Source organism: Thalassophryne amazonica, chromosome 12 (genome assembly GCF_902500255.1).
Source record: "Thalassophryne amazonica chromosome 12, fThaAma1.1, whole genome shotgun sequence".
Lineage (NCBI taxonomy): Eukaryota > Metazoa > Chordata > Actinopteri > Batrachoidiformes > Batrachoididae > Thalassophryne > Thalassophryne amazonica.
The window spans coordinates 39,280,696-39,352,784 of NC_047114.1; the positions used below are offsets into that span (position 1 = coordinate 39,280,696).

Below are 72,089 nucleotides of genomic sequence, written 5' to 3' on the forward strand. Positions count from 1 at the left end.
ATGGACCCAGCAGTGAAGATGTATTTGAAAGTTCCGCAAGGTCTTAGTTCTCCTCCTGTCTTACCACAGCTTGTTCTGGAGCTGATGGCTAATCCTCCCACGCCTGGAGATCCTTCATATGAGACCTACAGACAGGTAAGCAAACAACATGAAGCCATGTCATCACAGCAGCTTAAAGGACCAAAGATTCACCAGGAATCTCAGGAACTAGCAGGCTTCCTTGTCAGGAAATTTTAGGCTAAGTTAGGAGCTCTTTGAGAGGACTTTGAGTTGCTTTGCGGATACAGGCCCCGGGTGTGAAGACAGTAATGGCCGTGGCAATGTGACATTTTCACCTCAATGATCTTCACCTTCACTCAAATGATTGACCCCTGGCTGACCTTTCCAAGGTGATTCTTTTAATACACCTAAATGCGTCCCACACAGTCCAAGCTGAGCTGAATATCCAATTTCTTGACCTCATCCTTTGCCAAAATTATATGTTTTGACAGCAATTTTGTACTCAACTTTCACTGTCGTACCATGTTCGGTAGAAAGCAGCAAAAGGACCTGAGAGGAGTCAACCAACACACAAACAGGCTACAAATGGCTACAGTGTGGTTGTTTCTGTGCATCATTTTTAGGAGATTGTCTCCAGTCAGATGACTCTGTCCCAGAATGCTCAGCGGGCTTGTGAGTTCCTGAACACTTTACCATAGATGAGCTGCCGACCAGCGATACGTGTTTTGCCCGTCTGCAGCTTCCATGTTGGTTCATAAAAGAAGCAAAGGTTGGTGACACAGATGGTTTCCTTTTGGACCCACACTGCAGAACATTATTATTATTATTATTATATTATTATTATTATTATTATTATTATTATCATCTAAGTAATGTTCTCACCACATTTGAGCCATCGAGGCTTCCTGGTTGTCAAGATATACAAAAACAAAAAGAGTAAAAAGTGTTCTTCAGGCTGCATTATCCTTGACAACTTTTCTAAGTATTCCTAAATGTATCTACTCCAAGATATTTATCCAAGTAGTATTTCCACCAAGTTTGAACCATCTAGGCTTCTTGTTTGTCAAGCTATACAACCCCAATTCCAATGAAGTTGGGACGTTGTGTAAAATGTAAATAAAAACAGAATACAAGGATTTGCAAATCCTTGTCAACCTATATTCAGTTGAATACACCACACAGACAAGATATTTAATGTTCAAACTGATAAACTTTATTGTTTTTATGCAAATATTTGCTCATTTTGAAATGGATGCCTCTGCAACACGTTTCAAAAAAGCTGGGAAAGTGGTATGTTTACCACTGTGTTACATCACCTTTCCTTCTAACAACACTCAGTAAGTAGAGAAGCTTGAATCTTCGACTGGACTGGGTTGCTTGACGTGAGGACGTTTCGCTTCAAATCAGCGTTTGGGAACTGAGGACACTAATTGCTTGATGTACGACTTCAGTTGTTCAACAGTCCGGGGTCTCTGTTGTCGTATTTTGCGCTTCATAATGCGCCACACATTTTCAATAGGCGACAGGTCTGGACTGCAGGCAGGCCAGTCTAGTACCTGCACTCTTTTACTACGAAGCCACGCTGTTGTAACACGTGCAGAATGTGGCTTGGCATTGTTTTGCTGAAATAAGCAGGGACCTCCCTGAAAAAGACGTTGCTTGGATGGCAGCAGTTACTTCAAAACCTGGATGTATCTTTCAGCATTGATGGTGCCATCACAGATGTGTAAGTTGCCCATGCCATGGGCACTAACACACCCCCATACCATCACAGATGCTGGCTTTTTAACTTTGCGCTGGTAACAATCCGGATGGTCTTTTTCCTCTTTTGTCTGGAGGACACAACGTCCATGATTTCCAAAAACAATTTGACCTTCTTACCATTAGAGATAGGGTGGGAAGTTCGGTCATCCGTGAGGAGCTCGGAGTAGAGTCGCTGCTCCTTCACATTGAAAGGAGCCAGCTGAGGTGGTTCCGGGCATCTGGTAAGGATGCCTCCTGAGCGCCTCCTTAGGGAGGTGTTCCAGGCACGTCCATCTGGGAGGAGACCCTGGGGAAGACCCAGGACTAGGTGGAGAGATTATATCTCCACACTGGCCTGGGAACACCTCAGGATCCCCCAGTCAGAGGTGGTCAATGTGGCATGGGAAAGGGAAGTCTGGGGTCCCTTGCTGGAGCTGTTGCCCCCGCGACCCAAACCCGGAAAAGTGGTTGAAGATGAGTATGAGTATGAGCATTTCAAATGTGGACTCATCAGACCACAGCACACTTTTCCACTTTGCGTCTGTCCATTTCAAATGAGCTCAGGCCCAGAGAAGGTGGCGGCGTTTCTGGATGTTGTTGATGTATGGCTTTCACTTTGCATGGTAGAGTTTAAACTTGCACTTGTAGATGTAGTGACGAACTGTGTTAACTGACAATGGTTTTCTGAATGGTTCCTGAGCCCATGCGGTAAGATCCTTTACACAGTTGTTGTTGTCGGTTTTTAATGCAGTGACGCCTGAGGGATTGAAGCTGTGATTGGACATTTAAAGACATCCCATCCCCCTTTTTTAAAGGCAAAATTTATCTTCTTACCAAAAGTGTAAACGCTAAACTCTTTTGTACTTTTTACAGTTTCTGAGATTTTTTATATATATTTTGTTGAAATGACTCTTCAAGTCATGTCTGGGAGCGTGTGCTGGTGCGTGTGCTTTTTTAATTTTATTTTTATTTGCAGGCTTTAGGAGTTCAGGCAGACGCACTTTATTGTCAGAGGTTACTGGAGCAGGAAGAAGTTTGTGTGGGAGCAGGAAGTGTCAACGTGCAGCTGGAGCCGAACTATTACATCAGGTTAGACAAAGACCTTGTGTCCTACCTGTGAGGACGCTTCTGGAACAGGATGAGATATTACAGAGTCTGAGGGATTTTTTGGAAAATGGGATTTTTCACTCTTGCAACCTCAAGTGTTCACAGCACACAAGCAATATGTTTGCTCCCAAACCAGAAGGACCAAGACAGAAAATACCAAGACCAAAAATACGAAGACCAAAAGCGCCAAGACCAAACATCCCAAGACCAAAAGTGCCAAGACCAAAAATAAAATGTTCATTTTACTTCAGTGGTTCCAGAATTCTCAGTTGTATAACTGGTAAAAGAAAATGTTACAATTAATTACAGATTGTGTTTCTCCTTTTAACAGTAAAAATTTGTGGAACCAGCTGAAAAACCTATAGTAAATGTAAAATTTTTAGAGGTCACTGGAGTTCAATCAGGAAGGACATCCGGAGTAAAACTTGTGCTGAAAAAACTCCCATGCACACGCAACGTAAATGGTGCTAAATTGCATTAAAAATAAGTTTTTGTTTGGCGGGGAGCTCGTAAACACAAGGGAACCACTTTTGGTGCCACTGAGCACCACTTTGGTTTCATGTGTATGTCAATCTGTGTTGTGCCAAATCTGAGCAAACAAAAACAAATGACTGACTTAAAAGCAATTTAAGGTTCTTTTTTCCATGTTACTCATAATGACACAATCATTCAATCAATTGTGTGCGTTTTGATTTAGTTTGTACTTTGTAATGTTTCTTTTTGAGATGTTTACTGTATTTTCCAAAGATGAGTTGCATTTTGCTTTTTGTTATGGTTTTTTTCTTCATAAGTTTGTAAGGTCCTGTGACTTATACTCCAGTGTGACTTATACACACACACACACACACACACACACACACACACACACACACACACACACACACACACACACACACACAAATCACACTTTTGTCATGAATACATGGGTGGATTATCCATTGGGAGTACAGGGATCTTTCCTGGTGGGCTGATCAATAATGGGCTGCCCGTTTTTTTTTTGTTTTTTTTGTTTTTTTACTGCGCCTTGCCATGGTAATTCTCTCAACCCACGGTGAGAGACATGCACACACCCACAGAGCTCAGCTGCAGCCTGCAGATACAGCATAGGCCTAGTGACTTGTCCGTCAAAAGAATATCATGACCCAGTTATGGCCCTATGATAGGCTACAGAGGTCCGGGTGTTCCACCCACACATGTTCTAGACCCCTCTTGTCCAATCACATTTAATGATGAGCAATCATGATGTGTGAGAGAGAGAGAGAGAGAGAGACAATACAGTAGAATGGAAAAAACAAAGTGAGTCACAAACAAGATAAAATGGAAAGGTGCTGCAGAAAAACTGAGGGAAAAGAAAAAACAGCTCTTGTGACTGATGCTGCTATGTGCAGAAAATTTCAGAGATGTTTGCCGTGGGGGCCGGCCTGGCAGGGGCGCCTGCGGGTCAGCAGGTAGTGTCGGAGTTGGACAGTGTCAGTGAGGCTTCCACTGCCATGGAGGTGGTACAGGAGCAGGAAGAGATTGGTGGTGGTGGTGGTGGTGATGATACCAGATGTACGAGGTCTCTTAGATAATAAACCGACCCTTTTATTTTTTTTTTAACTATATGGATTTGAATGACATGCGATTACACCAATCATGCTTGAACCCTCGTGCGCATGCGTGAGTTTTTTCACGCGTGTCGGTGACGTCATTTCCCTGTGGGCAGGCCTTGAGTGAGATGTGGTCCCGCCCTCTCGGCTGAATTCCTTTGTTTCACACGCTGCTCGAGACGGCGCGCGTTGCTTTATCAAAATTTTTTCTGGACCTGTGAGGAATATCCGAGTGGACACTATTCGAGAAATTAAGCTGGTTTTCTGTGAAAAGTTTAACGGCTGATGAGAGATTATGGGGTGTTTCTGTCGGTGTAAGGACTTCCCACAGAGCGGGACGTCCTGCAGAACTTCCAGGCGCTGTCATCGGCCTGTTTCGAGCTGAAAACATCCTAATTTAAGGCTTAATTCACCCAGGACATCGTGAGAGAACAGAGATGATTCAGAAGAGGCCGGCATGAGGAATTTATGCGGACATTCCACTGTTTAAGGACATTTTTTTAATGAAAGACGTACGCGCAAATTCGCCGAGTCGTTTCCGTGACGACTCGGCAAATCTGTGTGCGCCGCGACAGGAAAAACACCTCCGTGTTGAAAACCATTTGTAGAATTCAGGCGGCTTTTAATGGCTTTCAACAAGTGAGTAACTGAGAAATTGTTTAACAGCTTGGGCATGTTCCAACTTGCCCGTTAAGATTTCCAACGGAGGTGTTTTTCCTGCCGCGACCCCCCTCGCGGTCGGGTCCAGCCCGACATGCGACTCTGCCCGCACGTTCTTTCATTACAAAATGACCGTTAACAATGGAATGTCCGAATAAACTCCTCATGCCGACTTCTTCTGAAAGTTCTCTGTTCTCTGACGACTTACTGCATCAACAGAGCCTGAAATGTGGAAGTTTTCAACTTGAAACGGCGAGACGCTGCCGCCTCGAAGCGCAGATCGCCATCAGGCGCCGTGGACCGTCCTTAAAGCGACACTACCAGACCAAAATCTCTCATCAGCCGTTAAAATTTTTACCGAAAACCAGCTGAATTTATTGAATGGTGTCCACTCAGTTGTGCCTTACAGTTTTGAAAAAAATTTTATCAAACAAAGCAACAGTCTCTGAGCCATTCCTAAACAATGAAAAAATCGACGAGCGGGTGGACGACTCCTCACTCAAAGACTGCCCACAGGCGAATGACGTAACCGACAGGCGTGAAAAAACTCTCGCATGCCCACGAGGGTTCAAGCATGTCTGATGTAATCACACGTGATTCAAATCCATATGGTTTTTGAAAAAAATAATAAGGTCGGATACTTTTCTAATAGACCTCGTATGCCAGCATGGTGTGGATAAACACATTTTCACCTATGGGTCTAAGAGATTTATGTCTCCATAAAGTTCAAATCAAACCGGTAATGTGCTCACCTCATAGAAAACTCTGCATAGTGTGGCATGTTACAACTAAATCTAGTGATCTGAAGTATTGGAAACAATACCATATTCATATCCTGATTAACTGATGAGTTGTGTTTATTAACGACCACTTACTGTAATTTCTGGACTATAGAGTGCACCTGAATATAATCCGCACCCACCAATTTTAAAAAGAAATTGTACATAAATAGGCTGTCTATAAGTCACAGGTCTCCACATTGTAACATGAGATATTTACACAGAAAGATATTAGAAAGATTTTTTAAGTTTTAATTAAATAATGTACCATAAATGCCTCTTTTCTGATGAGCATGTCATCCAGCATGCACGCACGGTGTTGCGCGGCATCTCCACAGTGGAGAACTGAAAACGTGCGGAAAACATGCAAACTCCATACAGACTGGACCAGGTTGGAAGCGAACCTGGAACTTTCTGGCTGTGAGGCAACAGTGCTAACCACTAATCCACTGTGCCGCCCTGATTAATGAAATATTTTGTGATGCATTCGTAAAAAGATTTATAACAGGTTTGGAAGCCGCACAACAAGGAGCCGCGCCCTGGCTCTGTCTTTACGGTACCCCACCCCGGCAGATGTCCCGTTCCATCCCCATGTCCTGGACGTCTGTCTGCTGTAGCCATGTTTAAATCTTATTTGGAAGTTTGGTCTTTTTATTTTTATACGTTATCATAAATAATGTTGCTGCTGCGGGATGAGGTGCATGAAGGTTTGTCAGGTTTAAACTGTAACACCTGGACCCTGAATAAATATAAAAATCAGTCCATGTGTGCATCATGTCTCCTTTCCTTCCTCAGGTTTTGTCTTTTGGTTCCTCCTGCGACTCTGGAGGAGATCTTGACCTGGATCAGTTTTTTCCAGCACCATCTGCAGTACGCCAAAGAATGAATCCTGGTTTGGAGCGAGACCGACACCACGTTTTAATTTCTCCTTTATCATGTTTTTATTAACAGGAACAAATCTCTTAATTCATCAATATTCCTGCAGTTCTTCTTCTTTGTCTTTTGGCTGTTCCCGTTAGGGGTCGCCATAGCAGATCAAATACTACTTTACCAATATTTAAAAATCTTATTTTGTAAAATTTGATGGCTCCACCCACTTTTTTCAAAATTTTGTTGTTTTAAAATAACATTTTCTTAATTATTCTTTTCATGCCTTCAAGTCTGCTTTAACAAATGTCAAAATTTCAGCCCAGTCTCACATTTTTTTTTGTGCTCCTGTCATGAAATTATTCAAATTTTTGTGACTTTTTTTTTAGCTCACTATTACTAACCCTACTCCTACCCCCAACCCTAACCTTAACCATAACCTAGCCCTACTCCTTCACCTAACCCTAACTCCCCCCGAACCCCCTCCATTGCACTTTTAATTACATGTAGCCATCACGGAATGAATTAGAATGAATTTGCGCTGCCAATGACGAAAATTTGGCACTTTTTGTGACAATATGACGAACCAGTAGATTAATGTATATTTTGTGCTGCTGAATCACAACATTCTGTATGACTGGGTTGCAAAATTTCATGAATGTTTTATAAAAATCTTTTCTGTTGATGGAATGTCCTCATTCATGATATTTGAAAATAAATATTTTAAAATGTCCTGATTCTGACTCTTTGTCCATATCAGGTCCAAAATTTATTTTCACAAATCATTAAAAACAAAATCAACTTGAAAATTTTCATCCCTGTTTTTTTCTCTCCAGAATAAATTAAAATGCTGATATTTGAGGCTACGTCCATCTTTCTATATCATTCTTAGTTTACAAACAGTGCAAAGATAATAATGTAGAAAACGTTAATCTATTCATCGTTTTCTTTAACGGGGACACGTTTTAGGTCACAAAACAATAATGTTACTTTAATCCTGTTTTTTGTTTTCTGGAACAAAATCTATGAACTATCTCATGACAAATTCTTGTTGACTGTACTTTATTATGTATATAATACGTCAGAATTTTCTGATTGCTCTTGTAAAGGTTCTTGGATCAATTCCCAGACTTGTCCAGAGAGAACTAGCTGTGAAATTGTTGGCTTCTATTATTTGTAATTTATATATACTCCAAGAACATATGGCCTCTGAAAGTATTAATTTCTAAAAAAAAAAATCTGAAACCCTTTGAATTAAAACTAAAGGTTTACACTACACAATCATCTTGTTTGGTTAATTTCAACTCCTTTTTTTTTTTGAATACGTACACCCCCCCAAAAAAAGAAAACTGACCAAATACTTTTGGACCTCACTGTAGGAGTATCCTCACCCAGTTGTCCAGAGTAGTCATTCTAAATATCTCTTATAGACAGTGTGACCTGTAACTTTAATTTTTAGCAGATTTTTCTCAATAAGACGTCATGACATCGTTACTATTTCAGCTTTAGACAGTTTTAGTGCAAATTATTGGTTGAGCTACTTGGATTAATAAATGGAATAGTTTTGATTGTGTTGAATGCTTGGTCTCCAAAGTAAAGGTCAAATAAGGTCAACGTCCATTGGATTCTATGACATGTGATATATGTTACCCCGTAACATGATAACTAAGCATGACATGGTCCAAACTATTCCTTTTTAAAACCCCATTAACTCAACTCATAATTTGCATGATTTTTTACCAAAATTGGAGCAAATTTAACTTTTGACCCCTGTACAAACTGAAGCTGACTTTTGTCACCATTTTTGCTGTTTTTACCTCATAACTCCTGATCATTCAGTCACAGATAGTCCAAACTATGCCTTTTTGAAATCTTTACGATCAGACAAATAATGTGTAGTTTTCAAAATCATTTGAGCATTTTTAATTTTGACCCCTGTGTAATTCTTCAATTGACCCCTACCTGGCCGCCTATTGAAAAGTCAAGTGGCCAGTCAATTTTTTCAAAAGAGTAATGACTAAGGAGTATTTGTGCCAACTTTGGTGCTTGTATCACCATTTGCACGATTTTGCTCTAAATATTCTCTTATAGGTGCTGCACTAGTTTGGCCTGACGGGGCTTTTACTTTGTTGTCAAGGCTCCTGAGAGGAGTGCAGACTTTAATTTTCGGTTTTTTACATTTTTTCTCCAGCCTTTTGCCCATTTTTGACCGGACTGTGACCGATCTGATCCGACTATGTGGATGTTTCACGTGACCTATAGACTAAAGTACAAAACATAAAAGAAAATAAAAAAACAGCTGAGGTCTGCTGTGCTTCCATGTGACAGGTCTGGGTTCGAATAAGTGATCTGAGCTCGCAGGCCGTTAGCCGCCTGCTCTTTGCAGAACGATGCACCTCAGATGTAATAATTCGAGTGTGGAGGACCGGAAACGCCCCTCAGGACAACAACTGCAGTGACGTCACCTGTCTCAGGTGTGCGTGTGGCTGCAGTCTGACACGGACTCCTTCATGTCGACAACAACAGAGATGAGTTCTGTTGAAGAGGTGAATCCCACCATGAGGGGGATCAGATCCACGACCTACGAGGAGCTGTGGACTCTGGCCGCACGCGCCACACAGGTGAGTCCCGCTGCGCGCGCGCCCGGTGCTATCAAATCGACAGGCTCTGCTTTTATTTCTCACTTACATAAAGAGTTAACAGTAGATGAGTTAAACACAAAGCACGTTAACACTCCTTAATACCCACAAGTTCAACCGCAGGTATCCACACGCTGCTTTTGTCCGTGGGGATCCACGGGCTCTAAATTGGGTCGTGTTTATCAAATAGGTAGCTGACATTTTTCAAGAGTAGTAATAAATTGTGCAAAGTTTCTATAATGAGTTGGAATGGTGTTTGAGTCCAGAATGTTTTAGAACCTTAGACATTTAACAAGAACTCAACCCTTTTATTTTCTGTGACTTATGTAATTTTTTAATATGTTAATTTACTGTCTTAATGTATTTAGAAATTGTTTAGGTTCTTGTTATCATACTTGTGCAGATCTGACTTTACGTGCAGTGGAGACCCCGAACAATAATGGGAGCAGCTGAACTGACAACAACATCATAATTATAATTATTATTATTAGTATTATGATTGGAATTGTATTAGGACGCGAGCAACGACGACTAAAAGGACTCTCTTGAAACCGCGTTGTTTATTATTATTATTATTTTATTCTTTATACTTTTCAAGCCCCAATTTTGGCCCTTTCCCATGCTCAAAAACTTTACAAACTTTGCAAAGTCGTTCGACCGGATCCAAAATTTGATATTTTTGGGGGTCGCACACATGCTTGCAGCAAAATGGTGAAATGGCGCCCCCTACAAATTTTTAAAAGACTCTCCCCATTGGGGATTTTTTTGTCGTAGCCTCACAAAATTTTGGTACACATTTACCATGCTGGGATGCACAAAAAAGTCTCTTAAAGTCCTGGTGAAATGTTGACAGGAAGTCGGCCATTTTGATTTGACGTTTCAATTTTGAGGTAATTTTTTCCATTTTTGGCCATTTCCACTACTTATATTTGAACAAACTTGTCTAGCAATTTCATCCAATTGTCTTCAAATTTGGTACACATCATCATGACCCCATTGCTGATCAAAGGTTATCAAAAGAATTTCTGTAGGTCAAAAGGCGTGGCTGCTAGGGTTCATCAAACTTTGGCGCGCGTTTCAGAGCCCGCCGTTTCACTTCGAACAGCTGTCACGCCCACATACTTCATCATAGATTCTTCATACTTGCTGGACATGATGAGGGCTCCGCCCTGAACATATACATGAACAGAACACATAACAGCAATGTACACATGAACAACTTCAACAGCTAACATATCACCTGCATCAACAGTGGGAGGTCCTGACATTGCCTCTTACCTCAGGGTACTAACGCTGCAAAATGGTAAACAGACCAAGAAACATGACATGAAATACAGTCATGTAGTTATTCATGTTGGCGCAAATGATGTTAAGATGAAGCAGTCAGAAATTACAAAAATTAATATAGAGAGGACTTGTGACCTTGCTAGAAGGTCATGTCAGCATCGATTAATAGTTTCTGGTCCCCTCCCAGGGTGGTGACGAGGTTTTTAGCAGGCTGTTATCGTTAAATAAGTGGCTGGCACAGTTTTGTACACAATACAGTTTTGGTTTTGTCGATAACTGGCTTTTGTTCTGGGGCCAGCGTGATCTGTTGATGCCAAATGGCTTTCACCCTACTAGAGAGGGAGCTGCCATCTTGTCCGCGAATATAGATAGGGCTCTGCAGGGAGAGTAACATACAGCAGGTCACAGAATATGGGATGAATGTGTGTGTGGGATCCACTAGTTTAGCGGGGAATTTAGTGCGGACAATCCAAGGTGCTGAAAGTGTTTTTTTTGGGAGGGAGATTTATCAGATTGAGACTGGGGCCTGCTCCTGTAGACGTGTTCGTAGAATTTACAGGGGTATATGTTTTTCAAATTTAGTACCTATTACTACATTGGATGACACTGGAGTCGAGGATGGCCTGCAGGTTGTTCCTGCTGTATTAAATATTTCATGTCTGACGCCTGCGATCCGTGTGAACTGTGTCAGGCCTAAACCTATTTTTAGATATCTTAGAAATGTTATTTTGGAACCACCCATAAACCCAAATAGTCTAATTGTCAACTCTGCCAAGGTCCTTAGTTTGGGTCTTATAAATGTTAGGTCATTGTCTTCAAAATCTGTGTTGATCAATGATTTAATTGTGGATCAACATTTGGATATGATTGGTTTGTGTGAAACCTGGCTTAAACCTACAGTTGTTCTTCCCCTGAATGAAGCGTGCCCACCGGCATACACAATTAGTCATGTTTCCCATGGTATGAAGCAGGGCAGGGGTACTGCTTTTATTTCTAAGTCTAGGTTTATGTTCGTAACTGTTGGGGGTCACAGGTATGGATCGTTTGACCATCTGATTCTCTGCTCTGCCCGTGATGTTACATATTGTTTGGGGCAGAAGTATGGACATCAGTCATGTTATTTTGTCATTGTTTATAAGCCCGTGGCCCATATTCTGAATTCCTGGATGAATTTGGTGAGTTTATTTCTAACTTGTCAACTAATGCTGATAATATCTTGATTATGGGTGATTTTAACATTCATATGAATCGGCCCTCTGATCCCCTCTGTAAAGCATTTATGGAGATCGTAGATGCATTGGGATTTCAGCAGTGTATTCAGGGCTCAACACATATTAGTGGTAATACCCTGGATTTGGTTTTGGTACATGGTGTTGCTGTCATGAACATTGGTATATTGCCCCTTGCATCGGTGGCCTCTGACCATTCACTTATTAAGTTTACATTTACATTACCCGCGTTTAGTGGAGCAACAACCTAGCCTATTACTGCGGCGATGCATTAAACCTTCAATTAGGACTGAACTTGAAGCCATGCCTGGTCTTTTAGCTTCAACTTTGCAGAATGCTCAATCAGTGGACAGTCTGGTGGATGGTTTGAATTTGGTACTCAAAACTACACTTGATGAGATTGCTCCTCCTTTATAAAGGCCTTGCCTTCCCAAAGTGCAGTCGCCTTGGTTTAATGGTTACTTGCGGGACCTCAGGCAGAAGGCTAGAGGTCTGGAATGGAAGTGGCGTAGCTCTAAATTAGAGGTGTTCCACTCTGCATGGCATGATGCAGTTGCAGAGTATAAGCATGCACTATGGACTACAAAGCGGCTTACTATTTGGATTTGATCAATAAAAATAAGCACAACTCAAAATTTTTGTTTGATACTGAAGCATTTCTTATCCATGGTCGGTCACCTGTTAGTCCTTCTCCGTTTATAGCTCAAGACTTCTTGGAGTACTTTGAGAAGAAAATAAAAGACATTAGATTGAGCATATCTAAAAATGCTTTGGCTCAATCTCTGCACCCTGCTGTGGAGGTGGGCATTAATAATGAGGTGACACCTCGATTTACAGAATTTGATACTATTTCACTAGACACGCTAGCAAAGCTCGTGACGTCTACAAAAGCACAACCTGCCTATTTGATCCTATTCCAACAAAATTGTTTAAGGACCTGTGGCCCGTTCTTGGGCCGACTATGTTGGAAATTGTTCATCTTTCATTAAGCTCTGGTTCTGTTCCTGGGTGTTTTAAATATGCAGTGATTAAACCATTGCTTAAGAAATCTGGTCTTGACCCTGGTGTATTGAGTAATTACAGGCCGATATCAAATCTGTCATTTGTTCTAAAATTCTGGAAAAAGTGGTCTCACGGCAGCTTGTAGACCATCTTACTGAGAATGATCTTTTTAGCCACTTCAGTCTCCTTTTAGAAAACATCACTCCACAGAGACAGCACTTATCAGAGTGGTGAATGATCTTCTGTGTGCAATGGATTCGGACACCACAATGGTTTTAGTGCTCTTGGATCTTAGTGCTGTATTTGATACTGTGGATCATCGTGTTTTACTTGATAGGCTGGAAAATTACTTTGGGATTACTGGAAGTGTTCTTGCTTGGCTGATGTCATACTTGTCCAGTCATTCTTATGGTGTTGTGTATAATAGCACTACTTCTGGCCTTGGTAAAATTAAATTTGGGGTTCCACAGGGGTCTGTGTTAAGCCCCTTTCACACCGGGGCTGCTCCCAGTTGCTCCCTATTGCGCCATGACGACGCCGAAAAACCGCGCTGTTTGGAGTTAATTGCAGGTTAATTACTGTGTCGGCTTGCGCCCGATGACGTCTCGTTGCACTGCTGAGTTTTGCTGCCAGGTGCTGCCAATTGCTCCCCCTCACTCTAAACTTTAAATAGCCTCATTTTCTGCCTCTCATCCAGTCTGTTTTCGGAACACAGTACACACACCTCACTGCCCTTGGAAGTAGTGAACTGTTTTTGCAGAAACAGATCATGTCATTTTATAGTCCTCATGTAAAAGCTGCACTTCTGCAGCATCTGAATGCCCTGAGAGCAATAGTTGATGCCGTGGCAGAATCAGAGCGCTTGAGAGAAGAAGAGCAACACAGAAGGAGGCAAAAAAAAAAAAAACTGCAGCAGCCTCCAGCGGGATAAAAGTTCCAAAACAATACAGTCCAGCGGGACAAAAATCTGACAAAAATCAATAACGGTGTACTACACGCACAATCCAATGTTTATATACAGCTGAACAATGCAGCAATGTGCAATCACGAAATGGCTCCGAGTAGCGCGGTCTTTCGAGGATGTGGCTTCGAGTCACGCCGGGTAACGCCTCTTTGCCCCCGCTTGCGCTGGAACCACTTCCTTTCTGCGTCGAGCAGAGGACACCAAAAAAATTAAACAGGTTTAATTTTTCGGCGCCCGACTTGCTTCCTCCTTTGCGCCGAGCTGCATCGTCTCAGCACCGAGTTGCTTCCACGCGGCGTCGCACGGCGCAACTGGAGCAACCGGGAGCAGCCCCGGTGTGAAATGGGCTTTAGGCCCCTTGTGTTATGTGGGCTGCCTGAAGAGGAGGTACTGCTGGCCAACGCCAGAGGGCGCCCTGCCTGTAGTCGGGTTTCAGGCACCAGAGGGCGCAGTCACCACCCAGGAGCCAGGACTACCAGCTGTCAGAAATCATCTCATCACCATCCCATCCCATATAAGACTGGAGGAGACACCACATCTCTGCTGAGATATCAGTTTACCACTCAGGTAAAACTCTCAGCCCGTGTCTGTGCTGAACGCACGTATCATTGTTTTTGAAAACCTTTGCAGGAGTACCAGTTATCTTCAGTCAGCTGGGAGCTGGGTTTTGGACGTAGAAGAGTGACGGACTTCACTCCTCTTTCCAAACCAGAGAAGTAACAGTTGGTCTCTGCACGTTTCTGTGTTTTTGTGTCGGAGGTGGAGATTCTCCCACAAAAGGAACTGAACTGAATTGCTGATTGTTCTGCTGGGTGTGCACACACCCCCATTAACCTGTCTTCTGTTCCTGCCAGCAGTACCAGATCTGACAGCTGAAGTAGAGGCCACCTGGGGACTCGGGACTTGGTGGCTTCGGTTTGCTGCAGGTCTTCGTTGGCAGCAGAACCTTGTGGGCCCCGCTCTTCTCTGGATAGGCTCTCCTACCCTCGGACCTGCCCACACGTCACCTGTTGATTTTTGTAATTGACTGTCTAAAAATAGTATTCGACCTGTTGTGCACATTTGCCACAATAAATTGTATTTATTTGACTACCCATTGACCGTTCATTTGCGCCCCCTGTTGTGGGTCCGTGTCATTACACTTCCCCACACCTTGCTTTTCTCACTTTATATCGCCCCTTGGGCATATTCTGCGCATTACGGGATTGCCTTTCATTGTTATGCTGATGATACCCTCCTCACAGTCTCCCAGTCGGCCTGCTTTCCCGGCTGCTCGGGATCTGCCAGGGGGTAACTAACAGCGGCTAAACTACCTTGGTCCGCTCCGACTACAGGGCCTGGCTAGCTGTAGAATTCTCCACGGTGCGGAGCCGAGTCTCCAATTCGTCCAGCCTGGCCTCCAAAGCTACGAATAAGCTACATTATTACAAGTACCATTACTGCTAAAGGAGGCCGAGGAAAACTAAACATTTCACACCCAGAGCAGAAAAGTGCGGGAGAGACAGGAGAAGCCGCCATGTTAAATCAGCTAAGAGCTAGTAGCTGCGCTAAGCTAGCGGATTCCTAAAAACACACAAAGTGAATAATGTGTAAATAATTTAGAGGTGATTCAGCAGAGGGAGTGCTTTAGTTAAGGCACGTGAAGATTACACTGTGAAACAAATCGTTATCTAGGTAACTAGATCAATCTAACTGCGCAGATTAAACAGCTAACAGATACAGAAAAACACCGCTGTGCTCCGGAACAGGAAGTGATACAATACCGCAGTGATAATCTAATCTATATTTACAAAATAAGGTTTCATCTAGTTAGTTATTGCCAATTATGAACTTAAACGTCCTATTTTAATTTACAGTTTTAGCCTACAGTTTTCCAAGTTCCAACTACAATCCCCAATCTGCAGTGACATTAGACTTTTTTGTTGTGAAAGTGTAGGAACACGGACCCACAACAGGGGGCGTAAATGAACGGACAATGGAGGAGTCAAATAACACTGTTTTTACTGTTGTGAAACAGGCACAACAAACACAACCGATTACAATATTGAGACTGAGTTCAATTACAACGGTGTCGTGTGGGCAGGCTCGACGATAGGAGATGTCTGTCCAAGTCGAACCGGAACCAACCCGATTTCCTCTGCCACCGAACCCCGGGAATACTGGAGCCGCCAAGTCCCGAATTCCCAGGTGGCCACTGCCTCCGCTCGTCGGATCCGGTACTGCTGGCAAGGAACAAAAACAGTCAGGTGTGGATGCGGCTGCACCCAGCAACACGGGGGGAGAGTCCACCTCCACCTCGTCAACAACAATCAAGAAGTGTTGGAAGGTGAGTACTTATCCAAATGTTGTCCGGTAGTCAGCTGTCCTACAAATAACCAACAAGAATTACAACTATAGTCACTCGTATGTTTGGGCGGAGATTGTTACCTCTTTGATTAGGCGATATCTCGGCAAATGAGGTGGAGATGCCGTCCTGCTGATATACCTCCCTGTTGATTGGAATCAGCTGTCTCCAGTGATGGGTGACAGCTGTCATCCTGGCTGCTCCTGTAAGGCGGCAGCGCCCTCCGGTACCTGGAGCCCGCACTCCAGGCAGGGCGCCCTCTAGTGGTGGTGGGCCAGCAGTACCTCCTCTTCAGCGGCCCACACAACACTTTTTAATCCAAAATTGTAACCTTCAGTTTTAACTAAGAGTTTTTGTATCTGATTGACATGATTTTATATACAAGATTTTTCTATTTTACAATTCCACTATGAACTTTTTTTACAGACATGTCAGTGTTATTTTTAACTATGGATTTTAAATACAAATTAATTAAATAAACAGTTTGATGATAAAAGTGACCCTTCAAGCATGGCAGGAAGGAGTTAAACGTAGTAAGGATGTCACCTGGTGGGGAATGAAGAAATATGAAGTTGAAGATTGGGTATTCCCCTGTTTAGATCAAAGTAATAATTATTGGGTTAAATATCAATACATCGCCACGGTCTACTCCAGAGACAGAGCTACTTGGTCTGGTGTACTCTGGAGACCAAACCCTTATGTTACGCCACGGCCCTGGAAAATGATTTGTAAAAACGTAATACCACATGCACGATAAGCCTTGCCCGCCAAAATTGTAGAAATGTTCCTGGCTGGGAAGAATATTGTGACGCTTACTATGACGGCGAATATGACACTTACGGCCATCAAACAGTTTGGAGAAGAACAGTGCTGGCGTATGGATAAGAGCTTTTCCACCCAACGTTGGATGTGCCAAGGCTGTCCTGGGACATGGAATGTCAAAAAGGAAGCAGGTCCTAGGCCACATAGTGCCATTTGTTGGTGATGCTTTGATAATGCTTGAGGAAGGATATGCCTTCAAGAAAAGTCTATGTGAAGGACGAGAAATTGTCGGTTACGAATGGTTGGGACCCAATCGGATTTACAATAATGGTACGTGTGAATCGCCTGCAGAACATTGGTTGAGCTGTGGAAAAGGAAGAAGTCGGCATGAATGTTCTTGGTGGGAAAGAATGCAAATAATAGCTGGAGGAATCATCACCACTTTCGCTGCAGAGACCGGAGAAGTCATTAAAGAAGGTCTCGAAGTATTGACTGGTTGGATTGGACATTTGTTTGGATATCTTTGGCCCTATCTGTTAATCATAATAGGACTTATTATTGCTGCAGTGATTGGATATGTTTTGTTAAAAGGAAGTTTCGCAGCCGCCCTGCGCTTGTGTGGGAGGAACACACAACGCAGTGATATGGAGCCCCTCCTCCGTTAGGGGAGGAGCGATGAAGCCTACAAAGCCCGACGCCGAGACACGCCCTGTTCATTCTGACCTGGGGAGCGAAGGAAGAAGGAGCATCTACATAACAGCGTACAAACTTAAGGAGATAAGTAAAAAGAATAAGAGAGCACAATGTCCAACAATACTGGCGGCATAAATGACACCATCTTCAAAGTGCGTAGAGTGGAGTTTATTGCACTACTGTTAATATGGCTGCTATACTGCTGTGTCGGCCGTTGGGACTTACGACAACCACTGCGAATAGTAACGCTACTTCATGGATGTGTCAGATTGGCGATCCTCAATCTGCACTATGGTCAGAGTGACCTAGGGTTGTCTTTATTCATCACTCACGTCCTTGGTCGCTTTACTCTCCAGTTTGACTGTTGGGGAATATGGCAGTACACATCAATTACAATTTGGATGGTGATAGATATGACAGCAATCTTTTACGCCCCGGCAGTGGTAGCTGACATTGTGTGCGAAGCTGTGATGGCCCTAACCCTGTTGGCGTACATAGCTACGTTAACTGGAGCCGTACAACGCAAGAAACCTTGGCTCTACAAACTTGGACTTATTATAATTTGGGCCTTAGGATGGGGAATATTATCAGCTTTATACTGGCTGTCCATGGTTAGTCAACTACTCCTGCTGTTATGGTTTACAACCTATGATGCTTGCTTCCCGCGTACGGCTCCTTCAGCTACAGCGGGAATGGTAACGTCATCACAGTCCCACTCTCCTACGGTGATCATGAGGAGTCTCTGGCGTGCATCCGAATAATCCCAATGAACACTTTTGCTTGCTTGCATATAATAATTAAAAGACTAATGTTTCCTCTTGCACTATAGGGGGATATAAGATGTATTCATTGTCAAGCCACCCTGGAACAAGTGTCTACTTCTGGGAGATAACACCGACTCTGTGGTGCCCGACGTGTTATGGCAACAACTTCCCTGTACAAGTGGCACGGGGAATAGTGGGACGGAAGGATACATCTTTTCTGCCCCAGGTACCAACAGCAGCATACCTAAAATTTGAGGTTGAGGCAACCGTGATTTGGCATTCGCTTTTGGTTGATCAAATACGATCTGACACAATAGTGTCCAGAAGGATATGTATTGCCCCGTGTTTACCAAAATGTGGATGTATCCTACGGGAATAAGATTCTCCACAGCGCATCTTGCCGATGGTCGGATCGTGGCCATTGGTCCTTCATTACCACCAGCTCCACGTTCATCTCCACAGTGCACTGCGGAGGTTGGAGTGCAAACCGAGGATATGAACTGGTGTTTGGAGGCCCTCACGCAGGTGTTCCTGGACGAACACATTCAACCGAGCCTGAGGAGATTCTCGTTGAAGCTTCACCTCCAACGAAGGATACATCACCACGGCCTCTACACCAGTTGCATCGTGTTATACACCTGTCACCCCCACTTCACCATGTGCACCATCGTTCCCTGACGGGTTATCATCTCAGGAATATGAGGCAATTCCGTCTCCAATGGGATTACCATCAAAATCACCACTACGGAACGAGCAGCCTTCTGACGGGGACAGCAATCTACAGGTGGACGAAGAGGAGTACGTGGTGCTGGATGAGTGTCGTGCAACTCCAGCTCCTCCTGTTCTGTCTCCAATGGTGGATGAAAAAGAAGTGCTCACCTTCATCCTGTCGACGACGACGAGGATGTTTTTATGGAGGTATAGAGAGATCAGCAGAGCTTCAAGTCATGGAGGGGGGTGTCGAGAAAGGTGACTTTAAGCTTGCTTTCAGCTTGTTTTCATCTTGGAATATAATACGTGCCATGGAATTAATATACATGCTGTTGGATTACTGCACAGTTTTTGGTACTTTCCTGGAGTAAGTGAGATCATACCAGACTTTTCCATTACAAATGGGGAGGCCCACGGAATGAACTCGGTGGTGAAGATGATGGAATATGTCTAAGAATGATCTAACATGACAAGTAAGATCATCTGAAGACAACAAGAGTCAAGCACATATAAACTGTGAAACACCAGGAAACGGGGTTATTCTTCCAGGGAGAGGTGCTGTTGCCACTTCTCCCCTGCTACGAGGAAATCACAAGATTTGACCATCTTGTGAGCAGCAATTGGAATCGTGGAGTGAGAGGATTGGAGCCATAAGAGATCATTTGAGAGAGTTTTCAACTCCCACTCAGGCCGTCCAGTCACGGAGTAGCAGAGCAATGGAAGAGTAACCACTGGCCTTAAGTCTGAGTGGGGAATGTTCAATGTTTTCTCTCTCAAGGAACATCACAGCATACCAGAATTGATTAGATCAACTTTTGGTTGATTGAAGAAGGAATAAACTCTTATGTGGATTAACTTCCTGAAGGATTATAACATCACACAAGGATCGTGGTCAGCTAACGATTAATAGCTGATGAAGATGAAATCAAGTTCATCGAGCTGGGGACTTAACCTCAAAAACCTCCTTCCCTCACTCCTAGAAAAAATTGTTAAGAAGTCAATCCAGTCCCAGTCGAAGTAAGATCAGTCAGAATTATTGAATTAGAAACAAAAATCTCTGCCAATCATTATTCTAATTATACTTGAATTACTGTTGCGAAATTATCATCATATAACCTATTTTGATTATGTTATTGGCACTTGCAAAACCTGCAATAAATTTCCAAGCATGCAATTAAAGTGTTACGGCTCGGACATTGGATTTATTGATGCTTCTTAAGGTGTAAAAGTTAAAGTTTATTGGGTGTACAACATCAAAAGTGCTCTAAAAGGTTAGTCTGGTTTTTAATGAAAATAACACATCCCGGGGACTCGCTGTACGAGTCACTAAATTCAAAATCTAGCAACATTCCAAGAGCCCTGATCCATAAGAGGAGAGCTGCCATTAACGGGCGTGGCCGGTTCGTATCTTGGTTCCAGAGAAGGCTATTCGACCGGGGTGCGAGATCAGCTTCAGCGGGGTGGACGTCCGGATGGAGGCAGTGAGCGGCTAGACGAATCTCCTCGCCACCAGCTTGAACAGCCTTTGTGCAGCCCTGCCGGGTAATACCCGTGGAGACACGAAGGTCGGACCCCAGAGACGGAGAGCTGGTTTTGTACACAAACGCACTCATTGGAGGGTGAGTGTGTGCCGTGTACGTGAAAAAGAGGGATCTGACAAAGTTTAAGGATAATTGGTGGGCTTCAAACCAGAACCTTCTTGGTGGGCTTCAGTGCTGCTAACTGCTGTGATGTATATGTGCTTTTGTTTCACTATATTAGGATATTCTTTACTGTTGTTCAATAGCTGTGGACAGATGAATGTTCTGCTTAAATTCGGGTGCCGTCATCCTGACCAGGACTACAGTTTCTTTGTCATGTTTGAGGGCTAAGATCATTATTTGTCATGTTATCATGTGCTCATCTGGCTGCAGGTGTGGTCTGAGAGGAGGCTACTTGGAAGCCATCAACATGGACCCAGCAGTGAAGATGTATTTGAAAGTTCCGCAAGGTCTTAGTTCTCCTCCTGTCTTACCACAGCTTGTTCTGGAGCTGATGGCTAATCCTCCCACGCCTGGAGATCCTTCATATGAGACCTACAGACAGGTAAGCAAACAACATGAAGCCATGTCATCACAGCAGCTTAAAGGACCAAAGATTCACCAGGAATCTCAGGAACTAGCAGGCTTCCTTGTCAGGAAATTTTAGGCTAAGTTAGGAGCTCTTTGAGAGGACTTTGAGTTGCTTTGCGGATACGGCCCCGGGTGTGAAGACAGTAATGGCCGTGGCAAGGTGACATTTTCACCTCAAGTGTCTTCACCTTTCACTCAAATGATTGACCCCTGGCTGACCTTTCCAAGGTGATTCTTTTAATACACCTAAATGCGTCCCACACAGTCCAAGCTGAGCTGAATATTCCAATTTCTTGACCTCATCCTTTGCCAAAATTATATGTTTTGACAGCAATTTTGTACTCAACTTTCACTGTCGTACCATGTTCGGTAGAAAGCAGCAAAAGGACCTGAGAGGAGTCAACCAACACACAAACAGGCTACAAATGGCTACAGTGTGGTTGTTTCTGTGGCATCATTTTTAGGAGATTGTCTCCAGTCAGATGACTCTGTCCCAGAATGCTCAGCGGGCTTGTGAGTTCCTGAACACTTTACCATAGATGAGCTGCCGACCAGCGATACGTGTTTTGCCCGTCTGCAGCTTTCCATGTTGGTTCATAAAGAAGCAAAGGTTGGTGACACAGATGGTTCCTTTGGACCCACACTGCAGAACATTATTATTATTATTATTATTATTATTATTATTATTATTATTATTATTATTATTATCATCTAAGTAATGTTCTCAACCACATTTGAGCCATCGAGGCTTCCTGTTGTCAGAATGACAAAAACAAAAAAGAGTAAAAAGTGTTCTTCAGGCTGCATTATCCTTGACAACTTTTCTAAGTATTCCTAAATGTATCTACTCCAAGATATTTATCCAAGTAGTATTTCCACCAAGTTTTGAACCATCCTAGGCTTCTTGTTTGTCAAGCTATACAACCCCAATTCCAATGAAGTTGGGACGTTGTGTAAAATGTAAATAAAAAACAGAATACAAGGATTTGCAAATCCTTGTCAACCTATATTCAGTTGAATACACCACACAGACAAGATATTTAATGTCAAACTGATAAACTTATTGTTTTATGCAAATATTTGCTCATTTTGAAATGGATGCCTCTGCAACACGTTTCAAAAAAGCTGGGAAAGTGGTATGTTTACCACTGTGTTACATCACCTTTCCTTCTAACAACACTCAGTAAGTAGAGAAGCTTGAATCCTTCGACTGGACTGGGTTGCTTGAACGTGAGGACGTTTCGCTTCAAATCAGCGTTTGGGACTGAGGACACTAATTGCTTGATGTACGACTTCAGTTGTTCAACAGTCCGGGGTCTCTGTTGTCGTATTTTGCGCTTCATAATGCGCCACACATTTTCAATAGGCGACAGGTCTGGGACTGCAGGCAGGCCAGTCTAGTACCTGCACTCTTTTACTACGAAGCCACGCTGTTGTAACACGTGCAGAATGTGGCTTGGCATTGTTTGCTGAAATAAGCAGGGACCTCCCTGAAAAAGACGTTGCTTGGATGGCAGCAGTTACTTCAAAACCTGGATGTATCTTTCAGCATGATGGTGCCATCACAGATGTGTAAGTTGCCCATGCCATGGGCACTAACACACCCCCATACCATCACAGATGCTGGCTTTTTAACTTTGCGCTGGTAACAATCCGGATGGTCTTTTTCCTCTTTTGTCTGGAGGACACAACGTCCATGATTTCCAAAAACAATTTGACCTTCTTACCATTAGAGATAGGGTGGGAAGTTCGGTCATCCGTGAGGAGCTCGGAGTAGAGTCGCTGCTCCTTCACATTGAAAGGAGCCAGCTGAGGTGGTTCCGGGCATCTGGTAAGGATGCCTCCTGAGCGCCTCCTTAGGGAGGTGTTCCAGGCACGTCCATCTGGGAGGAGACCCTGGGGAAGACCCAGGACTAGGTGGAGAGATTATATCTCCACACTGGCCTGGGAACACCTCAGGATCCCCCAGTCAGAGGTGGTCAATGTGGCATGGGAAAGGGAAGTCTGGGGTCCCTTGCTGGAGCTGTTGCCCCCGCGACCCAAACCCGGAAAAGTGGTTGAAGATGAGTATGAGTATGAGCATTTCAAATGTGGACTCATCAGACCACAGCACACTTTTCCACTTTGCGTCTGTCCATTTCAAATGAGCTCAGGCCCAGAGAAGGTGGCGGCGTTTCTGGATGTTGTTGATGTATGGCTTTCACTTTGCATGGTAGAGTTTAAACTTGCACTTGTAGATGTAGTGACGAACTGTGTTAACTGACAATGGTTTTCTGAATGGTTCCTGAGCCATGCGGTAAGATCCTTTACACAGTTGTTGTTGTCGGTTTTTATGCAGTGACGCCTGAGGGATTGAAGCTGTGATTGGACATTTAAAGACATCCCATCCCCCTTTTTTAAAGGCAAAATTTATCTTCTTACCAAAAGTGTAACGCTAAACTCTTTTGTACTTTTTACAGTTTCTGAGATTTTTTATATATATTTTGTTGAAATGACTCTTCAAGTCATGTCTGGGAGCGTGTGCTGGTGCGTGTGCTTTTTTAATTTTATTTTATTTGCAGGCTTTAGAGTTCAGGCAGACGCACTTTATTGTCAGAGGTTACTGGAGCAGGAAGAAGTTTGTGTGGGAGCAGGAAGTGTCAACGTGCAGCTGGAGCCGAACTATTACATCAGGTTAGACAAAGACCTTGTGTCCTACCTGTGAGGACGCTTCTGGAACAGGATGAGATATTACAGAGTCTGAGGGATTTTTGGAAAATGGGATTTTTCACTCTTGCAACCTCAAGTGTTCACAGCACACAAGCAATATGTTTGCTCCCAAACCAGAAGGACCAAGACAGAAACTACCAAGACCAAAAATACGAAGACCAAAAGCGCCAAGACCAAACATCCCAAGACCAAAAGTGCCAAGACCAAAAATAAAATGTTCATTTTACTTCAGTGGTTCCAGAATTCTCAGTTGTATAACTGGTAAAAGAAAATGTTACAATTAATTACAGATTGTGTTTCTCCTTTTAACAGTAAAAATTTGTGGAACCAGCTGAAAAACCTATAGTAAATGTAAAATTTTTAGAGGTCACTGGAGTTCAATCAGGAAGGACATCCGGAGTAAAACTTGTGCTGAAAAAACTCCCATGCACACGCAACGTAAATGGTGCTAAATTGCATTAAAAATAAGTTTTTGTTTGGCGGGGAGCTCGTAAACACAAGGGAACCACTTTTGGTGCCACTGAGCACCACTTTGGTTTCATGTGTATGTCAATCTGTGTTGTGCCAAATCTGAGCAAACAAAAACAAATGACTGACTTAAAAGCAATTTAAGGTTCTTTTTTCCATGTTACTCATAATGACACAATCATTCAATCAATTGTGTGCGTTTTGATTTAGTTTGTACTTTGTAATGTTTCTTTTTGAGATGTTTACTGTATTTTCCAAAGATGAGTTGCATTTTGCTTTTTGTTATGGTTTTTTTCTTCATAAGTTTGTAAGGTCCTGTGACTTATACTCCAGTGTGACTTATACACACACACACACACACACACACACACACACACACACACACACACACACACACCACACACCACACACACAAATCACACTTTTGTCATGAATACATGGGTGGATTATCCATTGGGAGTACAGGGATCTTTCCTGGTGGGCTGATCAATAATGGGCTGCCCGTTTTTTTTTTGTTTTTTTTGTTTTTTTACTGCGCCTTGCCATGGTAATTCTCTCAACCCACGGTGAGAGACATGCACACACCCACAGAGCTCAGCTGCAGCCTGCAGATACAGCATAGGCCTAGTGACTTGTCCGTCAAAGAATATCATGACCCAGTTATGGCCCTATGATAGGCTACAGAGGTCCGGGTGTTTCCACCCACACATGTTCTAGACCCCTCTTGTCCAATCACATTTAATGATGAGCAATCATGATGTGTGAGAGAGAGAGAGAGAGAGACAATACAGTAGAATGGAAAAAACAAAGTGAGTCACAAACAAGATAAAATGGAAAGGTGCTGCAGAAAAACTGAGGGAAAAGAAAAAACAGCTCTTGTGACTGATGCTGCTATGTGCAGAAAATTTCAGAGATGTTTGCCGTGGGGGCCGGCCTGGCAGGGGCGCCTGCGGGTCAGCAGGTAGTGTCGGAGTTGGACAGTGTCAGTGAGGCTTCCACTGCCATGGAGGTGGTACAGGAGCAGGAAGAGATTGGTGGTGGTGGTGGTGGTGATGATACCAGATGTACGAGGTCTCTTAGATAATAAACCGACCCTTTTATTTTTTTTTTAACTATATGGATTTGAATGACATGCGATTACACCAATCATGCTTGAACCCTCGTGCGCATGCGTGAGTTTTTTCACGCGTGTCGGTGACGTCATTTCCCTGTGGGCAGGCCTTGAGTGAGATGTGGTCCCGCCCTCTCGGCTGAATTCCTTTGTTTCACACGCTGCTCGAGACGGCGCGCGTTGCTTTATCAAAATTTTTTCTGGACCTGTGAGGAATATCCGAGTGGACACTATTCGAGAAATTAAGCTGGTTTTCTGTGAAAAGTTTAACGGCTGATGAGAGATTATGGGGTGTTTCTGTCGGTGTAAGGACTTCCCACAGAGCGGGACGTCCTGCAGAACTTCCAGGCGCTGTCATCGGCCTGTTTCGAGCTGAAAACATCCTAATTTAAGGCTTAATTCACCCAGGACATCGTGAGAGAACAGAGATGATTCAGAAGAGGCCGGCATGAGGAATTTATGCGGACATTCCACTGTTTAAGGACATTTTTTTAATGAAAGACGTACGCGCAAATTCGCCGAGTCGTTTCCGTGACGACTCGGCAAATCTGTGTGCGCCGCGACAGGAAAAACACCTCCGTGTTGAAAACCATTTGTAGAATTCAGGCGGCTTTTAATGGCTTTCAACAAGTGAGTAACTGAGAAATTGTTTAAACAGCTTGGGCATGTTCCAACTTGCCCGTTAAGATTTCCAACGGAGGTGTTTTTCCTGCCGCGACCCCCCTCGCGGTCGGGTCCAGCCCGACATGCGACTCTGCCCGCACGTTCTTTCATTACAAATGACCGTTAACAATGGAATGTCCGAATAAACTCCTCATGCCGACTTCTTCTGAAAGTTCTCTGTTCTCTGACGACTTACTGCATCAACAGAGCCTGAAATGTGGAAGTTTTCAACTTGAAACGGCGAGACGCTGCCGCCTCGAAGCGCAGATCGCCATCAGGCGCCGTGGACCGTCCTTAAAGCGACACTACCAGACCAAAATCTCTCATCAGCCGTTAAACTTTTAACCGAAAACCAGCTGAATTTATTGAATGGTGTCCACTCAGTTGTGCCTTACAGTTTTGAAAAAAATTTTATCAAACAAAGCAACAGTCTCTGAGCCATTCCTAAACAATGAAAAAATCGACGAGCGGGTGGACGACTCCTCACTCAAAGACTGCCCACAGGCGAATGACGTAACCGACAGGCGTGAAAAAACTCTCGCATGCCCACGAGGGTTCAAGCATGTCTGATGTAATCACACGTGATTCAAATCCATATGGTTTTTGAAAAAAATAATAAGGTCGGATACTTTTCTAATAGACCTCGTATGCCAGCATGGTGTGGATAAACACATTTTCACCTATGGGTCTAAGAGATTTATGTCTCCATAAAGTTCAAATCAAACCGGTAATGTGCTCACCTCATAGAAAACTCTGCATAGTGTGGCATGTTACAACTAAATCTAGTGATCTGAAGTATTGGAAACAATACCATATTCATATCCTGATTAACTGATGAGTTGTGTTTATTAACGACCACTTACTGTAATTTCTGGACTATAGAGTGCACCTGAATATAATCCGCACCCACCAATTTTAAAAAGAAATTGTACATAAATAGGCTGTCTATAAGTCACAGGTCTCCACATTGTAACATGAGATATTTACACAGAAAGATATTAGAAAGATTTTTTAAGTTTTAATTAAATAATGTACCATAAATGCCTCTTTTCTGATGAGCATGTCATCCAGCATGCACGCACGGTGTTGCGTGGCATCTCCACAGTGGAGAACTGAAAACGTGCGGAAAACATGCAAACTCCATACAGACTGGACCAGGTTGGAAGCGAACCTGGAACTTTCTGGCTGTGAGGCAACAGTGCTAACCACTAATCCACTGTGCCGCCCTGATTAATGAAATATTTTGTGATGCATTCGTAAAAAGATTTATAACAGGTTTGGAAGCCGCACAACAAGGAGCCGCGCCCTGGCTCTGTCTTTACGGTACCCCACCCCGGCAGATGTCCCGTTCCATCCCCATGTCCTGGACGTCTGTCTGCTGTAGCCATGTTTAAATCTTATTTGGAAGTTTGGTCTTTTTATTTTTATACGTTATCATAAATAATGTTGCTGCTGCGGGATGAGGTGCATGAAGGTTTGTCAGGTTTAAACTGTAACACCTGGACCCTGAATAAATATAAAAATCAGTCCATGTGTGCATCATGTCTCCTTTCCTTCCTCAGGTTTTGTCTTTTGGTTCCTCCTGCGACTCTGGAGGAGATCTTGACCTGGATCAGTTTTTTCCAGCACCATCTGCAGTACGCCAAAGAATGAATCCTGGTTGGAGCGAGACCGACACCACGTTTTAATTTCTCCTTTATCATGTTTTTATTAACAGGAACAAATCTCTTAATTCATCAATATTCCTGCAGTTCTTCTTCTTTGTCTTTTGGCTGTTCCCGTTAGGGGTCGCCATAGCAGATCAAATACTACTTTACCAATATTTAAAAATCTTATTTTGTAAAATTTGATGGCTCCACCCACTTTTTTCAAAATTTTGTTGTTTTAAAATAACATTTTCTTAATTATTCTTTTCATGCCTTCAAGTCTGCTTTAACAAATGTCAAAATTTCAGCCCAGTCTCACATTTTTTTTTTGTGCTCCTGTCATGAAATTATTCAAATTTTTGTGACTTTTTTTTTAGCTCACTATTACTAACCCTACTCCTACCCCCAACCCTAACCTTAACCATAACCTAGCCCTACTCCTTCACCTAACCCTAACTCCCCCCGAACCCCCTCCATTGCACTTTTAATTACATGTAGCCATCACGGAATGAATTAGAATGAATTTGCGCTGCCAATGACGAAAATTTGGCACTTTTTGTGACAATATGACGAACCAGTAGATTAATGTATATTTGTGCTGCTGAATCACAACATTCTGTATGACTGGGTTGCAAAATTTCATGAATGTTTTATAAAAATCTTTTCTGTTGATGGAATGTCCTCATTCATGATATTTGAAAATAAATATTTTAAAATGTCCTGATTCTGACTCTTTGTCCATATCAGGTCCAAAATTTATTTTCACAAATCATTAAAAACAAAATCAACTTGAAAATTTTCATCCCTGTTTTTTTCTCTCCAGAATAAATTAAAATGCTGATATTTGAGGCTACGTCCATCTTCTATATCATTCTTAGTTTACAAACAGTGCAAAGATAATAATGTAGAAAACGTTAATCTATTCATCGTTTTCTTTAACGGGGACACGTTTTAGGTCACAAAACAATAATGTTACTTTAATCCTGTTTTTTGTTTTCTGGAACAAAATCTATGAACTATCTCATGACAAATTCTTGTTGACTGTACTTTATTATGTATATAATACGTCAGAATTTTCTGATTGCTCTTGTAAAGGTTCTTGGATCAATTCCCAGACTTGTCCAGAGAGAACTAGCTGTGAAATTGTTGGCTTCTATTATTTGTAATTTATATATACTCCAAGAACATATGGCCTCTGAAAGTATTAATTTCTAAAAAAAAAATCTGAAACCCTTTGAATTAAAACTAAAGGTTTACACTACACAATCATCTTGTTTGGTTAATTTCAACTCCTTTTTTTTTTGAATACGTACACCCCCCCAAAAAAGAAAACTGACCAAATACTTTGGACCTCACTGTAGGAGTATCCTCACCCAGTTGTCCAGAGTAGTCATTCTAAATATCTCTTATAGACAGTGTGACCTGTAACTTTAATTTTTAGCAGATTTTTCTCAATAAGACGTCATGACATCGTTACTATTTCAGCTTTAGACAGTTTTAGTGCAAATTATTGGTTGAGCTACTTGGATTAATAAATGGAATAGTTTTGATTGTGTTGAATGCTTGGTCTCCAAAGTAAAGGTCAAATAAGGTCAACGTCCATTGGATTCTATGACATGTGATATATGTTACCCCGTAACATGATAACTAAGCATGACATGGTCCAAACTATTCCTTTTTAAAACCCCATTAACTCAACTCATAATTTGCATGATTTTTTACCAAAATTGGAGCAAATTTAACTTTTGACCCCTGTACAAACTGAAGCTGACTTTTGTCACCATTTTGCTGTTTTTACCTCATAACTCCTGATCATTCAGTCACAGATAGTCCAAACTATGCCTTTTTGAAATCTTTACGATCAGACAAATAATGTGTAGTTTTCAAAATCATTTGAGCATTTTTAATTTTGACCCCTGTGTAATTCTTCAATTGACCCCTACCTGGCCGCCTATTGAAAAGTCAAGTGGCCAGTCAATTTTTTCAAAAGAGTAATGACTAAGGAGTATTTGTGCCAACTTTGGTGCTTGTATCACCATTTGCACGATTTTGCTCTAAATATTCTCTTATAGGTGCTGCACTAGTTTGGCCTGACGGGGCTTTTACTTTGTTGTCAAGGCTCCTGAGAGGAGTGCAGACTTTAATTTTCGGTTTTTTACATTTTTTCTCCAGCCTTTTGCCCATTTTTGACCGGACTGTGACCGATCTGATCCGACTATGTGGATGTTTCACGTGACCTATAGACTAAAGTACAAAACATAAAAGAAAATAAAAAAACAGCTGAGGTCTGCTGTGCTTCCATGTGACAGGTCTGGGTTCGAATAAGTGATCTGAGCTCGCAGGCCGTTAGCCGCCTGCTCTTTGCAGAACGATGCACCTCAGATGTAATAATTCGAGTGTGGAGGACCGGAAACGCCCCTCAGGACAACAACTGCAGTGACGTCACCTGTCTCAGGTGTGCGTGTGGCTGCAGTCTGACACGGACTCCTTCATGTCGACAACAACAGAGATGAGTTCTGTTGAAGAGGTGAATCCCACCATGAGGGGGATCAGATCCACGACCTACGAGGAGCTGTGGACTCTGGCCGCACGCGCCACACAGGTGAGTCCCGCTGCGCGCGCGCCCGGTGCTATCAAATCGACAGGCTCTGCTTTTATTTCTCACTTACATAAAGAGTTAACAGTAGATGAGTTAAACACAAAGCACGTTAACACTCCTTAATACCCACAAGTTCAACCGCAGGTATCCACACGCTGCTTTTGTCCGTGGGGATCCACGGGCTCTAAATTGGGTCGTGTTTATCAAATAGGTAGCTGACATTTTTCAAGAGTAGTAATAAATTGTGCAAAGTTTCTATAATGAGTTGGAATGGTGTTTGAGTCCAGAATGTTTTTAGAACCTTAGACATTTAACAAGAACTCAACCCTTTTATTTTCTGTGACTTATGTAATTTTTTAATATGTTAATTTACTGTCTTAATGTATTTAGAAATTGTTTAGGTTCTTGTTATCATACTTGTGCAGATCTGACTTTACGTGCAGTGGAGACCCCGAACAATAATGGGAGCAGCTGAACTGACAACAACATCATAATTATAATTATTATTATTAGTATTATGATTGGAATTGTATTAGGACGCGAGCAACGACGACTAAAAGGACTCTCTTGAAACCGCGTTGTTTATTATTATTATTATTTTATTCTTTATACTTTTCAAGCCCCAATTTTGGCCCTTTCCATGCTCAAAAACTTTACAAACTTTGCAAAGTCGTTCGACCGGATCCAAAATTTGATATTTTTGGGGGTCGCACACATGCTTGCAGCAAAATGGTGAAATGGCGCCCCCTACAAATTTTTAAAAGACTCTCCCCATTGGGGATTTTTTTGTCGTAGCCTCACAAAATTTTGGTACACATTTACCATGCTGGGATGCACAAAAAAGTCTCTTAAAGTCCTGGTGAAATGTTGACAGGAAGTCGGCCATTTTGATTTGACGTTTCAATTTTGAGGTAATTTTTTCCATTTTTGGCCATTTCCACTACTTATATTTGAACAAACTTGTCTAGCAATTTCATCCAATTGTCTTCAAATTTGGTACACATCATCATGACCCCATTGCTGATCAAAGGTTATCAAAAGAATTTCTGTAGGTCAAAAGGCGTGGCTGCTAGGGTTCATCAAACTTTGGCGCGCGTTTCAGAGCCCGCCGTTTCACTTCGAACAGCTGTCACGCCCACATACTTCATCATAGATTCTTCATACTTGCTGGACATGATGAGGGCTCCGCCCTGAACATATACATGAACAGAACACATAACAGCAATGTACACATGAACAACTTCAACAGCTAACATATCACCTGCATCAACAGTGGGAGGTCCTGACATTGCCTCTTACCTCAGGGTACTAACGCTGCAAAATGGTAAACAGACCAAGAAACATGACATGAAATACAGTCATGTAGTTATTCATGTTGGCGCAAATGATGTTAAGATGAAGCAGTCAGAAATTACAAAAATTAATATAGAGAGGACTTGTGACCTTGCTAGAAGGTCATGTCAGCATCGATTAATAGTTTCTGGTCCCCTCCCAGGGTGGTGACGAGGTTTTTAGCAGGCTGTTATCGTTAAATAAGTGGCTGGCACAGTTTTGTACACAATACAGTTTTGGTTTTGTCGATAACTGGCTTTTGTTCTGGGGCCAGCGTGATCTGTTGATGCCAAATGGCTTTCACCCTACTAGAGAGGGAGCTGCCATCTTGTCCGCGAATATAGATAGGGCTCTGCAGGGAGAGTAACATACAGCAGGTCACAGAATATGGGATGAATGTGTGTGTGGGATCCACTAGTTTAGCGGGGAATTTAGTGCGGACAATCCAAGGTGCTGAAAGTGTTTTTTTTGGGAGGGAGATTTATCAGATTGAGACTGGGGCCTGCTCCTGTAGACGTGTTCGTAGAATTTACAGGGGTATATGTTTTTCAAATTTAGTACCTATTACTACATTGGATGACACTGGAGTCGAGGATGGCCTGCAGGTTGTTCCTGCTGTATTAAATATTTCATGTCTGACGCCTGCGATCCGTGTGAACTGTGTCAGGCCTAAACCTATTTTTAGATATCTTAGAAATGTTATTTTGGAACCACCCATAAACCCAAATAGTCTAATTGTCAACTCTGCCAAGGTCCTTAGTTTGGGTCTTATAAATGTTAGGTCATTGTCTTCAAAATCTGTGTTGATCAATGATTTAATTGTGGATCAACATTTGGATATGATTGGTTTGTGTGAAACCTGGCTTAAACCTACAGTTGTTCTTCCCCTGAATGAAGCGTGCCCACCGGCATACACAATTAGTCATGTTTCCCATGGTATGAAGCAGGGCGGGGTACTGCTTTTATTTCTAAGTCTAGGTTTATGTTCGTAACTGTTGGGGGTCACAGGTATGGATCGTTTGACCATCTGATTCTCTGCTCTGCCCGTGATGTTACATATTGTTTGGGGCAGAAGTATGGACATCAGTCATGTTATTTTGTCATTGTTTATAAGCCCGTGGCCCATATTCTGAATTCCTGGATGAATTTGGTGAGTTTATTTCTAACTTGTCAACTAATGCTGATAATATCTTGATTATGGGTGATTTTAACATTCATATGAATCGGCCCTCTGATCCCCTCTGTAAAGCATTTATGGAGATCGTAGATGCATTGGGATTTCAGCAGTGTATTCAGGGCTCAACACATATTAGTGGTAATACCCTGGATTTGGTTTTGGTACATGGTGTTGCTGTCATGAACATTGGTATATTGCCCCTTGCATCGGTGGCCTCTGACCATTCACTTATTAAGTTTACATTTACATTACCGCGTTTAGTGGAGCAACAACCTAGCCTATTACTGCGGCGATGCATTAAACCTTCAATTAGGACTGAACTTGAAGCCATGCCTGGTCTTTTAGCTTCAACTTTGCAGAATGCTCAATCAGTGGACAGTCTGGTGGATGGTTTGAATTTGGTACTCAAAACTACACTTGATGAGATTGCTCCTCCTTTATAAAGGCCTTGCCTTCCCAAAGTGCAGTCGCCTTGGTTTAATGGTTACTTGCGGGACCTCAGGCAGAAGGCTAGAGGTCTGGAATGGAAGTGGCGTAGCTCTAAATTAGAGGTGTTCCACTCTGCATGGCATGATGCAGTTGCAGAGTATAAGCATGCACTATGGACTACAAAGCGGCTTACTATTTGGATTTGATCAATAAAAATAAGCACAACTCAAAATTTTTGTTTGATACTGAAGCATTTCTTATCCATGGTCGGTCACCTGTTAGTCCTTCTCCGTTTATAGCTCAAGACTTCTTGGAGTACTTTGAGAAGAAAATAAAAGACATTAGATTGAGCATATCTAAAAATGCTTTGGCTCAATCTCTGCACCCTGCTGTGGAGGTGGGCATTAATAATGAGGTGACACCTCGATTTACAGAATTTGATACTATTTCACTAGACACGCTAGCAAAGCTCGTGACGTCTACAAAAGCACAACCTGCCTATTTGATCCTATTCCAACAAAATTGTTTAAGGACCTGTGGCCCGTTCTTGGGCCGACTATGTTGGAAATTGTTCATCTTTCATTAAGCTCTGGTTCTGTTCCTGGGTGTTTTAAATATGCAGTGATTAAACCATTGCTTAAGAAATCTGGTCTTGACCCTGGTGTATTGAGTAATTACAGGCCGATATCAAATCTGTCATTTGTTCTAAAATTCTGGAAAAAGTGGTCTCACGGCAGCTTGTAGACCATCTTACTGAGAATGATCTTTTTAGCCACTTCAGTCTCCTTTTAGAAAACATCACTCCACAGAGACAGCACTTATCAGAGTGGTGAATGATCTTCTGTGTGCAATGGATTCGGACACCACAATGGTTTTAGTGCTCTTGGATCTTAGTGCTGTATTTGATACTGTGGATCATCGTGTTTTACTTGATAGGCTGGAAAATTACTTTGGGATTACTGGAAGTGTTCTTGCTTGGCTGATGTCATACTTGTCCAGTCATTCTTATGGTGTTGTGTATAATAGCACTACTTCTGGCCTTGGTAAAATTAAATTTGGGGTTCCACAGGGGTCTGTGTTAAGCCCCTTTCACACCGGGGCTGCTCCCAGTTGCTCCCTATTGCGCCATGACGACGCCGAAAAACCGCGCTGTTTGGAGTTAATTGCAGGTTAATTACTGTGTCGGCTTGCGCCCGATGACGTCTCGTTGCACTGCTGAGTTTTGCTGCCAGGTGCTGCCAATTGCTCCCCCTCACTCTAAACTTTAAATAGCCTCATTTTCTGCCTCTCATCCAGTCTGTTTTCGGAACACAGTACACACACCTCACTGCCCTTGGAAGTAGTGAACTGTTTTTGCAGAAACAGATCATGTCATTTTATAGTCCTCATGTAAAAGCTGCACTTCTGCAGCATCTGAATGCCCTGAGAGCAATAGTTGATGCCGTGGCAGAATCAGAGCGCTTGAGAGAAGAAGAGCAACACAGAAGGAGGCAAAAAAAAAAAAAACTGCAGCAGCCTCCAGCGGGATAAAAGTTCCAAAACAATACAGTCCAGCGGGACAAAAATCTGACAAAAATCAATAACGGTGTACTACACGCACAATCCAATGTTTATATACAGCTGAACAATGCAGCAATGTGCAATCACGAAATGGCTCCGAGTAGCGCGGTCTTTCGAGGATGTGGCTTCGAGTCACGCCGGGTAACGCCTCTTTGCCCCCGCTTGCGCTGGAACCACTTCCTTTCTGCGTCGAGCAGAGGACACCAAAAAAATTAAACAGGTTTAATTTTTCGGCGCCCGACTTGCTTCCTCCTTTGCGCCGAGCTGCATCGTCTCAGCACCGAGTTGCTTCCACGCGGCGTCGCACGGCGCAACTGGGAGCAACCGGGAGCAGCCCCGGTGTGAAATGGGCTTTAGGCCCCTTGTGTTATGTGGGCTGCCTGAAGAGGAGGTACTGCTGGCCAACGCCAGAGGGCGCCCTGCCTGTAGTCGGGTTTCAGGCACCAGAGGGCGCAGTCACCACCCAGGAGCCAGGACTACCAGCTGTCAGAAATCATCTCATCACCATCCCATCCCATATAAGACTGGAGGAGACACCACATCTCTGCTGAGATATCAGTTTACCACTCAGGTAAAACTCTCAGCCGTGTCTGTGCTGAACGCACGTATCATTGTTTTTTGAAAACCTTTGCAGGAGTACCAGTTATCTTCAGTCAGCTGGGAGCTGGGTTTTGGACGTAGAAGAGTGACGGACTTCACTCCTCTTTCCAAACCAGAGAAGTAACAGTTGGTCTCTGCACGTTTCTGTGTTTTTGTGTCGGAGGTGGAGATTCTCCCACAAAAGGAACTGAACTGAATTGCTGATTGTTCTGCTGGGTGTGCACACACCCACCATTAACCTGTCTTCTGTTCCTGCCAGCAGTACCAGATCTGACAGCTGAAGTAGAGGCCACCTGGGGACTCGGGACTTGGTGGCTTCGGTTTGCTGCAGGTCTTCGTTGGCGGCAGAACCTTGTGGGCCCCGGCTCTTCTCTGGATAGGCATCTCCTACCCTCGGACATGCCCACACGTCACCTGTTGATTTTTGTAATTGACTGTCTAAAAATAGTATTCGACCTGTTGTGCACATTTGCCACAATAAATTGTATTTATTTGACTACCCATTGACCGTTCATTTGCGCCCCCTGTTGTGGGTCCGTGTCATTACACTTCCCTGACACCTTGCTTTTCTCACTTTATATAGCGCCCCTTGGGCATATTCTGCGGCATTACGGGATTGCCTTTCATTGTTATGCTGATGATACTCAATTGTACATGCCGGTAACTGCTGGTAATCTTGCCCATATAAAAGCCTTGGAAAATTGCCTTATATTTGTGAGAAGTTGGTTGTCTAGTAATTTCCTACTCTTGAATTCTGATAAGACTGAAATGATGGTTCTTGGTCCAGCCAGACATCGGCATTATTTTGACCAGTTGGCGCTTAATTTTGGTTCGTGTGTTGTGCATCATACGGACAAAGTGAGGAATCTTGGAGTACTTTTCGATCCTACATTGTCTTTTGGCCCCCACATTAGAGACATTACGAGGACTGCCTTCTTTCATCTGCAAAATGTGGTGAGGATTCGTCCCATGCTGTCTATAACTGATGCTGAGACTTTGATACATGCTTTTATTTCTTCCAGACTGGATTATTGTAATGCCTTATTTTCTGGCCTGCCGCAGTCTAGCATTCGAGGACTTCAATTGGTACAGAATGCTGCTGCCAGACTTTTGACACAAAGTAGAAGGTTTGACCACATTACTCCCATTATGGCATCCCATCATTGGCTACCGGTTTCTGCCAGATCGGATTTTAAAGTTTTATTGTTGGTTTATAAAATTGTTCATGGACTGGCACCTTCCTACCTGGCGGACTTGGTTAAGCCCTACGTACCTGCGAGGCTCTTGCGTTCGCAGGGTGCAGGGCTTCTGTGTGTTCCGAAGATGAACAAGACGTCTGTGGGGTATAGAGCCTTCTCCTACTGTGGTCCGACTCTTTGGAATGATCTACCTGCTGTTATTCGGCAGTCTGACACGGTGGAGACTTTTAAATCAAGACTGCAGACCCACTTTTTTAGACTGTCTTATCATTAATTTAATCTGTTTGTGTTTGCTTTGTAATTTCTTTTTATTCTACTGTGTTTTATCTTTTTATTGTGCTTTTCTTGCTTTTAATTTTGATTTTCGATTAATTTGTGTTGTTGTGAATTGTGTGAAGCGCCTTGGGGCGACTTTGTCGTGAGTTGGCACTATATAAATTAATAAATTGAATTGAAATTGAATTGAAATTGAGGAGACTTCAGCAGGTTCTGTGTTGTGTTCTTCTGGTCAATCCAAACCTTACATTAACTGTCATTTAGTTTCTATATAAAAATTATCTTTTACTTTTAGCTGAGGAGCTCAATCTCAACTCCCTCAAATTCTTGGTTTAAATTATAACTAAGTCTCTGGTTATTTGGTCTTGACCACAACACTGTTTCATTACATTTTAATCTACTTTATAATTAACCCTCCCAACAGAGATGACTAACACAGTTCCACTTGAGTATTAGTTTAACTGTACTTGATCCCAAATACCATCAATACCCCTGACAGATGATGACGGAAACTAAACACCACTATATGACTACAGATATACGAGGTCTGTTAGAAAACTATCCAACCTTTTTATTTTTTGCAAAAACCTGATGGATTTGAATCACGTGTGCTTGCATGAGCCAATCTTGAACCTTCGTGCGCATGCGTGATTTTTTTCACACCTGTCGATTGCATCATTTGCTGGTAAGCAGCCTTTGTGTGAGGACATGTGCAGTGATCTCATCAGATTTTCATTGCAAGGAAAATGGCGGAATGACTGGAGCAGCGCTACTGCATCAAATTTTGCCAGAAACTGGGCGACAGCCAGTTGGAAACCATTCGGAAGATTCAGACGGCTTTCGGTGACGATGCTATGGGCATCACACAGATTAAGGAGCGGTACAACCGGTTTAAAGACGTCTGCACAACGGTGGAGAACGAGCCACGCTGCTGTCGGCCATCAACACGCTGAAATGACCAGATCATTTCCAAAGTGAACACTGTGGTGATGTGGGACCGTCGTGTGACTAGCCGAGAAATTGCGGAAGAGGTGGACATCAGCACTTTTTCGGCACATTCCACTGTGACAGACATGTATTTTTCATGTATTTACAATTATACTATGTACCTACATTGAACTTACGGAATAAAATCATTTTATTCTCCAAATCATCGGGGCACTGGTGATGCCAAACACAAACCAACTGTACCGGCTCTTGTGAGTATTTCTAGTCAGATATTTCCTTGACAGTCCTTCCATTCGTAGAAAGGCTTGTCCTAGGCCAATCTTGGAGAAACGCCGACCATGTGTCAAAGATGCAAAAATGTCATCTATCCTTGATCATGTATATCGATCATCATGTATTACACAGTTTACTGTCAGTTTAAAATCACCACAGACACCTACTTTGTCTCACTTGTCTTTTTGACTAAAGGTAGGATGACCTGCCCACTTTGGACCAAATTCCTTCATCCACCAGATGTTGGAGCTTGGCTTCCCCTTGAGGAAGTAAGGTACACAGAACAGGGTGTACCTTGTCAAACCTTAGCTAAGCATTAACACTTTTGTGTATATATGTTTATTTGAAATGGGACAATGCATATTAATGAACATAGATACATGTACAGTAGTGTTCAGAAAAATAGTAGCGCTATGTGACTAAAAAGATTAATCCAGGTTTTGGGTATATTTCTTTTTGTTACATGGGAAACAAGGTATCAGTAGATTCAGTAGATTCTCATAAATCCAACAAGACCACGCATTCATGATATGCACACTCTTAAGGCTATGAAATTGTCGTATTAGTAAAAAAAGTAGAAAAGGGGGTGTTCATAATAATAGTAGCATCTGCTGTTGACGCTACAAACTCAAAACTATTATGTTCAAACTGCTTTTTTTTAGCAATCCTGTGAATCACTAAACTAGTATTTAGTTGTATAACCACAGTTTTTCATGATTTCTTCACATCTGCGAGGCATTAATTTTGTTGGTTTGGAACCAAGATTTTGCTTGTTTACTAGTGTGCTTGGGGTCATTGTCTTGTTGAAACACCCATTTCAAGGGCATGTCCTCTTCAGGATAAGGCAACATGACCTCAAGTATTTTGACATATCCAAACTGATCCATGATACCTGGTATGTGATATATAGGCCCAACACCATAGTAGGAGAAACATGCCCATATCATGATGCTTGCACCACCATGCTTCACTGTCTTCACTGTGAACTGTGGCTTGAATTCAGAGTTTGGGGATCATCTCACAAACTGTCTGTGGCCCTTGGACCCAAAAATAACAATTTTACTCTCATCAGTCCACAAAATATTTCTCCATTTCTCTTTAGACCAGTTGATGTGTTCTTTGGCAAACTGTAACCTCTTCTGCACATGTCTTTTATTTAACATAGGAGCTTTGCGGGGGATTCTTGCAAATAAATTAGCTTCACACAGGCATCTTCTAACTGTCACAGCACTTACAGGTAACTCCAGACTCTTTGATTATCCTGGAGCTGATCAATGGGTGAACCTTTGCCATTCTGGTTATTCTTCTATCCATTTTGATGGTTGTTTTCCATTTTCTTCCACGCGTCTCTGGTTTTTTTTGTCCATTTTAAAGCACTGGAGATCATTGTAGATGAACAGCCTAGAATTTTTTGCACCTGCGTGTAAGTTTTCCCCTCTCCAATCAACTTTTTTTTTAACTTTTTCTGAACAATGTCTTGAACGTCCCATTTTCCTCAGGCTTTCAAAGAGAAAAGCATGTTCAACAGGTGCTGACTTCATCCTTAAATAGGGGACACCTGATTCACAGCTGTTTGTTCCACAAAACTGACGAACTCACTGACTGAATGCCACACTACTATTATTGTGAACACCCCCTTTTCTACTTTTTTGTACTAATAGCCCAATTTCATAGCCTTAAGAGTGTGCATATCAGGAATGCTTGGTCTTGTTGGGTTTGTGAGAATATATTGAATCTACTGGTACCTTGTTTCCCATGTAACAATAAGAAATATACTCAAAACCTGGATTAATCTTTTTAGTCACATAGCACTACTGTTATTCTGAACACTACTGTAAATATGCCGGATTATAGCAAGATGCTAATTTCCATCCATAGTCCCAATACAGATCATACAGATCCATACTGAGACTGAGGTGACACTTTTCTATTTTTCTGTCAATATGCATATCCATTATCTCTCACCAGTTGAGTTGGACTGGCACGCCTCAATATTTCAGTGCATCCAATTCAAGGTTGTGCCTCTATCTCTCATACTGGACCTTTACTTTCAGTTTTTCAATGAATTATTCTGATCCATCAGCCAAATGAGTTCACTGTCAAAAACCAGTAAATAAAATCGTTAGCTCTTGTGCACTCTAAAGCCTCAGTCACATCAAGAAAAACTGTGGTTGGAGAATGCTGCACAACCCCAAATTATCATGACCATGTGAAATAACCTTGCTACCATGTTGTAACCATGAAAGTGGGCCTCAAAGAGGGCGACCTGGTCTGTATCTGCTTGCAGTCAGTTGTGCAGTCAGACGGCGATAAAACAGCCATGAGATGGAGTCTGACATTGAATTGTCTGCTATCGGTGTGCATGTGAACCGGGCCAAGTTAACAATTACATGCAATCTGTATGAAATAATATGGTGAATGTCTGAGACAAACAGATGAACAATGCAAGTTTTGCCTTTTGTTGCAGTGCCTATACAGCCCTGCACTAGTCTGGCAGGTGGTCCAGGATGTACCCTGCCTCTCTCCCTATAACTGCTTGAATATACTTGATGGAGATTTTATGAGTTGTTACCATTTATTTAATTAATCACTGCCTGCTTACATGATATTCAATGTAATCAAAAGTAGTCTGAGTTAAGTTTCTGCTTCTTGTGAAATGAACTGTATCAACTATCTGTTATCTGTGTGACGTGGGAGTGAAACCAGCCACAAGACTGAAAGAATATGTGTCTTAGCTGACTTGTTAAAGGATTCTACATTTATTATTGTCTGAATTATATTCTTTTATACTTCATTTACTCATTCAATCATAATAATTATGTACCCATTCATATATGCTGCATTTAAGCTAAATGATTGCTCAGCCACAGTGATGAACTAAAGGTTGTTTCAGGACTCTGTTGACATCGAAACTTAACTGCTTACTCCCTTCGTGAAAGAAACGAGCATGTTTCACAGGAAACCGTAACTCACAAGCAACCGTTCACCCCTCCCTTCCCCAAACACAATGTACCCTAATGCTACGTTGTAGTGTTTATGATTTTTTTTCTTTTCCAATAAAAGAGCAAGCGCCGGGGGGGCGGCGGAGAGGAGCAGGAGAAGCAAGGTTGGTCTTAGGTTTGTACGCTCTCTCCGAAGCTTCTCCCCTTTGCGCAAAGCTCACAAAAGAGATCTCTGTCTAATGTTGTCTCTTTTTATGTGATTGTGCTTTGAGAAACTGTGTTTTGCAGGATACGATCTCAGGCACAGTTTAAGTGCCAGGTCCAGTTAGGGCAACGGACCTGACAGTAACGCAACTCCCAGCGTGCTGTTCATGCGCTCCAGCTTCCTCATCAGGTCAGCACAGTACTGCATGGTCTGGTCTTGGTACTGCAGGAACTCGGACATGCTGTGGTCTGATCACGCACACACACACCACTGACACAAGCTATAGGTTAAATAGCGCTTTGATCGATTTACAGTTGTGATGCACTAGTGATTACCAATTCTCTGGTAGATGTCCTGAGCTTGGTGTCGGACGTCAGCGAGGTCTTTGACGATGGCGCTGTGGCTGTCCTGCACCTCCGAGCTGTGGATCTGTAGATGCTCACTCACATTTTCTGCAAGAGAAGGCACAGAAGACACCCATCCTTATATTTCCTGGAACGAGTCCGGGTCTGTGTTGATTTAACAGCTGATTGACCCTCTACCCACCTACACTCCTCAGGAATGTTCCCAGACAAGACCGGATACACAATCCCTCCACAGTGTGTTCTGTATCTACAGGGAACTAGACGGACTCCACAAACTGACAGAGGGAGGTTTCCTAAGATACTCAATTGGCTCCTGGCACAAACCAGAACTTCTACTTTGAGTTCTTTCTGGGATGTTGGAACTCAATCGGCCTTGAAGATTGGGTCCAACCACCAGACAAAGACACCTCATTTTGGTTAATGAGAGTTAATAGGCTCCTGGACGACTGGGAGCTTCACAGTCTTGTCTGTGACTGAAACAACTTCCACGATTTGGGTCAAGTCAAATATGGGAGGATGTGCTGGTACCGCGTGTCAGTGGCCAGTTCCACACTATGGAACTAGAGCCTCAACAATTTGCATTTTTGGGGGCTGGTAAGATACAGACTTGAGTTAAGAAAATTATAATTGTGATACAGATATATAAAAATGGTTTATTTCTCAGTAACTCTTACAAAATATAAGTGAAAAATGCTAAACATATTAAATATATACAGACATACAGCCATCTGGGAATGTATTATACCATCCTGTGTTCCTGATATGGAGCAAAATACATATTGCTGCCCTCATTTGGATTGGTAGTTGCCATGCTGCATCGCTCATATTTGCATAAAACTGACTTCTCAGCTATTTTGGCCCCACCTAGCTGGCGGCTTGGCAACCAATTGTCTCTTGTTGCTGTAAAACACCCACTCTTACTGACAATGAACGGAAGCTGGTTGTTTTGCCCGTCTCTTGTAGCTAACGTCACCAAGGGGTGAAGGGGTCGCAGCCATGCTTGACAGCATTGCAATGCCACTGGATTACCCTCTACTGGACAAACGACACAGTGACACCATTTCCAACAGCCAGTGTTTCTGTACATTGTTTATTCTGTAAAATAGAAAATTTTATATTGGCAAAAATAACATCAATATTGATATTTTTACAAAAGGCTCATCAGCCAACCCATATATTGGCTGAGCTCTACATAACCATCTTGGGTTTGCTGACAAAACCACCAGTGCTATTGCCCAACAGGGTGCCGATGGAAATTGGGCTACTGCTGGGCGTAGACGACGGAGAAGAGGAGGAAAACGTTGCCACAAACAGCGGGAGATGACGAAAACTAGAAGGGTGGAAATGAGAGTGGGGACTTTGAATGTTGGTAGTATGACTGGTAAAGGGAAAGAGCTGGCTGATATGATGGAGAGGAGAAAGGTAGACATATTGTGTGTGCAAGAGACCAAGTGGAAGGGAAGTAAGAGCAGGAGCATCGGCGGTGGGTACAAGTTGTACTATGGTGAGGACAGGAAGAGAAATGGTGTTGGGGTCATTTTAAAGGAAGAGTATGTTAAAAGTGTGTTGGAGGTTAAGCGAGTGTCTGACAGGGTGATGAGTGTGAAGTTGGAAATTGAAGGGGTGATGATGAATATCATCAGTGCATATGCCCCACAGGTAGGTTGTGAGATGAAGGAGAAAGAAGATTTCTGGAGTGTATTCGATGAGGTGGTGGAGAGTGTGCCCAAGCATGAAAGAGTGGTGATAGGAGCAGACTTCAATGGGCATGTTGGTGAAGGGAACAGAGGTGATGAGGAAGTAATGGGTAGATATGGTATCAAGGATAGGAATGGGGAAGGACAGATGGTAGTTGATTTTGCAAAAAGGATGGAAATGGCTGTGGTGAATACCTACTTTAAGAAAAGGCAGGAGCACAGGGTAACATATAAGAGTGGAGGAAGGTGCACACAGGTGGACTACATTCTTTATAGGAGATGAAAGCTAAAAGAAATCAGAGACTGTAAGGTGGTAGCAGGAGAGAGTGTCACTAGACAGCATAGGATGGTTGTTTGTAGGATGACTTTAGAGGTAAAGAAGAAGAAGAGAGTGAGAGCTCAACAAAGGATCAGATGGTGGAAGCTGAAGGAGGAAGACTGTTGTGTGAAATTTAGCGAGCAGGTGAGAGAAGCACTGGTTGGAGGGGAAGCAATTTTGGACAACTGGAAAAGTACTGCAGATGTGGTGAGGGAGACAGCTAGGACAGTACTGGGTATGACATCTGGACAGTGAAAGGAAGACAAGGAGACTTGGTGGTGGAATGAAGAGGTCCAGGAAAGCATAAGGAGAAAGAGGTTGGCGAAAAAGTTTTGGGATAGTCGGAGAGATGAAGAAAGTAGACAGGAGTACAAGGAGATGCGGCGTAAGGCGAAAAGAGAAGTGGCAAAAGCAAAGGAAAAGGCTGGATGATGTGGTGAGAGTACGAGGGCTGTTAATAAAGTATAGGTCCTTTTTATTTTTTTCAAAAACTATATGGATTTCATTCATATGTTTTTACATCAGACATGCTTGAACCCTCGTGCGCATGCGTGAGTTTTTCCACGCCTGTTGGTGACGTCATTCGCCTGTGAGCACTCCTTGTGGGAGGAGTCGTCCAGCCCCTCGTCAGAATTCCTTTGTCTGAGAAGTTGCTGAGAGACTGGCGCTTTGTTTGATCAAAATTTTTTCTAAACCTGTGAGACACATCGAAGTGGACACGGTTCGAAAAATTAAGCTGGTTTTCGGTAAAAATTTTAACGGCTGATGAGAGATTTTGAGGTGATACTGTTGCTTTAAGGACTTCCCACGGAGTGAGACGTCGTGCAGCGCTCTCAGGTGCCGTCGTCAGCCTGTTTCAAGCTGAAAACCTCCACATTTCAGTCTCTATTGATCCAGGACGTCGTGAGAGAACAGAGAAGTTTCAGAAGAAGTCGGTTTCTGTTGGGAAAGTGTAGGTACACGGACCCACAACAGGGGGCGCAAATGAACGGACAATGGATGAGGTCAAATAACAACACTTTACTGTTGTGAATGGGCACAACAAATACAATCAGATTACAACAATAGACAAAAGCCAAATCACAAAAGGTGTCGTGTGGGCAGGCTCGAAGATAGGAGACGTCTGTCCAAAGCAGAACCGGAACCACACGATTTCCTCCGCCACCAGACCCCGGGAATACTGGAGCCGCCAAGTCCTGAACTCCCAGGTGGCCACTGCCTTCGCGTGTCGGACCTGGTACTGCTGGCGAGGAACAAAAGAACAATTAAATGTGGGTGCGTCTGCACCCAGGAATCCGCACGGCAGGAAAACTACCTCCACCACTCGTTGGAAAAGGAGTCAGCTAAACAACTCACAAAAGTCACAAAAGATCACTGTTAACCAGTCAGCTGAGCACGTTACCTTCCAGGTAGAACGATATCTCGGCAAAGAGGTGGAGGCGTCGTCCTGCTGATATTCCCCTGCTGATCAGATGATGGGTAACAGCTGTTGCAGGTGATGCGTGACAGCTGTCACCCTGGCTGCTCCTGTGAGGCGACTGCACCCTCTCGTGCCTGAAGCCCGCACTTCAGGCAGGGCGCCCTCTGGTGGTGGGCCAGCAGTACCTCCTCTTCTGGCGGCCCACACAACAGGACCCCCCCCCCTCAACGGGCGCCTCCTGGCGCCCGACCAGGCTTGTCCGTGTGGCGGCGGTAGAAATCGGCCAGGAGGGCCGGGTCCAGGATGAAGCTCCTCTTCACCCAGGAGCGTTCTTCGGGGCCATACCCCTCCCAGTCCACCAAATACTGGAAGCCCCGGCCCATCCTACGGACATCCAAAAGCCAGCGTACAGTCCAAGCCGGCTCGCCATCGATGATCCGGGCAGGAGGCGGTGCCGGACCCGGAGTACAGAGGGGTGAGGTGTGATGTGGTTTTATTCGGGACACATGAAACACAGGATGGATCCGCAGTGAGGCCGGAAGCTGAAGCCTCACCGCGGCTGGACTGATGACCTTAAGGATCTTAAATGGGCCGATGTAACGGTCCTGTAGCTTGGGGGAGTCCACCTTGAGGGGAATGTCCTTTGTGGATAACCACACCTCCTGCCCTGGCCGATACGCAGGGGCCGGGGCCCGCCGATGGTCTGCATGGGCTTTTGCCCTCGTCCGGGCCTTTAGCAAAGCAGAACGGGCGGCACGCCACACCCGACGGCACTTCCGTAGGTGGGCCTGGACCGAGGGCACACCGACCTCTCCCTCAACCACCGGAAACAACGGGGGCTGATACCCCAGACATACCTCAAAAGGGGAGAGGCCGGTGGCTGAAGACACCTGGCTGTTATGAGCATACTCGATCCAGGCCAAATGGGTACTCCAGGCCGCCGGGTGCGCGGCAGTCACGCAGCGCAAAGCCTGTTCCACCTCCTGGTTTACCCGTTCTGCTTGCCCGTTGGTCTGAGGGTGGTACCCGGACGAGAGACTCACCGTGGCCCCCAGTTCCCGGCAGAAGCTCCTCCAGACTTGCGAGGAGAACTGGGGACCGCGATCGGAGACGATGTCTGTTGGAATCCCATGCAGCCGGACGACGTGGTGGACCAGGAGGTCCGCTGTTTCCTGGGCTGTTGGGAGCTTCGGGAGGGCCACGAAGTGGGCCGCCTTGGAGAACCGGTCCACTATCGTGAGGATGGTGGTGTTGGGACGGCGGGAGGCCCGTGACAAAATCCAGGCCGATGTGGAACCAGGGGCGATGAGGCACAGGCAGCGGCTGGAGTAGGCCTGGTGCCCTGCGATGGTCAGCCTTGCCCTTGGCGCAGGTGGTGCAGGCCTGGATATAATCCCGGACGTCGGCCTCTAGGGACGCCCACCAGAAGCGCTGCCGGACAACTGCCACGGTTCTTCGCACCCCTGGATGACAGGAGAGCTTGGAGCCGTGACAGAAGTCCAGGACTGCAGCCCTAGCTTCTGGTGGGACGTATAGTTTGTTCTTCGGCCCAGTTCTGGGGTCCGGGCTTCGTGCCAGGGCCTCCCGGATGGTTCTCTCTACGTCCCAGGTGAGGGTGGCCACGATAGTGGACTCCGGGATGATGGGTTCCGGTGGATCCGACAACTCCACTTTGACTTCATCTTCATGTACCCGGGACAAGGCATCCGATCTCTGGTTCTTGGTCCCGGGACGGTAGGTGATCCGGAAGTCAAAACGGCCGAAGAACAGTGACCAGCGGGCTTGCCTGGGATTCAGCCGCTTGGCGGTCCTGATATACTCCAGGTTCCGGTGGTCAGTGAAAACCGTGAATGGCACGGACGTTCCCTCCAACAGATGTCTCCACTCCTCAAGAGCCTCTTTCACCGCAAGGCGTTCTCGATTGCCGACGTCATAGTTCCGTTCGGCCGGGGTCAACCTGCGGGAAAAATAGGCACACGGGTGAAGGACCTTATCGGTCTTCCCGCTCTGGGAAAGCACAGCTCCTATCCCTGAGTCCGAGGCGTCCACTTCAACCACTAACTGGCGACTAGGATCGGGCTGCACCAGAACGGGTGCAGACGAGAAGCGCCATTTCAACTCCTTGAACGCGGCATCGCAACGATCCGACCAGGTGAAGGGGACTTTTGGTGAGGTCAGGGCTGTCAGGGGGCTAACTACCTGACTGTAGCCCTTAATGAACCTCCTGTAGAAATTTGCAAAGCCGAGGAACTGTTGCAGCTTCCTACGGCTAGTGGGTTGGGGCCAGTCTCTCACCGCCGCAACCTTGGCCGGATCAGGAGCGACGGAGTTGGGGGAGATGATAAACCCCAGGAAGGACAAAGATGTGCGGTGAAACTCACACTTCTCGCCCTTCACAAACAGCCGGTTCTCCAACAACCGCTGCAGGACCTGACGTACATGCCGGACATGAGTCTCAGGATCCGGAGAAAAGATGAGTATATCGTCTAGATACACGAAGACGAATCGGTGCAGGAAATCCCGCAAGACATCATTAACTAATGCTTGGAACTTCGCGGGGGCGTTTGTGAGGCAGAACGGCATGACCAGGTACTCAAAGTGACCTAAGGGGGTGTTAAATGCCGTCTTCCACTCGTCTCCCTTCCGGATCCGAACCAGGTGATACGCATTTCTAAGATCTAGCTTAGTGAATATTTGGGCTCCATGCAGGGGCGTGAACACTGAATCCAACAGGGGCAATGTGTATCGATTACGAACCGTGATTTCGTTCAGTCCCCTATAATCAATGCATGGACGAAGTCCGCCGTCTTTTTTACCCACAAAAAAGAAACCTGCACCCATCGGGGAGGTGGAATTCCGGATCAACCCGGCGGCTAAAGAGTCCCGGATGTAGGTCTCCATTGATTCGCGCTCAGGCCGTGAGAGGTTGTACAGCCTGCTGGACGGAAACTCAACGCCTGGAACCAAATCAATGGCACAATCGTACGGACGGTGGGGGGGAAGGGTGAGCGCCAGATCCTTACTGAACACATCTACAAGGTTGTGGTACTCCACCAGCACCGTCCCTAGATTGGGTGGGACTCTGACCTCCTCCTTAGCCTGGGAACCGGGAGGAACCGAGGAACCTAAACATACCCGATGGCAGGTCTCGCTCCACTGAACCACTACCCCGGATGGCCAATCGATCCGGGGACTGTGTTTTAACATCCAGGGGAACCCTAGTATCATGCGGGAGGTAGCAGGAGCCACAAAAAACTCGATCTCCTCCCGGTGATTTCCTGACACCACCAGAGTTACTGGTGGTGTCTTATGTGTGATTAGAGGGAGTAGGGAGCCATCTAGTGCCCGCACCTGCACAGGCGAGGTAAGCGCCACTAGAGGGAGCCCTACCTCCCTGGCCCATCTGCTGTCTAACAGATTCCCTTCAGAGCCCGTGTCCACCAGTGCTGGGGCCTTCAGGGTTAAATCCTCATAAAGGATTGTCACTGGGAGTCGTGTGGCAATATGGGTATGTCTCACGTGAATGTTTTGGCCCACCCCTAACCCAGTGTCTAGGGGCGGGCGTTGGTGTTTTAACCGCTCGGGGCAGTCCCTCACTTGATGCTCTATTGAGCCACAAACAAAGCACGCTCCGCGGACCAGCCTCCTCTGTCTATCTGGTGCCCTAAATGTGGCCCTGCTCGTGTCCATAGCTTCGTCAGCAGGGGGAGCTGTCACCACACGGAGCATAGAGGCCGTGGAGCGTGGGGAGGGCGGAACTCGGTCGGAACTGGAAGTGAGAGGGACGGCGCGTGCCCGGCCACGCCCTTCGTCTCGTTCCCGACGGCGTTCTTCTAACTGATTGTCTAATCGTATAACGAGATCAATAAGCCCGTCCAAATCCCGCGGTTCGTCCTTGGCCACCAGGTGCTCCTTCAGAACTAACGACAGTCCGTTTACGAAGGCGGCGCAGAGGGCAGTGCTATTCCAGCCGGACCTCGCAGCCGCGATGCGGAAGTCGACTGCATAAGCAGCTGCGCTCCGGCGCCCCTGTCTCATTGAGAGCAGCACGGTTGAAGCGGTCTCTCCTCTATTTGGGTGATCGAACACAGTTCTGAACTCCCTCACAAACCCATCATATATCAGAAGGAGCCGTGAATTTTGCTCCCAGAGCGCTGTAGCCCAAGCGCGTGCCTTGCCGCGAAGCAGATTAATCACATAAGCTATCTTACTAGCGTCAGTCGCATACATAACGGGACGTTGTGCGAAGACGAGTGAACACTGCATAAGAAAGTCCGTGCATGTCTCCACACTACCCCCGTACAGCTCTGGAGGGCTTATGTATGCTTCAGGGGAAGGTGGGAGGGGTCGTTGAACGACCTGTGGAACGTCACTGTTGCGCACAGGATCGACAGGAGGGGGAGCCGCAGCAGCGCCCTGAGGATGCGCTTCCACCTGCGCGGCGAGAGCCTCCACCCTGCAGGTTAAGGAGGACGTTCTGCTCGGTCATCTGATCCAGCCGAGCCGTAAAAACGGTGAGGATTCGCTGCAACTCACCGATCATTCCTCCTGCAGACGCCTGTGCGCCCTGCTCTTCCATTGGCCGTTCAACAGCCGGTTGACGCCCCTTGGGGTCCATGACGTTGGCCGAGATATCCTGTTGGGAAAGTGTAGGTACACAGACCCACAACAGGGGGCGCAAATGAACGGACAATGGATGAGGTCAAATAACAACACTTTACTGTTGTGAATGGGCACAACAAATACAATCAGATTACAACAATAGACAAAAGCCAAATCACAAAAGGTGTCGTGTGGGCAGGCTCGAAGATAGGAGACGTCTGTCCAAAGCAGAACCGGAACCACACGATTTCCTCCGCCACCAGACCCCGGGAATACTGGAGCCGCCAAGTCCCTGAACTCCCAGGTGGCCACTGCCTTCGCGTGTCGGACCTGGTACTGCTGGCGAGGAACAAAAGAACAATTAAATGTGGGTGCGTCTGCACCCAGGAATCCGCACGGCAGGAAAACTACCTCCACCACTCGTTGGAAAAGGAGTCAGCTAAACAACTCACAAAAGTCACAAAAGATCACTGTTAACCAGTCAGCTGAGCACGTTACCTTACAGGTAGAACGATATCTCCGCAAAGAGGTGGAGGCGTCGTCCTGCTGATATTCCCCTGCTGATCAGATGATGGGTAACAGCTGTTGCAGGTGATGCATGACAGCTGTCACCCTGGCTGCTCCTGTGAGGTGACTGCGCCCTCTCGTGCCTGAAGCCCGCACTTCAGGCAGGGCGCCCTCTGGTGGTGGGCCAGCAGTACCTCCTCTTCTGGCGGCCCACACAACAGGTTTCAGCATTTTATCCGGATATTCCACTGTTAAAGGACATTTTTTTAATGAAAGACGTGCGGACGGGTCCACGCGTCGGGACGCAGCCAGCGCGGTGCGGTGGCACAGGAAAAACACCTCCGTGTTGATAACCATTTGTAAAATCCAGGCGGCTTTTGATGGCTTTCAGTGGAGTGAGTATATGAGAAATTGTTTAACAGCTAGACATGTTCCAACTTGTCCTTAAGGCTTCCAACGGAGGTGTTTTTCCTGTGGCGGAGCGTCGCGGCGGCTGCGAGCCGACGCTGCAATCCGCCCGCATGTCTTTCATTAAAAAAATCTCCTTTAACAGTGGAATATCCGGATAAAATGCTGAAACCAACTTCTTCTGAAACTTCTCTGTTCTTTCACGACGTCCTGGATCAATAGAGCCTGAAATGTGAAGGTTTTCAGCTTGAAACAGGCTGATGACGGTGCCTGAGAGCGCTGCACGACATCTCGCTCCGTGGGAAGTCCTTAAAGCGACAGTATCACCTCAAAATCTCTCATCAGCCGTTAAAATTTTCACCGAAAACCAGCTTAATTTTTCGAACCGTGTCCACTTCGATGTGCCTCACAGGTTTAGAAAAAATTTTGATCAAACAAAGCGCCAGTCTCTCAGCAACTTCTCAGACAAAGGAATTCCGACGAGGGGCTGGACGACTCCTCCCACAAGGAGTGCTCACAGGCGAATGACGTCACCGACAGGCGTGGAAAAACTCACGCATGTGCACAAGGGTTCAAGCATGTCTGACGTAAAAATATATGAATGAAATCCATATAGTTTTTGAAAAAAATAAAAAGGACCTATACTTTATTGACAGACCTCGTAAATCAGGAAGTACAAGAGATTAGCAAGGAAGAAGTGAGGGCTGCTATGAAGAGGATGAAGAGTGGAAAGGCAGTTGGTCCAGATGACATTCCAGTGGAGGCATGGAAATGTCTAGGAGAGATGGCAGTAGAGTTTCTAACCAGATTGTTTAATAAAATCTTGGAAAGTGAGAGGATGCCTGAGGAGTGGAGACGAAGTGTGCTGGTTCCTATTTTCAAGAACAAGGGTGATGTGCAGAGCTGCAGTAACTACAGAGGCATAAAGCTGATCAGCCACAGTATGAAGTTATGGGAAAGAGTAGTAGAAGCTAGGCTTAGAAAACAGGTGAAGATCTGTGAGCAGCAATATGGTTTCATGCCGAGAAAGAGCACTTAAGATGCAATGTTTGCTCTGAGAATACTGTTGGAAAAGTACAGAGAAGGACAGAAAGAGTTACATTGTGTGTTTGTGGACTTAGAAAAAGCTTATGATAGGGTGCCAAGAGAAGAGTTGTGGCATTGTATGAGGAAGTCTGGAGTGGCAGAGAAGTATGTTAGGGTAGTGCAGGACATGTACAAGAATAGTGTGACAGCGGTGAGATGCGCAGTCGGAATGACAGACTCATTCAAGGTGGAGGTGGGATTACACCAAGGATCAGCTCTGAGTCCTTTCTTGTTTGCAGTGGTGATGGACAGGTTGACAGATGAGATCAGACAGGTGTCCCCATGGACTATGATGTTTGCAGATGACATTGTGATCTGTAGTGAGAGTAGAGAGCAAGTTGAGTCTAGTCTGGAGAAGTGGAGATATGCTTTGGAGAGAAGGGGAATGAAAGTCAGTAGAAGCAAGACTGAGTCCATGTGTGTGAATGAGAGGGAGCCCAGTGGAATAGTGCAGTTACAAGGAGTAGAAGTGGTGAAAGTAGATGAGTTTAAATATTTGGGGTCAACTGTTCAAAGTAATGGAGAGTGTGGTAGAGAGGTGAAGAAGCGAGTGCAGGCAGGGTGGAGTGGGTGTAGAAAGGTGGCAGGAGTGATTTGTGACCGAAGAATATCAGCAAGAGTGAAGGGGAAAGTTTACAAAACAGTAGTGAGACCAGCTATGTTGTATGGTTTAGAGACAGTGGCACTAACAAAAACACAGGAGGCAGAGCTGAAGATGTTGAGATTCTCTTTGGGAGTGACAAGAATGGACAAGATTAGGAATGAACATATCAGAGGGACAGCTCAGGTGGGATAGTTTGGAGACAAAGTCAGAGAGGCGAGATTGAGATGGTTTGGACATGTGCAGAGGAGGGACCCAGGGTATATAGGGAGAAGGATGCTGAGGATGGAGCCACCAGGCAGGAGGAGAAGAGGGAGACCAAAGAGGAGGTTCATGGATGTGCTGAGAGAGGACATGCAGGTGGTTGGTGTGACAGAGGAAGATACAGAGGACAGGGTGAGATGGAAACGATTGATCTGCTGTGGCGACCCCTAACGGGAACAGCATAAAGACAAAGAAGAAGAAGGTCTGCTGACAAAAGCTTGAGCTCGCCATCAACCTCTCGTTCCACATTTCCCCTCATTTGTGATTAAGACCACAAGCTGCTTAAATTACTTCACTTGAGGAGCCAACCTACTTCAGATTTAAAGAGGGGCACCACCAGTTTCCAGGAGACTACCACAAAGTGATCCTCATCCAAAGTGCTTCACTGAACTGTGCACCTGCGGGTTTGTTGTGAGAACCAACAGAACCAGATCATATATATATAAAGTTTGAGGAATGCCCTGAAGATCACAACAACAGACATGCCATCACTCGCCGGATCCTGTCCATACCTGGTGGAGTCCTGAGAACATTTTACTCCTCATCATCATCATCATCATCATCATCATCATCATCATCATCACAGAAGGACCAAATAGTTTCTAACAAGGAACCAGACACCCCACAATGATGATAAGAAAGTTCTCACCCATTTTCTTTGTGATGTCCTGAATGAGCTCTCCTACCAGCTGCTGTCCAGAGGCAATGAGGGCCTTCTCCTGGCCCAGGTGCTCCAAATTGGCCTTCAGTGAACTATCCATGAGCTTCCTCAAACAGTTTTCCCTGCTGGGTCTGCAGGGCACTGTGCCCCGCAAGCAGCTTGTCCACGGAGTCTGCATTTATGTTGTATGGCTGGGGGGCCTGGCTGCCTTTTTGTTTCTGTCTTTTGTTTTTCCTTCCAGGTGGCTTGCATTTGGGACTGAGTGGCTGTGTAGCTGAGTTTATCAGGACCTCACCCTGATCACCTGCGGCTCGTCAGGACTCACAGCTGTGATGCATCTACATGGATTGGAACATGGTGGCATTTAAGACTGGAGTACACAGTGTGTATTTGCCAGAGACTCGACCTTGTGACCAGGCGGGTGAGATCGTCGTCTCGGGAGCCATCTCATCATCAGTGGATGCAGAGAACGTCCAGGTTTGATGCATGGTCTGTGAAAGAGGAGGGTGAGGTCTCACGCTCGTCAGCACACTTCCTGAGGTACGTTAGATTTTGTGACTAACATTTATACAGTCAGTAAATGTGGTGTCCCTCACACCTTATTATATTGAGCTGTATGTTGGTCGTTTAAATCAGCTTCCGCTGCAGTGAGTTTGTGAACTAGATGTTCCATGCCTGCAGGGTGGGAAGCTGATTAGTAATTAAGCCAGGAAGTGTTTGCTGTTTGTGCACCTTTGAGCGTTCTCTCTGTGTGTTGAGTGTGGACTCACATAATGATTCCTTCTTTCACAGACTCGGTTTGTCGCGGCCACCTGGGGGGTGTCGGCGGGGTCCTTGGGTCCGAACCAGTTCTGGCTCCGGACCGTTAGCGCTGCTGGGAGCGCACCGCAATCCACCACGCCAGACCGCGCACTTCTATATTTTTCACAGCACTGTTATGTTCATTAAACTCTGTTATCCTTTGTACCGTGCTCTGCTTATTTTATACTGGGTCCTTCAAACGCTGGTCGGTTCTCCGGGCTGCGTCCGACACATAACAATTTAGTTCTCTCAGCTCCTGCTGCCCTTCCTGTCACAAACCACCACGACCACAGCCAAGTCAGGACTTTGGGTCCTGAGGATACATGTGAAATGTGCAGATGAAGATCAAACCCTACCTTCAGCTCCTTCATTGCATCCAGCTGGCTGGCTGCTGTGGAGATCAGAGTGTTGACCGTGTGCTCGGCGCGACGCCGGAAGAGCTGCTGGCGGGCAGCGTAGCACACAGAGCGCGCCCTGTTGCTAACGATGTGGTACGCGTTCCACGTGTCGGAGTCCATATCTGTTGTGCACTCTTTAATAGTCCGGAAAAAAGTCAAATAACTAATGACGGCAGCCAACAGCTGTTTCAGTTTACCAAAATTAGCAGATTTGGAGTTTACCACAAATTATACGGGACACTGTTACATCAACGCAGCGTGTGCGAGACTAACAACTAGCTGCTTTAAAGCATTAACCACATTTAGCATATCCACTAATACTACGGCACTTCCCACTAGTCCTAGTACTAAGGAGAGCATGCTGAAGTTGTTTTTATATTCATGGTCGGCTATATGTTGCACTAAAGTAGGTGAAGTAATGTTAAACAAGTGAGACAATTCAAAAAACCCATTTAATTATGGTCAATTACCGTTACTTGTTGATTTTTAATTCAACAGATTTAAAGACAACAGTACAATTAACGGTGATTAATGGTGTGTGTCAACAGAATGAGGTTTTATTTTTGTAAATTGAACAAAACGGGATCTGGTTTGTTCACTATTTAAAAGTACTACGTTTATTTGTGAACTTTAAAACTCAGTTTGGGGTTGTAATATACGCCATCAAATAATATACAGACGTTCGGACCCGTGGACCACATCGACGTAACAATGCCCGCTCTAACTTTAGAACTCAAATTTCCATTTCGTCAGTACATGGGTAGGTCCTCCGACCTTCGACCTCTGCCTGGCAGTTCAGCAAGGTCACGCCAAGCCTGTTAGCTGACATGCCAGGAGCAAAATGGATAGATTTTTTTTGTGTGTGTGTAAATCTACCAGTGAGAAGACAGAGTTTGGGGCAACCAAAAAAGAAGAGGAGGGTCTTGGTTTGCTCCTCTCCACAGTGCATCCCCGCATCAGCCGGCTGTGCGTGTCAAAGACCCAGACTCACTGCTCGCACTAAAATAGAGGTGAGACTATGTATACAAGTTTAATTCATATTATTTATTACCTCTGCGAAGGAGGTTATGTTTTCGATTGTGTTTGTTGTGTGTCGGGGGGTGTGGCTGGAGGTTTTGGTGTTGTTTTCTTTTCTTTGCTCCTCAGGTGGCATGGAAGCTGATTTTGTCTGTGGAAAAGAAGGTGCTGGCTGAAGAATCCTCACCCTCGTCAATATCATGTGAGGCACCTGGGACTGGTGCTCACGTGCAGCCCTAAAGACTTTCAGCTGTAGCAGATAATTGGATGGCGTTCTGCTTTTAAGGCAGGTGTGAGCCAAGCAGAACTGCCGGGAACTCGACCTTGTGATGTTCGTTTGTGAGACGCTGAGGACCGCACCTGGGTTTGACACAATAAGCCTGTGAAGCAAGGAAGGGTGAGGACACATGCTGTCAGCACACAGTAAAGGTAATTAACTGGTGGATTAATTGTAGATAATAACTTGAGGTTTTGCTACATAGTATACGTGAAATTGTGATGAGAATGGTGTGGCTTGCTTCTCACTGTTGTGGCGTGCAGGATAAGTGATCCTCCACTTATTGTGAGAAGCTGCTCATGTGCATAAAGATAAAAAGTATAAACCTTGATGTGTTGCTGATAGCATGTGTTCTGTGAAAGAAATTGCTATAATAGCTAACGTGCCTCACATCTTCTGTGCTTCAACAGAGAATCAGTTTGTCGTGTCCACCTGGGGGGTGTCTGTTTGTTGGTAGTGAGTCCAGGAGCATCGGTCTTCTCTCCCCGTGAACACTGGAGAGCGTGCCAGCAGTCACTCCTCCTGAAGGACATTGGGTTGGGGTTTTTTTGTATGATTTATTTAGGCACAGGTGAAAAATAAATTGTTTTTTGTTGATGGAACCGCTTCTTGGTTATTTTTAGTGCTTGGTCCTGTCTGACGCAGGTTCGCTCCTCAATCTGCGTCGACACATAACAGTAGTTCCCGGCCATTTCATAATGGACCCAGCGGCAGAGGCGGTTCCTTTTGCCAAGAAAGTCCAAGAACACTTGGAGAAAATATGGGAGCAATTACAGCATCTCGCGAATCAATTTAAACAAACAGACACCCGTGTTACGGAGCTTGCGGCGCAAGTTGTTTCGCTTCCTGCTGCGTCAGCTGTGGCATCAGCGATGTTCCGACTGGTTTTTGGTTATCCGATGAAAACGAATACCGTTGCTCCACGGTCACTGAATTTTAGGCAGGGTAGGTGGAGTGCGGCGGAGTATTCCGTGGACTTTCGGATTTTTTCTGCTCGGTCAGGTTGGAATGCCGCAGCTTTGCGGGGCGTGTTTGTGGACGGGTTAAATGAGTCATTAAAGGACGAGCTGGCGGTCTGTGACGAACCCGGCGATTTAGATGAGCTAATATCGTTGGTAATTCGTCTAGATGATCGGATGAGGGAGCGTGGACACGAGGGAGGCCGCCCATTAGAGCGGGGTTTTTCGTCTCGGGGCTTTCCCCGACACAGGTCTGGGCCGCCTCTTCTTCGCCCCGCTGGGGCTCCTCCGACGGGACCTCTGGCTCCTCCTGTCGACGAGTCCATGCAGCTCGGTCGAGCAGAGATTTCTGTATTGCCCCGACGATTTAGACGTCGAAAAGAATAACGGTGACGTGACTCCAAGTGTTCTGGGACCGGCGATATAATACACATATAAAAAAAAAAAAAAAACCTATCACGGGTAATTGTTTTTTTTTTCTTTCTCTTTTTTATTTTTTTTTTGGTTGGTGGTTTGTAGTTTTGTCTGGAGGGGGAGGAGTGGCTGTTCGGCGGTTGGATGTCCGCCTGGACTCTTGTCCTTATTGCTTTTTTGTGTTTTTAGGTATTTTCTGTTTGGGTTTGTTGGGTCGTTTTCTTTTGTTGTTTTTTATTTCTCTACATTCCTAACCCCAGCCTCACTTGCCCCAAGACCGTTTGTCTTGTGGGTGGTGGGGTGGTGCAGGTTGGTCACTGAGTATTCTCAGAAGACCTCTGCACCTAGGGGGGGGGGGGGGGGGGGTGTTAGAGGCGTTTTTTTGTTTTGGTTAGGGCCCGGTTCCACTCCAGCCTCGGCGTGCCTTTGTACCGTCTGTCATTGGTGTTGCCGGGGTATGGTGCTGCGGGGACTTACCTCAGTCGGAGGGGTGGCCTGATCTGTTGCCGTTTGCCATTTCGGTGGTTCCACCCCTCCCGAGGGGCTGGGGTATGGTCGAGTTGAGGCACCGGACGTTTTTCCGGTTCTCCGCTGCGCCTTGGGGTTGGAGCCGGGCTAGTTTTTTCCTGTTCCCTTCTCCGGCTTAGTATTGTGAGCGGTTCGCTGCTATTGAGCTACCGACGGGCTCTGGGTGGGGCCTAGGGTCTTTTGGGGTGCCGGGGAGGGAGACGGGGTTTAGGGTCGTTTTACCATCCCCCGGGGTTGTTTTTAGTAGTCCTCCGGGGGTTGATTTTTGTTTGTTATGTTTCCTTCCGGGTTCCGCCTCCAGGGTTGATGGGACGGTCCTCTGGGGGGGAATTGGCTTGGGGCTAACTGGCCGAGTGTGCCTGGGTCTGGGGTTCCGGGGTTGTGGGGGGGGGGGCGCCTCCTGGGGTTGATGGTACGGTCCCCTGGGGGGCGCCGTTTTTCTCTGTGTACACCTGGGGACCTGTGTGGGATCTTGGTTCTGGCTGTTCCTCCTGGAACAGGCGATGAAGGCCTTCTGGGGGGGGGTTGGTCTTTGCAGGTCATTCTGGGAGGGTTGTTTGCTATTTTTCTTTCGTGTTTTTTTGTTTATATTGTGTTTGAGGGACTATGTTGGGTTTTGGTGTTTGGGGATGTTTTTCTTTTTCTTCCCGGGGTTTGATGGGACAGTCCCCTGGGGAGGTTGTTGGGTGGGTTTTGTGTTTTTCATTGTGTATTGGATTGTTGGGGTTTGTTTTGGGGCTTTTGTTGTCTCCAGCCGGCCTTCCAGCTGCGGTGCATGTCCTGCTGTCTGTGATGGACCCCGGAGGGAGGTGCTGTTCTCGGTTCTGGTCTGGTCGGTCGCCGGGGGGCTTCCCATTGATGGGGGGGTACTGTTGTGTGTCGGGGGGTGTGGCTGGAGGTTTTGGTGTTGTTTTCTTTTCTTTGCTCCTCAGGTGGCATGGAAGCTGATTTTGTCTGTGGAAAAGAAGGTGCTGGCTGAAGAATCCTCACCCTCGTCAATATCATGTGAGGCACCTGGGACTGGTGCTCACGTGCAGCCCTAAAGACTTTCAGCTGTAGCAGATAATTGGATGGCGTTCTGCTTTTAAGGCAGGTGTGAGCCAAGCAGAACTGCCGGGAACTCGACCTTGTGATGTTCGTTTGTGAGACGCTGAGGACCGCACCTGGGTTTGACACAATAAGCCTGTGAAGCAAGGAAGGGTGAGGACACATGCTGTCAGCACACAGTAAAGGTAATTAACTGTTGGATTAATTGTAGATAATAGCTTGAGGTTTTGCTACATAGTATACGTGAAATTGTGATGAGAATGGTGTGGCTTGCTTCTCACTGTTGTGGCGTGCAGGATAAGTGATCCTCAACTTATTGTGAGAAGCTGCTCATGTGCATAAAGATAAAAAGTATAAACCTTGATGTGTTGCTGATAGCATGTGTTCTGTGAAAGAAATTGCTATAATAGCTAACGTGCCTCACATCTTCTGTGCTTCAACAGAGAATCAGTTTGTCGTGTCCACCTGGGGGGTGTCTGTTTGTTGGTAGTGAGTCCAGGAGCATCGGACTTCTCTCCCCGTGAACACTGGAGAGCGTGCCAGCAGTCACTCCTCCTGAAGGACATTGGGTTGGGGTTTTTTTGTATGATTTATTTAGGCACAGGTGAAAAATAAATTGTTTTTTGTTGATGGAACCGCTTCTTGGTTATTTTTAGTGCTGGGTCCTGTCTGACGCAGGTTCGCTCCTCAATCTGCGTCGACACATAACAGTGTTTGTTTGTTTGTCTGTCTGTCAGCAGGATAACTCAAAAAGTTTTGAACGGACTTTGATGAAATTTTGTGGAGTGGTTGGAAATGACAAGAGGAACAAGTGATTAAATTTTAGTGGTGATCTGGATCACAATCAGGATCCCGATGCTAACGCATTAGCATGTCTATGGCATTTTCAATGTTAAAAGTTAGCATTAAGCAGTTGCAGCTGTCATCACGTTCGGGTGCATTTGTTTTCAAATTGTAATATTTCTTAAATTTATTTTTGTTTATATATTAATAATCTAATGATTATTATGTACAATTTTAGAGAAAGAGACAAAAAGAAATAGATCACTGTACCAAGGGGGGGGAATCTCTTTAGGGTCAGTGACCCTATGGCCTTGTTTAGAGAAGTGTTTCATAAATGTTAAAAAATTCATATATTTGCAGTTTAATTGAATAATAAATTGAATGTTGTCTCTTATTTGTTTTTGTCTATAAGCACATGCAATATCAATATCAGTGCTCAGATGACAGTAGCTTCTGGGAAAGGTGCAAGTTGCAATAAACTGTGATGCCAAGCGCTAAGGATACATGCTATCCAGTCACAGCAGATGAAACTTTTTTTTACGACTGAGCAAACATCATTGTTAGACGTTTTTAGGTTCAATGATTCCACGGCGTGTAGATGTTATGGCGTCAGTGACCCCATGGCCTTGGCGGAGGTTTGCACTCTCTGAGTGCTTCTAGTGTTAAAATGTGTTAGTTGTGTCAAAGGCGTTTAAAAACACACAGAGATGTTTAAAAGTTAAAACAATGAAATGTGTTTGAAATATGACAAAAGGTAAAAAAATAGAGGAACAGAGTTTTTTAAAAAACATTTAAAATGTTTGAAAAGGATGTAAAATGTGTGAAAGAATAGAAAGATCTTTAAAAACCTGTTTAAAATATTTACAAAGGCTGTAAAATGTGTAAATGCAGAGACAGTTCCTGAAAAACAGAAATATACTGTATTTACAATGTGCTTAACATGTAAAAGAATAAAAAGAAATGTATGATGTTGAAATTGTGTGTGTGTGTGTGTGTGTGGTGGGGGGGGGGGGTGTCACTCTCTCACACTTTGAAAACTCCTGCTTTAATGGATGCTGCCCCTACACCCCAAGACTTTGGACTAAACCCAGGAGACTACACTTCCAAGACTTACCTATTCAACCTCCTGAAGATCCATGATGGACTGCTTGTTTTTATTTCAATTAAAGACTCTGTTTTTGTTGCTCTTCTGTTTTTTGTTTGTTTGTTTGTTTGTTTTTGTTTTCTGGTTCTTCTGTTTGTAAGGAAATTCTTGTATAATTTGTAAAAACCTTGTAAGTGTTAGAATGGCCTAAGCAGTGGGTCACCGCTCTGAGTCTGGTCTGCTTGAGGTTTCTTCCTCTTTATCACCAGAGGGAGTTTTTCCTTAAAGGTTCCACCTATGTGCTTGCTCAGGGTTGAGAGATCGGGAAGGTTGGGCCTTACTCGCATGTGTAGCACCTTGAGCCAGCAATGTTGATTTGGTGCTGTATAAATAAAAAAACTGAACTGAAATGGAATTTACTGATCACATAATGTACACACAAATAACTGATTCAATGAACAAATAACTGATAACTGAAACAAAAACAAGTAACTGATTGAATCAGTCATTTGTGTATTTTTTTAAATATGTAAATGTGTCTGTGTTGACATTTACCAGGAGCACAATTTGCTACAAGCAGTATATATGACCCAAAAAAACCCTACCCCTTTATGACATCACTTCCTGTTTTGTATTCAAGTTTTAGAATTTTGGACCTTTTTTTATGTTTTGGCCTGGTATTGATCTTAGAATAAGAATAAAAGTACAGATCTTATGATCTTTAATTTATGATCTTTACTTTTATGTTTTTCTCCTGCCTTTAATGTGTTATTGACTAGTCTGACCGACAAGAAAGGTTAGTGTCTGGAAGACATTTGACAGCAGTGGAAAAGATATTTATCATCACAGAGAAACCAACGTTATCACGAAGCATGATGGATGAGAATATTACTCAACCTCAATGTACAGATCTCTCAGAAAATACAGCACAAAACAGAAGTGTTATTGGAAACGAGATGAACAGTGTCGAGATGAACAGTGTCGAGATAAACCAGCAGTGCTGGTGATCACGGTGGTCACTGTGGTCACTGTGGTCACTGTGGTCAAATTTGTCACTGTGGTCAGAGAGGTCACAGCAGCTTGATGACCAAAACAAGAAGACAAACATGGATCAGCAGCAGAGCCACAAACAGCAACAAAACAGTCACAAGTTAAGGCAGAAATCTGAATTCCTCAAACAAAGTGATGATGAGGAAAAGCAGCTAAAAGAGCACGAGGAGCCCCGGGAGAAGAGGCAGTTGAAGTGTCAGCAGAGTGAACTGTCAGTGTCAACTGTCGAGACGAACCAGCAGCGCTGGTGGTCACGTGGTCCTGGGTCACTGTGGTCACTGTGGTCACATTTGTCACTGTGGTCAGAGAGGTCACAGCGGCTTGATGAACAAAACAAGAAGACAAACATGGATGAGGAGCAGAGCCACAAACAGAGTCACGAGTTAAGGCAGAAATCTGAATTCCTCAAACAAAGTGATGATGAGGAAAAGCAGCTAAAAGAGCACGAGGAGCCCCGGGAGAAGAGGCAGTTGAAGTGTCAGCAGAGTGAACTGTCAGTGTCAACTGTCGAGACGAACCAGCAGCGCTGGTGGTCACGGTGGTCACTGTGGTCACTGTGGTCACGTTCGTCACTGCGTTCAGAGTGGGAACTGTATTCAGAGTGGTCACAGTGGCTTGATGAACAAAACAAGAAGCCAAACATGGTTGAGGAGCAGCTCTACAAACAGCAACAAAAGTTAAGGCAGATATCTAAAGTCCTCAAACAACATGATGATACGATAAAGGAGCTAAAAGAGTACGTGAAGGGCCAGGGAAGGATGATAAATGAGCTCATGGCACGCCAGGAAGAGATTGTAAAAGAGGTCAAGGAGTACAAGGAAAAGCTGCTAAAAGACAGCAAGGAGCGCCAGGAAGAGCTGCTAAAAGAGGTCAAGGAGTACAAGGAAAAGCTGCTAAAAGACAGCAAGGAGCGCCAGGAAGAGCTGCTAAAAGAGGTCAAGGAGTACAAGGAAAAGCTGCTAAAAGACAGCGAGGAGCTCCGGGAGAAGAGGCGGTTGAAGTGTCAGCAGTGTGAACTGTCAGTGTCAACTGTCAAGACGAACACTGTCAAGAGGAACACTGTCAAGAGGAACAGGCAGCGCTGGTGGTCACGGTGGCTTCATCACCAAAACAAGGACACAAACATGGATCAGGAGCAGAGCCACAAATAGGGTTGCCAACTCTCTGAAAAATAAATAAGGGACACCTCACCGCCAGGGCCGACCGACCATTGCCTTCACCCTTCCCAGCGTGTGTGAAATGATTTTTAACCATTTGACTGTTGACTTGACCCTGAATTTAAGTAGATGCATACATGCATTTGTTCTGATATGAACACATGGAAAACAAATTATTATTTAGCAATTTATTTTTAGTGCAAAATAAATTTTCACTCGCAATTTCAATATGAGCATTCTGTCCTGCTTGAAAGCATAAAATTAAAAAAAATATTTAAAAATAAATCTCTCTGTAGTGCTATTGCTTAACTTAAAACTGTATAAATTAACAAAAAACAATTGAAAATTTGCATCATCCAAAACAATGTAACAGTGCACATTTACACATTTAGTGTAATAAAAAGTGCAAAAAATAAAGTCTGAAAAGTAAACAATATTTTATTATTTCTCCCCTGTATTTTTGCATTCTTTTTTGGTTTTTTTTTGTTTTTTTTAGGAGGAGTAGTAACGACGTTACAGACATTGCTGTCTGTAGGCATATCTGCAGTGCCAGTGTCGGTGTCTGTATCGATATCAGCCATGCTGCAATGTTATTGTCGTCCAGCGACCGTCGTCGGCTCATGACGTCGGTATCTTCTTGCGAGCAGATGTCCCTCGACCAATGAGATAAGAGTGATTCTGTATTGTCAACTCGTGTCTGTCAGCTCATTGGTGAAAAGCAGGAGAGAGGCTGGGATCAAATTTACCGTAAGTTTCCATATAAAGCGCCAGTCAATTCCATTGACATTTTACAGACTTTTTGATTCTCACAGAAATACGGGACAAACTGCGTCCTGTTTCAGGTCAATACGGAACGCACACTTTTATTTCCAAATAAGGGACGATTCCGTTTTTCAAGGGACGGTTGGCAACCCTAGCCACAAACAGCGACAAAAGTTAAGGCAGAAATCTAAATTCCTCAAACAACATGATGATAAGATAAAGGAGCTAAAAGAGTAGGTGGAGGGCCAGGGAAGGATGATAAATGAGAACATGGCACGCCAGGAAGAGATTGTAAAAGAGCACTTGGAGGACCAGCAAAGGCTGATAAAAGAGGTCAAGGAGTACAAGGAAAAGCTGCTAAAAGACAGCAAGGAGCCCCGGGAGAAGAGGCAGTTGAAGTGTCAGCAGTGTGAACTGTCAGTGTCAACTGTCAAGACGAACACTGTCAAGAGGAACAGGCAGCGCTGGTGGTCACGGTGGTCACTGTGGTCACAGAGGTCACAGCGGCTTGATCACCAAAACAAGGAGACAAACATGGATGAGGAGCAGAGCCACAAACAGAGTCACGAGTTAAGGCAGAAATCTGAATTCCTCAAACAAAGTGATGATGAGGAAAAGTGCAGTAGTGCCATAGAACAAAGAGACCAGATAGACAGGAGACCGAGACAAGAAGAAGAGGAGTGTCTCTCCCTTATTTAGCAGGAGTAGGGGAAAAACTACAGAGGATCTTCAGACAGCACAAAATCCCAGTTTACTTTTTAACTTTTGATTAGTATCATCTCTGGATAATAAATAAATTTGAAGTGCATTGGACATATCCCTAGGACGAGTTTGTTCAAATGTAAGTAGTGGAAATGGCCAAAAATGGCAAAAATTTGCTTAAAATTGCAACTTAAAATCAATCATCTATTAAATATGCGCATGTATACTAGGATTAAATGATTAAACTGGTTTACTGGCAAGTGACCTCAGGCTAAACACAGAGCCCCGTGAGAGCGAGTCCAGGTCCGATAGCAGGAACATAAATTACAGAGGGAAGGGAAGGGTTTGAACCCAAACACTTCAGACGAGGAGCAGAACAAACATACAAACAAACGCTTAAATAAATGTTTGTCAGCTAACAGTGCGGCTGTAAATAATGTGTAGAAAAAGAGGCAAGTCACAAATCATATCAGACTATTTGAGCTCAGAGTCGAAGAGCAGCAAAGCCGAGCTAAAAGTGAGGGGTTGAAGGCTGGGCAAGCATTCATGATATGCACACTCTTAAGGCTATGAAATTGGGCTATTAGTAAAAAAAAAAGTAGAAAAGGGGGTGTTCACAATAATAGTAGCATCTGCTGTTGACGCTACAAACTAAAGTTATGTTCAAACTGCTTTTTTTAGGGTTAGGGTTTGTCTAACCCTAACCCTAAAATCAAAGACTATCTTTGATCATCCTGGAGCTGATCAGTGGGTGAGTCTTTGCCATTCTGGTTATTCTTCTATCCATTTTGATGGTTATTTTCTGTTTTCTTCCACACGTCTCTGTTTTTTTGTCCATTTTAAAGCATTGGAGATCATTGTAGATGAACAGCCTATAATTTTTTGCACCTGCGTATAAGTTTTCCCCTCTCCAATCAACTTTCCCATTTTCCTCAGGCTTTCAAAGAGAAAAGCATGTTCAACAGGTGCTGGCTTCATCCTTAAATAAGGGACACCTGATTCACACCTGTTTGTTCCACAAAATTGACAAACTCACTGACTGAATGCCACACTACTGTTATTGTGAACACCCCCTGTTCTACTTTTTTTTTTACTAATTGCCCAATTCCATAGCCTTAAGAGTGTGCATATCATGAATGCTTGGTCTTGTTGGATTTGTAAGAATCTATTGAATCTACTGGTACCTTGTTTCCCATGTAACAATAAGAAATATACTCAAAACCTGGATTAATCTTTTTAGTCACATAGCACTAGTATTATTCTGAACACTTTCTGAACACTACTGTACCTTCACTGTTCTGTAAACTCTGTACACATCAGACTTCAATTACAACTCGGAGTCGTGCCACATGCAGAAGTTTTCGGATGACACTGCTATTGTGGGATGTGTGCGAGACGGACAGGAAAGAGAGTACAGGGACCTGATACAGGACTTTGTGGAGTGGTGCAAATCAAACCACCTGCAGCTGAACATTGCCAAAACAAAGGAGATGGTGGTGGATTCAAAAGGTCCAGGCCCACTCTGCAGCCAGTCTCCATTGAGGGGGTCGATGTGGAGGTGGTCCGGACTTACAAATATCTGGGGGCACTTATGGATGATAGATTGGACTGGTCAGCCAATACTGGCACCCTCTATTGAGGGCCGAGACACTGCAGGTTTTCCATGCAACCATTCACCTCACCTGGTTGTCAATGAAATCACCTGCTGAGACACCTGATCATTAATGAAATCACCTGCTGAGGTGACTGGTTGCATGGAAAACCTGCAGTGTCTCGGCCCTTTATGGCACATGATTGCCCACCCCTGCTCTACAGGAAGGGACAGAGCAGACTGTACTTCCTGAGGAGGTTAGGGTCCTTCAGGATCTGCCATAAACTCCTGCGAATGTTCTACCAGTCTGTGGTAGCCAGTGTCCTCTTCTCTGTGGTGGTCTGCTGAAAAGGAGGGATGCCGGGCGACTGGACAGGCTGGTGAGGAAAGCTGGTTTAGTGCTGGGAACAGAGCTGGAGACATTAACATCAGTTGCAGAGAGAAGGACCCTCAGTAAACTGCTGGCCATCATGGACAATGTTGAGCATCCTCTGCACAGCGCCATCATCAGGCAGAGGAGCTCATTCAGTGGCAGACTGCTGTCTCAGTCCTGCCACACGGACAGATTTAGGAAGTCTTTTGTCCCTCAGGCCATCAGACTGTTTAAGCGTGGCTAAGCGTTGGGTTTGAGACCAGAGGATCCTCGGTTCAAATCCCAGCCTGACCGGAAAATCACTAAGGGCCCTTGGGCAAGGTCCTTAAGCCCCCAGTTGCTCCCGGTGTGTGTAGAGAGTACCTTGTATGGCAGCACTCTGACATCGGGGTGAATGTGAGGCGTTATTGTAAAGCGCTTTGAGCGTCTGATGCAGATGGAAAAGCTCTATATAAATGCAGTCCATTTACCATTCATGTAGAATAATTTATGATTATTCCTCACAAATGTATTCATTTGAGTGTGGAGGACCAGAAACGCCCCTCGGGGTAACACCTGCCGTGACGTCACCTGTCTCAGGTGTGCGTGTGGCTGCAGTCTGACACGGACTCCTTCACGTCGACAGCGACAGAGATGACTTCTGTTGAGGAGGTGAATCCCACCGTGAGGGGGATCAGATCCACGAGCAGGAGGGTGGAGCAATCCAGAAAGGATAAAGCCTTCAGACCTGGAGAGACCCTGGAAGGATGCCACGAAGAAACAGACACAAGAACAATTCTTCACTGTGTTAGAACCTAAGCAACCAAACCATTGGACAACTGAAAATAATAGTAAGAGATGATATTTGGTGGGTTATGGTTCCCATATTATGTCACCTACTCAACTGCAAGAAAGGTTTGGCAATGTGCTATGCAGTTTGAAAATCAGTCTGTTGACAGGCAGTCAGATGATCCTTTTTGTGTTTTTGAAAGATGTGTGACTCTGCCATTGCTGTTTGTTGTTTTTTCAGTAACAGCTGAAGTTGTTCAAAAAAGAGATTTTGTTTTGCTTAAAAGAGAAAATAAAACACTTTTCACCAAAATGAAGCACTGTAACAGTGTTGTGGTTTATTTGAGCCCATCTTTTGAAACAAGTTAAAGTATCATGTTCCAAGCGCAACAGTTGGCGGCCATGTTGAATTTTTGCAGTATGTTGAATAAACTGTCAGAATTTCCCCTGGATCCTGGTTTTGGCTTTGTTTTTGCCGGTGTCGTGTGTTGGTTTCTCCACCGGATGGCGCACACGGTTATGTTTCACACCTGGATCAGCTGGGTGACTGGTTTCTGATGGACTGTTTAGGCCCGGACTTTCTGTTCTTTAAATGCCAGATTCTTCCAAGAGCCAAGGCAGATATTTGCATGTTGCATGTCCTTTGCTGTCTGTTGCCTTGCTTTCCTCGTGTTGCCTCGCCAGCTTCCGAAGCCTCGTCTATGATCCAGACAGATAACGCTGGCCTCCCCCTCTAATTCCTGCATTAGAGCAAACTGTCTTTTCCTGATGTTCCTCCAGACAATTCCAGTATGGCTCCCAAGTGGAGCTGGACCCTGGCACTAACTACCTGCACAGCAACGTCACTTTGGGAACTCCTAAGCTCCTGTCGTGGAGTGTGTCTCAACTAAACACCAGTTAAGTTCCCCTTCGACTCAGTGGGATCCCATTCTCACTTGCTCCTGTTTTGTGATGGTACTATGATAAAGAACTATTCCAAGAACACTGTTTAAGAACTGCATGAACTCTGATATCAAACAATTGAAGAACCCAGCCTAGCTGTATCAGGTCCTGCACTTGACCTCCGATGTTTGGATACAACTCACGAACTATGAACAATTTCTGAACAGTGAATTGTGTTTCTTAAGAAGAGAACTTTATTTCATGAACTCTGAAACAACATGTGTTAACCCTTTTATGAACCGTGACTGTTTTGAGGCTCCAGCGTTACGAGTGCATTCAGTCACCTTGTGTGTTTTTATTCCCCATAGGTCCTGGTTTCGGAGGCGAGCGTTCCACCTGGTCCTGGTCCTTGAACCCTTAGATGACATTCTCCTTCAAGACTGGCTCGGAATCCTGCAGCACCCGGATTTCCACCTTTACACGCAGGCTGACTGTCATCTCAGCAAGCCACCTTTATTTCATTATTTTGTGTTAATAAACCTCCTTTCGTTCATATTCCGTCCTGTTTCTGTGTCCCTTCCAGCAGATCCCGAGCAGCCGGGAAAGCAGGCCGACTGGGTGACTGTGAGGAGGAAGCGTAGTCCTAAACAGAAGCCCCGTGTACACCGCCAACCCGTTCACATTTCTAACCGTTTTTCCCCTACTCGGCGACACAACCGCCGAGGATCAAACTCTGGTTATTGGCGACTCTGTTTTGAGAAATGTGAAGTTAGTGACACCAGCAACCATAGTCAATTGTCTTCCGGGGGCCAGAGCAGGCGACATTGAAGGAAATTTGAAACTGCTGGCTAAGGCTAAGCGTAAATTTGATAAGATTGTAATTCATGTCGGCAGTAATGACACCCGGTTACGCCAATAGGAGGTCACTAAAATTAACACTGAATCGGTGGGTAACTTTGCAAAAACAATGTCGGACTCTGTAGTTTTCTCTGGGCCCCTCCCCAGTCGGACCGTGAGTGACATGTTTAGCCCCGCATGTTCTCCCTGAATTGCTGTCTGTCTGAGTGGTGTCCAAAAATTGAGGTGGGCTTCATTGATAATTGGCAAAGCTTCTGGGGAAAACCTGGTCTTGTTAGGAGAGACGGCATCCATCCCACTTTGGATGGAGCAGCTCTCATTTCTAGAAATCTGGCCAATTTTCTTAAATCCTCCAAACCGTGACTATCCAGGGTTGGGACCAGGAAGCAGAGTTGTAGTCTTACACACCTCTCTGCAGCTTCTCTCCCCCTGCCATCCCCTCATTACCCCATCCCCGTAGAGACGGTGCCTGCTCCCAGACCACCAACAACCAGTAAAAATCTATTTAAGCATAAAAATTCAAAAAGAAAAAATAATATAGCACCTTCAACTGCACCACAGACTAAAACAGTTAAATGTGGTCTATTAAACATTAGATCTCTCTCTTCTAAGTCCCTGTTAGTAAATGATATAATAATTGATCAACATATTGATTTATTCTGCCTTACAGAAACCTGGTTACAGCAGGATGAATATGTTAGTTTAAATGAGTCAACACCCCCGAGTCACACTAACTGTCAGAATGCTCGTAGCACGGGCCGAGGTGGAGGAGTAGCAGCAATCTTCCATTCCAGCTTATTAATTAATCCAAAACCCAGACAGAGCTTTAATTCATTTGAAAGCTTGACTCTTAGTCTTGTCCATCCAAATTGGAAGTCCCAAAAACCAGTTTTCTTTGTTATTATCTATCGTCCACCTGGTCGTTACTGTGAGTTTCTCTGTGAATTTTCAGACCTTTTGTCTGACTTAGTGCTTAGCTCAGATAAGATAATTATAGTGGGTGATTTTAACATCCACACAGATGCTGAGAATGACAGCCTCAACACTGCATTTAATCTATTATTAGACTCAATTGGCTTTGCTCAAAATGTAAATGAGTCCACCCACCACTTTAATCATATCTTAGATCTTGTTCTGACTTACGGTATGGAAACTGAAGACTTAACAGTATTCCCTGACTCTTTCTCTCATTAGTTACTTCCTCCAAACCATCAACATGTCTATTAGACCCCATTCCTACCAGGCTGCTCAAGGAAGCCCTGCCATTAATTAATGCTTCGATCTTAAATATGATCAATCTATCTTTATTAGTTGGCTATGTACCACAGGCTTTTAAGGTGGCAGTAATTAAACCATTACTTAAAAAGCCATCACTTGACCCAGCTATCTTAGCTAATTATAGGCCAATCTCCAACCTTCTTTTTCCTCTCAAAAATTGTTGAACGGGTAGTTGTAAAACAGCTAACTGATCATCTGCAGAGGAATGGTCTATTTGAAGAGTTTCAGTCAGGTTTTAGAATTCATCATAGTACAGAAACAGCATTAGTGAAGGTTACAAATGATCTTCTTATGGCCTCAGACAGTGGACTCATCTCTGTGCTTGTCCTGTTAGACCTCAGTGCAGCTTTTGATACTGTTGACCATAAAATTTTATTACAGAGATTAGAGCATGCCATAGGTATCAAAGGCACTGCGCTGCAGTGGTTTGAATCATATTTATCTAATGCAATTTCTTCATGTAAATGGGGAGTCTTCTTCACGGACTAAGGTTAATTATGGAGTTCCACAAGGTTCTGTGCTAGGACCGATTTAATTCACTTTATACATGCTTCCCTTAGGCAGTATTATTAGACGGCATTGCTTAAATTTTCATTGTTACGCAGATGATACCCAGCTTTATCTATCCATGAAGCCAGAGGACACACACCAATTAGTTAAACTGCAGGAATGTCTTTCAGACATAAAGACATGGATGACCTCTAATTTCCTGCTTTTAAATTCAGATAAAGTTATTCTACTTGGCCCCACAAATCTTAGAAACATGGTGTCTAACCAGATCCTTACTCTGGATGGCATTACCCTGACCTCTAGTAATACTGTGAGAAATCTTGGAGTCATTTTTGGTCAGGATATGTCCGTCAATGCACATATTAAGCAAATATGTAGGACTGCTTTTTTGCATTTACGCAATATCTCTAAAATTAGAAAGGTCTTGTCTCAGAGTGATGCTGAAAAACTAATTCATGCATTTATTTCCTCTAGGCTGGACTATTGTAATTCATTATTATCAGGTTGTCCTAAAAGTTCCCTGAAAAGCCTTCAGTTAATTCAAAATGCTGCAGCTAGAGTACTGACAGGGACTAGAAGGAGAGAGCATAGTAAGTAAGTCCCTTCGGCTGCTCCCTTGTTTGCACTCGGGGTCGCCACAGCAAATCCAAGGTGGATCTGCATGTTGATTTGGCACAGGTTTTACGCCAGATGCCCTTCCTGACGCAACTCCACATTACATGGAGAAATGTGGCAGGGGTGGGATTTGAACCCAGAACCATCCGAACTGAAACCAAGCGCATTAACCACTTGAGAGCATATCTCACCCATATTGGCCTCTCTTCATTGGCTTCCTGTTAATTCTAGAATAGAATTTAAAATTCTTCTTCTTACTTATAAGGTTTTGAATAATCAGGTCCCATCTTACCTTAGGGACCTCATAGTACCATATCACCCCAATAGAGTGCTTCGCTCTCAGACTGCAGGCTTACTTGTAGTTCCTAGGGTTTGTAAGAGTAGAATGGGAGGCAGAGCCTTCAGCTTTCAGGCTCCTCTCCTGTGGAACCAGCTCCCAATTCAGATCAGGGAGACAGACACCCTCTCTACTTTTAAGATTAGGCTTAAAACTTTCCTTTTTGCTAAAGCTTATAGTTAGGGCTGGATCCTGAACCATCCCTTAGTTATGCTGCTATAGACTTAGACTGCTGGGGGGTTCCCATGATGCACTGAGTGTTTCTTTCTCTTTTTGCTCTGTATGCACCACTCTGCATTTAATCATTAGTGATTGATCTCTGCTCCCCTCCACAGCATGTCTTTTTCCTGGTTCTCTCCCTCAGCCCCAACCAGTCCCAGCAGAAGACTGCCCCTCCCTGAGCCTGGTTCTGCTGGAGGTTTCTTCCTGTTAAAAGGGAGTTTTTCCTTCCCACTGTCGCCAAGTGCTTGCTCACAGGGGGTCGTTTTGACCGTTGGGGTTTTTACGTAATTATTGTATGGTCTTCTCCAAACTAAAAATCATCGCTAAAAATTCTTTCTCTATTTGGGCATAGCCACTT

The 72,089-nt window shown here is 44.5% G+C and overlaps 1 protein-coding gene across 1 annotated transcript; it reads right to left on the bottom strand.

Annotated features, from left to right (window-relative positions):
• Window positions 1–31,526: 31,526 nt before the first annotated feature.
• On the bottom strand, window positions 31,527–53,418 carry LOC117521214 (protein brambleberry-like). Its single transcript, XM_034182556.1, has 5 exons — window positions 53,307–53,418; window positions 41,724–41,840; window positions 41,523–41,636; window positions 31,757–31,761; window positions 31,527–31,637 (listed from the first exon to the last, which is right to left on the bottom strand). The coding sequence occupies exons 1-5, from the start codon at window positions 53,416–53,418 to the stop codon at window positions 31,527–31,529; spliced, it is 459 nt and encodes a 152-aa protein (XP_034038447.1).
• Window positions 53,419–72,089: the final 18,671 nt, after the last annotated feature.

Bases quoted from the DNA above. Each gene is read 5' to 3' on its own strand.
- LOC117521214 (XM_034182556.1), bottom strand. From the start codon at position 53,418: ATGGATAGTTCACTGAAGGCCAATTTGGAGCACCTGGGCCAGGAGAAG. The intron at 41,841-53,306 runs GTGAGAACTTTC...CTTCTCTTGCAG, and splicing joins GGACATCACAAAGAAAATGG to AAAATGTGAGTGAGCATCTA. The intron at 41,637-41,723 runs GTAATCACTAGT...GTGCGTGATCAG, and splicing joins GGACATCTACCAGAGAATTG to ACCACAGCATGTCCGAGTTC.